Source organism: Cantharellus anzutake, assembly GCF_015039405.1.
Source record: "Cantharellus anzutake strain C23 chromosome Unknown EI90scaffold_15, whole genome shotgun sequence".
NCBI lineage: Eukaryota > Fungi > Basidiomycota > Agaricomycetes > Cantharellales > Hydnaceae > Cantharellus > Cantharellus anzutake.
Genome location: NW_024066965.1, coordinates 758,412 through 826,487, shown reverse-complemented (window position 1 = coordinate 826,487; position 68,076 = coordinate 758,412). Strand labels below are relative to the sequence as shown.

The 68,076-nt window shown below is 49.2% G+C and overlaps 12 protein-coding genes across 12 annotated transcripts; 4 read left to right on the top strand and 8 right to left on the bottom strand.

Annotated features, from left to right (window-relative positions):
- Positions 1–12,411: 12,411 nt before the first annotated feature.
- Positions 12,412–13,248, bottom strand: EI90DRAFT_3121153 (uncharacterized protein; the record flags this gene model as incomplete). Its single annotated transcript, XM_039063375.1, has 1 exon — positions 12,412–13,248. One exon carries the CDS (start codon positions 13,246–13,248, stop codon positions 12,412–12,414), a length of 837 nt encoding a protein of 278 aa, XP_038918222.1.
- Positions 13,249–16,777: 3,529 nt separating this feature from the next.
- Positions 16,778–18,190, bottom strand: EI90DRAFT_3121152 (uncharacterized protein; the record flags this gene model as incomplete). The annotated part of the gene is made up of 8 exons (XM_039063374.1): positions 16,778–16,899; positions 16,954–17,052; positions 17,115–17,339; positions 17,396–17,482; positions 17,539–17,611; positions 17,675–17,785; positions 17,838–17,897; positions 17,948–18,190. The coding sequence occupies 8 exons, from the start codon at positions 18,188–18,190 to the stop codon at positions 16,778–16,780; spliced, it is 1,020 nt and encodes a 339-aa protein (XP_038918221.1).
- Positions 18,191–19,730: 1,540 nt separating this feature from the next.
- Positions 19,731–20,738, bottom strand: EI90DRAFT_456690 (uncharacterized protein). The gene has a single exon (XM_039067639.1). It carries the CDS (start codon positions 20,597–20,599, stop codon positions 19,817–19,819), a length of 783 nt encoding a protein of 260 aa, XP_038918220.1. The 5' UTR covers positions 20,600–20,738; the 3' UTR covers positions 19,731–19,816.
- EI90DRAFT_455658 (uncharacterized protein) lies at positions 20,738–23,118 on the bottom strand. The gene is made up of 4 exons (XM_039067638.1): positions 22,923–23,118; positions 22,397–22,853; positions 22,092–22,272; positions 20,738–22,031 (listed from the first exon to the last, which is right to left on the bottom strand). The coding sequence occupies exons 2-4, from the start codon at positions 22,837–22,839 to the stop codon at positions 20,877–20,879; spliced, it is 1,779 nt and encodes a 592-aa protein (XP_038918219.1). The 5' UTR covers positions 22,840–22,853; positions 22,923–23,118; the 3' UTR covers positions 20,738–20,876.
- A 6,191-nt stretch (positions 23,119–29,309) lies between these two features.
- EI90DRAFT_2970155 (cofactor-independent phosphoglycerate mutase) lies at positions 29,310–32,040 on the bottom strand (the record flags this gene model as incomplete). The annotated part of the gene is made up of 11 exons (XM_039055676.1): positions 29,310–29,778; positions 29,842–30,177; positions 30,234–30,353; positions 30,417–30,511; positions 30,571–30,697; positions 30,764–30,873; positions 30,933–31,172; positions 31,232–31,406; positions 31,477–31,630; positions 31,700–31,867; positions 32,009–32,040. The coding sequence occupies 11 exons, from the start codon at positions 32,038–32,040 to the stop codon at positions 29,728–29,730; spliced, it is 1,608 nt and encodes a 535-aa protein (XP_038918218.1). The 3' UTR covers positions 29,310–29,727.
- A 2,981-nt stretch (positions 32,041–35,021) lies between these two features.
- Positions 35,022–35,531, top strand: EI90DRAFT_3049909 (uncharacterized protein). The gene is made up of 2 exons (XM_039059728.1): positions 35,022–35,078; positions 35,149–35,531. The coding sequence occupies exon 2, from the start codon at positions 35,185–35,187 to the stop codon at positions 35,494–35,496; it is 312 nt and encodes a 103-aa protein (XP_038918217.1). The 5' UTR covers positions 35,022–35,078; positions 35,149–35,184; the 3' UTR covers positions 35,497–35,531.
- Positions 35,532–35,859: 328 nt separating this feature from the next.
- On the bottom strand, positions 35,860–37,091 carry EI90DRAFT_3049903 (vacuolar ATP synthase 16 kDa proteolipid subunit). Its single transcript, XM_039059727.1, has 9 exons — positions 36,981–37,091; positions 36,887–36,914; positions 36,809–36,821; positions 36,632–36,737; positions 36,524–36,563; positions 36,313–36,467; positions 36,238–36,261; positions 36,150–36,165; positions 35,860–36,085 (listed from the first exon to the last, which is right to left on the bottom strand). Exons 1-9 carry the CDS (start codon positions 37,029–37,031, stop codon positions 36,018–36,020), a joined length of 501 nt encoding a protein of 166 aa, XP_038918216.1. The 5' UTR covers positions 37,032–37,091; the 3' UTR covers positions 35,860–36,017.
- Positions 37,092–38,222: 1,131 nt separating this feature from the next.
- On the top strand, positions 38,223–40,158 carry EI90DRAFT_3049900 (uncharacterized protein). Its single transcript, XM_039059726.1, has 9 exons — positions 38,223–38,688; positions 38,742–38,876; positions 38,930–39,001; positions 39,074–39,151; positions 39,205–39,288; positions 39,342–39,423; positions 39,477–39,496; positions 39,548–39,636; positions 39,692–40,158. The coding sequence occupies exons 1-9, from the start codon at positions 38,314–38,316 to the stop codon at positions 40,107–40,109; spliced, it is 1,353 nt and encodes a 450-aa protein (XP_038918215.1). The 5' UTR covers positions 38,223–38,313; the 3' UTR covers positions 40,110–40,158.
- Positions 40,159–40,416: 258 nt separating this feature from the next.
- On the top strand, positions 40,417–42,570 carry EI90DRAFT_3049898 (ATPase). Its single transcript, XM_039059725.1, has 10 exons — positions 40,417–40,490; positions 40,546–40,592; positions 40,653–40,758; positions 40,812–40,865; positions 40,928–41,089; positions 41,140–41,379; positions 41,423–41,429; positions 41,508–41,664; positions 41,722–41,895; positions 41,950–42,570. The coding sequence occupies exons 1-10, from the start codon at positions 40,442–40,444 to the stop codon at positions 42,094–42,096; spliced, it is 1,143 nt and encodes a 380-aa protein (XP_038918214.1). The 5' UTR covers positions 40,417–40,441; the 3' UTR covers positions 42,097–42,570.
- On the bottom strand, positions 42,282–43,586 carry EI90DRAFT_2914962 (CYTH-like domain-containing protein; the record flags this gene model as incomplete). The annotated part of the gene is made up of 5 exons (XM_039054537.1): positions 42,282–42,574; positions 42,631–42,904; positions 42,960–43,009; positions 43,067–43,151; positions 43,212–43,586. 5 exons carry the CDS (start codon positions 43,584–43,586, stop codon positions 42,282–42,284), a joined length of 1,077 nt encoding a protein of 358 aa, XP_038918213.1.
- An 84-nt stretch (positions 43,587–43,670) lies between these two features.
- Positions 43,671–44,334, bottom strand: EI90DRAFT_3049895 (uncharacterized protein). Its single transcript, XM_039059724.1, has one exon. It carries the CDS (start codon positions 43,923–43,925, stop codon positions 43,710–43,712), a length of 216 nt encoding a protein of 71 aa, XP_038918212.1. The 5' UTR covers positions 43,926–44,334; the 3' UTR covers positions 43,671–43,709.
- A 16,973-nt stretch (positions 44,335–61,307) lies between these two features.
- EI90DRAFT_2914624 (uncharacterized protein) lies at positions 61,308–66,065 on the top strand (the record flags this gene model as incomplete). Its single annotated transcript, XM_039054529.1, has 2 exons — positions 61,308–61,922; positions 63,477–66,065. The coding sequence occupies 2 exons, from the start codon at positions 61,308–61,310 to the stop codon at positions 66,063–66,065; spliced, it is 3,204 nt and encodes a 1,067-aa protein (XP_038918211.1).
- Between the last annotated feature and the right edge of the window lie 2,011 nt (positions 66,066–68,076).

Below are 68,076 nucleotides of genomic sequence, written 5' to 3'. Positions count from 1 at the left end.
TAGTCATGGCATATTCTGTCATATGCTTTCTCCTGGTCAAGGGCAACAATCGCGCCGTCTTGATTAATGATTTCACATAGGTCTATCATTCTCAGGGCACACACCCTGACTAGCCCGGACCCGGACCCGCATCCGGACCTGCATGCATGCTCCGCCCCGCGTGCCGCATGCTCCGGGCCCGGTTCCCACTTCTCATGTGACTTCCGGGTATCCCCGGAAGTTTTTGCCATATTGGGCCACTGTGGGAAAGTGAGAAGTTAACCTTCTTCTCACTTTCTTACCCACAGTAGGCAAGTGTACCTTACTTTTTATCTTATACCTTTCTTACCCACAGTAGTGTTATGCCCTGAGATGGGCTGCTGTTACAGGTTAGCCTGTGGGCCATAGAGAGGGGTCATGGGGACCCAGGGTCCGTCCCCTGACAATCATGCGATTAACCAGGTCGATTTGGTCATGGATACTTCTGCCTTTTATGAAGGCAGCCTGGCATTCATTTATGAGGTTGGGGGCAATTGGGGCAATTTTATTCATGAGGGCTGTTGTCATAATTTTATATTCGGCATTTAGTACAGTTATCGGTCTGTAGTTTTCGATCTCTCTCCTGTCTTTTTTCTTGTACAGGGGGCATAGCCAGCCAGCTGTGAATTGAGGGGAGGATATGCCTCGCATTTTGATATCATGAATTACATTGTGGAGGAGTTTAACTATGTCTACATGGCTTTCAGACTTAGCTAACCATCTTTTGTGGAGCCTTTTGTAGAGTTCGGTTGGGATTCCGTTAAGGCCTGGGGCCTTTCCATTTGGGGATTGTTTTAGGGTGGCACGGGTCTCATCATAGCTGATGCTTGTTGACATGGGAATTGTTTGGGTTGAGGGGGCAGTGGTAATTTGCGAGAGGGACTCCGCGATGCAATTTTCCCTTTCAAGGGGGGAGGAGAGGTCGAGGTCTCTTGTTTGTACTGCATTGTAGTGTTCAGCAGCGATTTTGGCCATTTCGGAGGAGTTTGAGGTGTAGCAGGGGGGGTCGGTGTGGGGAATGCGCAGTTCGGTTACTGTGTCACGTGGTTTTTTGTTTTTCCCCCATCCACACCAGTATTTGTTTATTGACTTGGCAAATAGGCATCTATTCGTGCTGGCTGAGGTTTTGTTGTTCCTATGGTGGGTCTTCTCAATTTCTTGGATCCTTTCGGTTAGGGCCATTATCTGGTATTGGGTTTCCTCCAGGTGGTGTGCATAATGGGGTGAGTTTAGATTTCTGATTGCTTTGTCTCTATGTTTCTCAAGGCATCTGAGGGTTGAGTTTAACTTGCCTGACTTAGTTTTAGCGAGTTTGCGTGCAAGAGATATGGTGGCCTGTGTGAACTGGAGGAATATATTTTGTATTCCACCATCATTTGGCAAGGGGAGACTGATCATGTCGGCAAGAGCATCAGATCCTAGTTTTTCAACCCCGATCAGGAACTCTTGGTTGTTTATTAGGAAGTTTGGGATGGCCCATCTACCTTTGCCAATGTGGGGTGCACAGGGGTCATGGATATTGACCGAGATTAGCTGGTGGTCAGCAGTGGGGATTCCGGGGTTTTGGATGTTCCAAGTGAGTGCGCTGTTGGTTATTTCGTTTGTGGCATAGATTCTGTCAATTCTTGACATGTGGGTTCCAGATCTATGGCCGAAGGTGTAGTTTTTTGATGGTGGGGGGTTGGCCTTGCGCCAGCCATCCTCTAGGTTGTGGAGGTATAGGAGTTCTTTGAGGGCCCTTACTGCGGTATCTGCATCTTCATGTTGGGGGGTGCGGTCAATCGCTTCCTCAATGATATTGAGGTCTCCTAGGATCATGTCGACTTGGAGGTTTTCGGTGAGTTCACTTAGGTTCTGCCAGAAAGCAGCACTTTCGGTACCCGTTCCTCTGACATTTGGGGCATATATAGCTAAGATTGTGATCTTTCTATCGGCAGGCCATTCAATCATGGAGAGGAGAGCACAGCCAGGGATGAGGTTGGTTGTTCCTGTTGCATTTTTCTTAATGATGTTTTTGTTAATGATGATTGCGACCCCGGCGGCTCTGGAGTGGGCCGGGTCAAAGGAGTGGAGGATTTGGAAGTCATCACCGTAGTGGTCGGATAGTTGGTCTTCCTGTGAGGAGTCAGTGTGAGTCTCAGAGACGCACATCACTGCAGTTTTGTCCTTCTTCATTTTGTCCATGATTAGGTTCCATTTCTGTCTAGTTTGTGGGCTGTTGGGCCATTTGTTGTTGTCTTTGGGCCACTACCTCCTCTCAGGCAGAGCGGTCTAGGTGGGGAGTGGGGTTTGGGTCCATTTTCCGATCCCTGGTGCCTGTCATTGGGTTTTGGTAAAACGGTATAAATTCTCTGCCCTCCAGGCACCGGGGGCTGTGGTCTAATAACCAGTTGGGAATTCACCATGTGATTGGGCTTTGGGGGATTGATCTTTTTACAGGCGTTTTTGGTGTTCCCTGATCCGGTTGCCAGCCAGGGTTCAGGGTATTCTCAGGCATTTATGGGGGTTGGACTACTGGGCTTTCCTGTCACCCATGGGCTCAGTAAGTGTGGGCTCAGTAGGGTGTTGAGGGGAGGGGAGGTTAAGGGTTTGTTAGGGTTTTTAATCAAATCACAATGTTTGTAAGGGAGGTAATTACAGGACGGGGCAGAGTAGCTATGTGGTGTGAGCGGGGCTCTTTTGGTTATCTAATTTATTTTGCTATTTGTCTGCGGTTCCGGGTGAAATCCTTTTAAGGTGTATATCAGTCAAAGTTGTATTTTGGAGGGACAAAGGAGAGGAATCGCGAGCCATATTGGGTAGGGGGGTGGCCACGTCCTCTTCCACATTGGAAGTTTGAGTAAGGCAGGTGTCAAGGGAGGGAGGGGAATGGACCTCCGCTAGAGCTGGAGGGGATCACATTGCCATCAGTTTCAGCTTCCATGTCTGCATCTTGTTTGGGGTACCGTTGATTCCAGGCTGAGTGAGAGTGGATCAGGCAGCAGTGGAATAGTGTCAGGGACGCGTCCGGGGTGGAGGGGGCCCGGCTGTAGCGCCCGGCGGAGGGACCCTCTCGGGGGACGAAGCGGGCCCGCGTACTGATGGGCCCGATCTGGGACTGTAGTCCCTGGCCACTTAGACTGAAGTGGAAAACGTGAATTGTTATTAAAAGGAAGAACTACACTACTTACCTGAAGTGGAAAACGTGAGAAGAAGGTTACTTCTTCAGTTCCCACTTCAGGTACATTTATGTACATGCGGCTTGGGTCACATGACGGGTGCCACGTCATCTACAGAGAGGGCTGCAGCCATCCGGGTATCCCCGCGGGGGATCCTGAGGGCGTCCGCTGCAGGTGCGCATGCTGGGCATAGCGGGAAGTCGTCCGGGGTGTCCGAGCTGGACAGGTCAACAGTACAATGATACAAGGGAAGGTGGTCCGTGTAAATAGAAAGAATAAACAGAAAGGGAGAGTGAAATAAAGGAGAAAGAGGAAGGAGGGAAGAGGGAGGAAAGGGAGGAAGGGGAAGAGGGAGGAAGGACGGGTAGTGGGGAGTGGGTGAGCAGGTGAGCGGGTGAGGTGGGCCCAGGTAGGCCCGGGTGGAACCGGGTCAGGCGGGTGTGCCCTGACAAATAGGTGGTCAGAGGCTTTACAGGTGTTACAGACTCTTTGTCTGTTGAAAGCATGTCCAGCTTGGGTTCTCTCGCTTACGAATGAGGCCATTTTGAAAATATGGGACCATTGGTCATGTGGGGTTTCTCACGCCTCTTTGAGGTTCTTGAAGGGAGGGTCTTGTCAGGGACGCGTCCGGGGTAGAGGGGGCCCGGGTGAGACGCCCGACACTGGAAGTCTCGCGGGGGGTGGAGCGGGCGTGCGTACTGGCGGGCCCGGCTCAGGAGGCAGTCCCTGGCCACTTAGACTGAAGTGGGAAAGGATGTTATTATTATTAAAAGGGAACACTATGTTGCTTACCTGAAGTGGGAAAGGATGAGAAGAAGGCTACTTCTTCGGTTCCCACTTCAGGTATGTTTATATACATGCGGCTTAGGTCACATGACGGGTGCCACGTCATCCTCGCGTACAGCCGTAGTCACCCGGGTGTCCCTGTGGGGGATCCTGAGGGCGTCCACTGTGAACGCGCGAGCTGGAGATAGCGGGGGTCGCCCGAGGCGCCCGGGCTGGGCGTGTCGTGAGCGCGCTGCGGGTGGGTCAATGGTACATTGATACAAGGAAAAGTCGTCCATGTAGAATAAGGAGAAAATAAAGAGAAGGTGAAATAAGTAAAGAGGGAGTGAATGGAGAAAGAAGGAAAGAAAGGAGAGGGGGGAGGAGGTAGGGGAAGGCCGGGTGGCGGGGTACCGGGTGAAGTGGGGCCGGGTGGGGCCGGGTCAGGCAGGTGTGCCCTGACATCACCCTCTCCTTAAGCCGCTTTGCCTCGAAGCGGCCAGGTGGTTCTCCCTCTCTCTTCCCGGGGCCTGGGGGTGCGTCCTGTGGAATTCCTCGATCCGGTCGGGGGCGTGGATTAAGTGGTCCCGCTGGAGCCATTGGTTCTCTGAGTTTGGCCAGCCAGCAAACTTCACTAGATACCAGAGTTTCCGGCGTAGCCACTTAGAGTCTAGTACTTTCTCGACTTCATATTCTTCATCTCCATCTACGAGTTCTGGGCCCGGGCATGGGTCGGTAGGTCGTTCCGTGATGTCGTCCGGGTGGTATGGTCTGACGTTTGTCACGGATACGACTGGGTGGACTCCTTTCTGTCGCACGGTAAGTTGAAGTTTGACGGCAGCCGGGGAGACGACTTTGACGATCTTGAAGGGGCCAAGCCATTTGTGGTCCAACTTTTTGGTCGGGCGGTCGGTCGTGTAGTTTTGCGCATTGAGCCAGACTTGGTCACCTTCTTGATGCTTTGGGGCCGTCTCGCGATCTCGGTCGTAGTAGCGGGCCATTTCGTCCGCTGCGTGTTCCAGCACTGCTTTCGCCTCCTCCTGCATTTTCATCATCCTTGACGAGAATGCATCAGCGGCTTCCACCTCCGACGTGCGTGTGGGTTCTGTCCCCATCCTGGGGTGTTGGCCGGTGTCGAGTTCGAAAGGGGTTTGGTGGGTGGAGGAGTGGATGCCATTATTATAAGAGAATTCCGCTAGGGGGAGCCAATCCGCCCAGTCATCCTGGCGATGGTTGACGAACACCCGGAGGTAGGCCTCGATCTCTTGATTGACCCGCTCCGTCTGTCCATCCGTCTGGGGGTGGTAGGGCATAGAGGGGGTGAGCTTGACACCTAGGAGGTCCGCGAGCTCCTTTGAGAAGCGGGAGACGAAGGCGCTCCCTCTATCGCTGAGGATCTCCTCAGGGAGCCCATGGTGCCTCCAGACGTGCTCCAGGAAGAGCTGTGCGATACCTTCCGAGTCCACGGTCGTCACAGTGGGGACTGCGTGGATGCGTTTGGATAGGTGGTCCACCACTACGAGGATGGCATTGTATCCCTTTGACTCTGGGAGCTCTCCTACCATGTCCACTGAGATCACCTGCCAACGATGGGTGGGGACTTTGTTTGGGGTGAGCTTCCCAACTTTTCGTGAGGGGAACGACTTAACACGGTTGCAGGTATCGCACCCGCGTACATATTGCCTGACGTACTCTGCCATCCGGGGCCACCAGTAGTCACGGGAGACGAGTTCCAAGGTTTTCCATCGCCCTGGATGCCCCGTTGCCCGTGCGTCGTGGTGTAGCCGTACCAGATCGTGACGGAGTTGGGGGTCTTTTGGAATGTACACTCTCCCCCAGTATAGGACTAGGTCTCCCTGCTCCTCCCACTCGTCCGATCTTAGCGTCCCTTCCCTCAGCTCTCGTATAGCTTTTACCACCCTCTCATCGTGGTCTTTTGCCCCACGTATTCTCTCTAGGATGCCTGCTTCCTCCCCTTCTACTGAGACTGCCTCCGTCGCGCGAGCTTCGAACCAGGCTGGTTGGAGGAGGGTCAGCCCTTTGTTATCGTCCTTCCCTTTCGGGTGGTCAGCTCGACGGGAGAGTGTGTCCGGCTTCCCCATGAGTTTCCCTGGGCGGTGGACGAGGGTGAAGTAGAAGCAGGAGAGGAAGAGGGTCCACCGGGCCTGGCGCCGGTTTAACCTCTGGGCCGTCCGGAAGTAACTCAGGTTACGGTGGTCAGTGTAGATTTCGACCTTCTCCCCGGCACCTTCTAAGAAGTGTCGCCACTCTTCCAGGGCTCGGACGATTGCGAGCATCTCCTTGTCATATATCTCATAGTTACGCTCCACGTCCGTGAAGCTCTTGGACATGAATGCTACCGGGTGGAACTCCCCGTCCGCCTGGAATTGGGAGAGGACTGCACCGGTTGCGAAGTTAGAGGCGTCACACTCGAGCCTGAAGCAGCCAGTGTCTGTAGGGAAGGAGAGGACGGGGGCGGTGGTGACGGCTTCTTTGAGGGCACAGAAGGCATAGTCCTCGTCCGGGCCCCAGTTCCAGGTTTGGGTCTTCCGGGTTAGCGTGTGGAGGGGCCGTGCTTTCTCGGAGAAGTCTTTGATGAAGCGACGGTAAAAGTTCACGAACCCTAGGAAGGACTGTACTTCCTTCACCTTGGTTGGGGTCGGCCAGTCGAGGACTCCACGGATCTTCACGGGGTCCATCGCGACGCTGCCCTCTGAGATGACCAGACCCAGGTAGTCGATCTGCGTCCGTTCAAATTTACACTTTTCCGGCTTCAGGAAGAGCTTTCTCTTCCGTAGCATCTCTAGGACTTCTCGGACTACCCTCCGGTGCTCCTCTAGGGTGGCTGTGAAGATGAGAATGTCGTCCATGTAACAAATGACGACCTCCCGATCGATGAAATCCCGAAGGATGTCGTTCATCATGGTCTGGAAGGTCGCGGGTGAGTTACATAGGCCGAAGAACATCACCATGGGCTCGAACAGCCCTCGATTGGTTGCGAATGCTGCTTTCCACTCGTCGCCATCCTTAATCCGGACGTTGTTAAACCCCCATCGTAAGTCCAGAGCTGAGAAGTACTTGGCATTGCGGAGGCGGGCGAGAACGTCCGAGATGAGTGGAAGCGGGTATGAGTTTTTTACCGTGATCTCGTTCAATTTCCGGTAGTCCTGGACTAGGTGTAGCGACCTGTCCTTCTTCTTGACGAAGAAGACTGGAGCCCCCATCGGGGACTTGGAGGGTCGTATGCGCCCGTTCTGCAAGTTCTTGTGCAGGAACTCGTCCAACTCTTTCTGCTCCGGCCGTGAGAGGGGAAAAGTCTTCCCCCTGGGTAGTTTGGCATCCAGGACTAAGTCTATAGCGTGGTCCCAGGGCTTGCAGGGGGGTAGCTGGTCGAAGGCTTCTTTCGAGAACACGTCCCGGAAGTCTTGGTAGTGCTCTGGTACCAACGCTTCAAACGGCACAGGTTCTGCTTCCGGGTCACGGGCTTCCTGGGCCATCCGCTGGGAGGGTGTCGTAGTCGCTCTCAGGTCATGCCCCCACCCCAGGGGGATGATCGCAGCATAGATCCCGTCCCCGGGTTCCAGGGCAAGGTCCGGGTCGCTTCGTGCCTGTAGCAGCTTGCAGGAGGACGGGCAGCGGGACATGGTGACTTTCTGTCGTGCCCAATCCACCTCCGGGTTGTGGTGCAACAGCCACGAATGTCCTATGATGAGGGACTGTCGCCCGAGGTTTGCAACCGCGAACCGGGCTCGCTCTGTGTGCCGTCCGAACGTCAGGAGGGCCTCCAGTTCCTCAGTTATGGCTCCATTCTCGTTGGGGGTCCCATCGACGTTGCGGACTGGGATGGGCTGAGGGAGCCGGGTGGTCTCAAGGTTGTGCTTCCGGATGAACTCTGGGCTTACGAAGTTCCCAGTGGCTCCTGAGTCCAGGAGCGCTGACACGGATACAGAAGCGAGGGAGGTCAGGGCGGTCAGCTTCACGGTGAGGCTGAGCGACCTGGGGGACTGTTTAGAGAGGACGTAGATAGCGGGTGGGGACACCGCTACTTCAGGTGTTACCCCTGGGGTTCTTTCACTCTCTCATGCTGGAGATGCGCTTTTTCTCCTTTTCTTTGCGATAACTCGGTGAAGCTTTGGCATTGCTGGCTTACGCGCACTGCGGTATTTACACGAGTTATCCTCTACGGGTGCCCGGGACGCATCCCTCACCGGCCGCCTTCCTGAAAATCCTCCTGAGGCCCTGCCTCTGGCTCTTCCCCCTCTTCCTCTGGTTCCTCAGTCAGCTGCCTCTTCAACCCCTCCATCAGTGCTCGAAGGTCTTCCGGGTGGAGGCGTCGGACCCAGTGGACCTTAGGTTGTGGGCAGTCTCGTGCGATATGCCCTGGGGCGTTACAGTTGTAACACAGCCCGTTCCTCCTGTGGTCAGTCCTCAAGCAGTCGAGGTCCATGGGTTGCGGGCCCGTCCCTGTAGGGGGGTGGGCTGCAGGAGTTGGGGGGGGGCTGCGGGTGTGGGACGTGCGTGAGGGGGGTTTGTAGTTGGCGGTGGTCGCGTCAGGGTAAATGGAGGCCTGGGCGGGGGCGCGCGGGGTTGTGTCGCCTGGAAGCGTCACCACTGGTTGTCCAGGAGGGTGGCTTCACGTTTCCACTTGGCCCAGGTGGTAGGCATGGGGTGGAGGCGATATATACTTTCGCAGAGCCGGGCGTTGATTGCTTGCTCGAAACGGTCGACAAGCCCAACGTTGCCCAGCCGCGAGGCGGGTCCTAGTATCTCAAACTCCTGGATGACTTTGTCCACAGAGTCACTCCCCTGTTGGATGCTTGCCAACTTCTGCCAGGCAGTGGCTTCCCGGTTGGGGTCCTGGAACATGGCATCGAGTTCCGTGTTGAACTCGTCCATGGTGAGGGTGGGAGAGTTTGCCGTTAGCAGCGCGATGGTACGCTGGGTCGCCCACGCTCCTGCGGTCCCCCCCTTCATGTAGGACAACACAAAGAGGATCTGAGAGAGGGGGGTGGGGAACTCGGCCGCGCGGACGTGGAAATAGATGCCACATTCGGCCTTGAAACGGTCAAGGTCCTCGCTGGCTCTGGAGAAGGCAGTGGGGGGGGCAACCTTAGGCCCCTTGGGTCTGGGCGCGGGTGGGGGTGCAGGGGCAGGTGTGGGTGCGGGCAAGGGGGCAGGTGCCGGCTGGTTCAAGACCTGGTTTTCGATGATGGCCTGTAGTTCTTGGGACCGGGCCAGCAGGTTGTCGTACTGCTCTTCGGTTACCATGGCAGGGGAGGGAGGGGGGATAGGGGAGACAAGGTTGAAGCCTTCTTCTGCTGTCAGGGACGCGTCCGGGGTAGAGGGGGCCCGGGTGAGACACCCGACACTGGAAGTCTCGCGGGGGGTGGAGCGGGCATGCGTACTGGCGGGCCCGGCTCAGGAGGCAGTCCCTGTGTCATATCCGTACATACCCGACCCCGACCCCGACCCGACTTCCGGACCTCCACCCTCTTCACCTCCGGAGTCATAACCTACCGCTGCCGTTCCGATACTCACCCTCGGTCCTGGCAACACACCTCCTCCTTACCTCCCCGACCCTATCTCCGTCCGCTCCGATACTCACCTTCGGACCTGACTACTCTTCTTTCCGCCACTCCTTCTCCCTTACCTTTCCCCTCTCTCCTCCCTCTGCTACTCCTCCGCCACCCTTCCGCCAAGTTATGACCTTCCACCGTTGTTCCGTACTTCGCACTCGGACACCGCTCGTACCTTACTCCGAGCCTCCGTCATAGTCCCTACCTCGGACTTTGACTCCACCTCGGTCTTAGTCCATTGCATTGGTGACCTCATACTACGTAAACACCATTGCCAATATCCCTCGGACTTTCAACCCCGCCTCCGTAACCTCCGTAAGCTCCGCAACCCCCGAGCTTCACGGATCACCTTCGGCCCTCTCGCCGCTTGTAATGTATTTCTCGCGTTTTCCCCTCATCCCTATTTGGACTACTGCTTCTTTCTATTCTAGCCAGTTAGTCATCATCCCCACTTCCCCTCATCCTCCTGCCCCTCTGGGCCTCGCCCTCCCTACCTCCTTTCGGATGTATCACAGGTCCTGCCTTATGACCTTCGGTACCTCTCCGCTTCTTCTACCCTTTGTTCCCGTTTGGACGTCTTCGTTCCGATTCGGTTACCCTTTGTCCTCCTTGTGCTTTTGCCCCTTCCATTATATATATCGGCGCTTGTACATACTCGTTTTGGTTTAGTCCGAAATCGACCTGAAATGCCCCCAAGAGACTTCCTGCTCACCTACTGTGAAATTAAGGACCAAATGGACAAACAGCAATGGCACAGCGCTCCGCTTGAGTCGCTGAGGCCAAGGTCCCTCCACGCTAAGTCTCCGATTCCACTCCGGAGTCGTCCGTTTCCGCCTGTTCTAACACCCTGGCCACTTAGACTGAAGTGGGAAAGGATGTTATTATTATTAAAAGGGAACACTATGTTGCTTACCTGAAGTGGGAAAGGATGAGAAGAAGGCTACTTCTTCGGTTCCCACTTCAGGTATGTTTATATACATGCGGCTTAGGTCACATGACGGGTGCCACATCATCCTCGCATACAGCCATAGTCACCCGGGTGTCCCTGTGGGGGATCCCGAGGGCGTCCGCTGTGAACGCGCGAGCTGGAGATAGCGGGGGTCGCCCAAGGCGCCCGGGCTGGGCGTGTCGTGAGCGCGCTGCGGGTGGGTCAATGGTACATTGATACAAGGAAAAGTCGTCCGTGTAGAATAAGGAGAAAATAAAGAGAAGGTGAAATAAGTAAAGAGGGAGTGAATGGAGAAAGAAGGAAAGAAAGGAGAGGGGGGAGGAGGTAGGGGAAGGCCGGGTGGCGGGGTACCGGGTGAAGTGGGGCCGGGTGGGGCCGGGTCAGGCAGGTGTGCCCTGACAGGTCTATATGCAGCTCCCACATAGTTACCGATTTGTCCGAGGTTGGCCTTCTTTTTTCTTCAGTGTTCTCATTGTATTCCTTTCCATTGGGGGCATATCCTCGGGGGATTACTCTGACACTGTCTACGATTTCCTTTATTTGGTCACTTGTCATGCTTGCCTCTTCTAGGAATGTTCGGAAAGGGCTTGGTGATTTGGAGATAGTTTGCTTGACGGCATCTTTTATATTGTTCATGTCCTTCAACCTGTTGCCCATTCCCACAATTGAAATCATGAAGGAAGAGGGTTTGAATCTAGTGCCAATAGCGATAAACCCAAACATCTTGCATATCCATAAGTGTTCGCATATGAGGAGGTCAGCAAATTGGGGGTTCAGGCCATTGTCAGGGACCGACCCGGGGTCGAGAGCGCCCGGGTGTATCGCCCGAGGCTGAGGGTCCGGTAGGTATGACGCGGGCGTGCGTAACAACGGGCCCGAAGCAGACAAGGGTCCCTGGCCACTGAGACTAAAGTGGGAAATGTGTTATTGTTATTATCAGGGGAAGTGTAAGCTACTTGCCTAAAGTGGGAAATGTGAGAAGAAGGTTGCTTCTCAGTTCCCACTTAGGCTGTGTTTATATACATGTGGTTGAAGGCCACGTGGGAAGCGCCACGTCATCCAAGCACACAGCCACCTCCATCCGGGTACCTCCGTAAGAGGTCCTAGGAGCTTCCGGTATGCGGGGGGTCGTCCGGTGTGTCCGGGTTCGGGCGCGTTACACTGCAGCCGGGTCAATGGTACATTGATACAAAGGAAGTCATCCGTGTGATAAGAAAGGAATAAAGAGGAGAGAGAATAGAAAAGAAGGGGAAGAAGAAAGGGAAGGGAAAAGAGGGGGAGGTCGGGTGTCAGGGCACACCTGCCTGACCCGGGTCCACCCGGACCCACCCAGCCACACCACACCCGCTCCCCACTGTCCAACCCTCTCCCTCCTCCTTCTGTCTCTCCTCCCCTTTCCTTTCTCTCTTTCTTCCCCTTTCTTTATCCCATTCCTCTCATCTTCCTTTTCTTGTTTATTTCCTTCTATCTACACAGACCACCTTCCTTTGTATCAATGTACTATTGACCCGTCCGGCCCACACACCCCGGACGGCTCCCCACTGTGCCCAGCACGCGCGCATGCAGCGGACGCTCTCGGGATCCCCCGCGGGGATACCCGGATGCCTGCGGCTGCCTCCGAGGGTGACGTGGCACTCGTCATGTGACTCAAGCCGCATGTACATAAATGTACCTGAAGTGGGAACCGAAGAAGTAACCTTCTTCTCACATTCTCCACTTCAGGTAAGTAGTATAGTTTTCCCTTTTAATAACAATAACACATTCTCCACTTCAGTCTAAGTGGCCAGGGACTGCTGTCCCTCCCCGGACCCGCCAGCACGCACGCCCGGTTTGCACCCTGTGAGGGCCCTTCTGCCGGGCGATACATCCGGACCCCCTCTACCCCAGACGCGTCCCTGACATCGGGAGGAGCGGATGGTGGGGCACCGGGTTAGGTGGGGACGGGTCAGGTGGGTGTGCCCTGACAGCCATCAATTAAGAAGCCCCACGGTTTAGCATATTGGGGGGTTCTGCCATGTCTGAGATCAATGGGGACAGGGGGGATAATGCTTACTTCCCCAACTTGATGTGGGAATGCCCTTTTGAGGAAGGCTTCCATGTTGGTCTGGAAGTTACTGGTGTCTTCTTCGCTGTGGGCAGCATCTAGGGGTAGGACTAGGATGGCGCCTTCCTTTTTTAGCCAGGCTTTGGCATGGTTGGGGTTCGCTCCTTCAAGGAGGTGACCTGGGCGGAGGCCATGCACATAAAAGTTGGCTAGGCCAGGGCCTAGGGGTAGCCAGTTGAGGTCGTCTCTTCCATCATCGGGTTTTTCAGCAGATACCGGCATGAAGGTCAGGTGGTCAGTGGCAATGGGAGATCCATCCCCATCCATGGCTGGGCTCCGGGATGGAGGGAATTCGGTAGGGTTTACATTTTTTAGGAAGGCCACCGAGCCTCCAGACTCAAAGTCAAAGACGTCAGGAGTGGGTGCAAAGGAGGGTTTGAGAATTTGGGGGGTAGAGAGGGGGGGCCTCATCGCTTTTGGGGGGAGGAAGCAGGGGGGGGCCTTTAAAGGGCCTTGGAGTCTTGTGGCAGTGGGTGATCTCGCGTGTTTCCTCATTTCATTTTCGGTTGCTGGAGTGGGGTCATGGTTTTTACTGCTTCCGCGGTAGTTCTTCCCAAAATGGGGGCTGGGTTGAGAGGTGTCTGTATTGTCGGAGTCAGAGTCATGGGTGTTCTCATCATCCCGGTCAGCTATAGTGATGGCGAAGTTTTGCGGCACATTGGTTATGGCTGCTGCCATTTGTTCATCCTCGGGTGTCAGCAGGGATTGGAAGGTTGTATGGAGGGGTACGGATGACTGTTCAGACTGGGGCCTTGTCAGAGGTTATGGGGCAAATAGGGGGGTAATTACCTCCATGGATTAGTGGAGTACTTGTTGGGGGCTGAGGGAACTGACACAGTTCCGGTGGAGATACCCGTATTTATTTCCAACTACTAGAAAGCATCGGCATTTGGGACGATGTTGTGGGTGCGATTGGGATTCAAAATTTGGGGGGGAGGAGCGGGGTCTGCCCAGGGGTCGTCTATTTGGTTGGCAGTTAGGGGGGTTTGGGTTTTCCAGGATCCAAGTGTGGGCAATTTTGGCGTGAGGGGGTGGGTCAATTTGGGGCACAAGTTCAGAGAGTTACAGGCAGGCCAGGGGGCATAGTGGTGTTCATTAATTCTATTGGGGGGAAGTTGTTTTTGCGAGATATTAGGATGTAATGGGTTTCATGCCCAGATGTTGTGGCCATGCTAGGGTAGAGATTTGGCAGTGGCGTTTCTGTCTTGAGACAGTGGACAGATTGGCCGTGCAATTAGGAGAGACATGGGTAATGCTTATTTGGTTATGGTATGGATTAGTTTACACAGGTTGTACAGGTTTTCGCAGTGGGATGGCAGGTGGTAATGGTTTTTACGATGAACTATTTGCACTTAGGTTGCTGGTCAGGGTTTTTTGTCAGTGTGTTGCACATTGTCGTGACCGCCCTTAAGATCTCATCCACTGTGGCAGAAGGGGATGTCTCTTGGCTCGGCTCCCACAGAGAAGCTACAACCAGGGCTGCAACCTCCACATTTACTTGGGGAAGCTAGGGCAGTGATAGAGCTTAGACTTGGGTTTGAGAGCTGCAAAAGATTCAAATATAACGCGAGTTTTGGCCCTGCATGACCAGGACGATTTTGGGGCCTGGCATTTCTTGGGGTATTGCAGTTGAGACATGAAAGTCGTGCAGTTATAATGTGACAGGGTGAATGGGGGGTGAGGGGGAGCGCTTCCGGCAGGGCCATCTTGGGCTGATAGTGGCCAGGGACTGTCTGAGCAGCTGTCAGGTGACTGGTGGGCACAGGCAGGCATCAGTTATGTTTGGTGGATGTGGTTTCATGGGCACTGCACTGTGGTTTGGGCTGAGGTGGGCGGATGGTAAGGTTTCATGGGGCTTTAATTTAATTTGATTTTTTTTTTTTTTTTTTGGGGGGGGGTTCCGGGCTTGGTTGTCTGCTTGGGCTGCACCCTCGTCAGGGGGAACCAAAGGAGATGACTCCGCAAGTCTATAGTGGGACACCTAGTCTACAGTGTGTAGGCTGTGTGGATGTTCCTGTGAACTGTCCTAGTTCTTGCAGAACTACCCATGAACCCAATTGCCAAAGCCGCACTCGGCATTTTATAAGGTGGCAATTGGGCACTCTTGGTCGATGGCCCTGGGCTCGGGGTCAGTGCGATGCCTGCCCTGGTGCCACCTGAGCTTTTTCCCCCTGGTCAACATTGCTGGCCTCTCTTTTATTTATTTATCTATATATATATATATATATTTTTTTTTTTTTTTGTTCATGTACTGGCTGTATCTTTTGCCTTTTGCCTTTTGCTCTTTACCTTCCTAGTTTAACGACTTTGCAGTCACTGTACATTATTTATAGCAAGGGAATAAAGATGGTCGGCCTCAAGGAACATCACTCCTTACAGCTTGCTAGATGGTCGGATGGCCTTTTCTCTTTTGTTCGCTTGTGGACTATTGTTCCTCCTTTGCCACTTGTTATTTCTTGTTTGCCTTTTGTTGACCAAGTTTGCCAATATTAACCATTTGTCTATTTCTTCATTCATTAATATCGCACTTGATCTGCCACTCCTTCCGGGCCAGTCCTATTTAGTTACTTGTGCTTATAACATGTGTAGGTTACACCGGATGTACCTCAGTTCATATATCGACTTGGATTTCCCCCCTAGTCTCTTCTCTTCATCGTAAGGCTTCTGTCTGAAATTGGGACACCAACATAAGAACGAAGCACAGTGCTCCACCCAAGTCACTGAAGCTGAAGTCCCACCCCTCCGACCTTACAAGCCCGGATGACTTTGCATGCCCTTGCGGATCATCCAGATACGCGTTCAACATGTTTGAAAGGTTGCTTACTTATTTGGGGATGGTAACGTTCCGTTCCCCTGTTTGCCTCAGGCCTCAGTTAGTCCATCTAAATATAAGCTTAAATGTGCTGTATATTCAATGGGGTAGAGGTAAAAGGCTACCAGGCCTTTACAACTACTCCAAGGTATATATATGTAATTTACATATCTCGGCACAAATAAATAAAGAAAGAACAGCATCACTATAATCGGAATTATAGTGAAGTAAGGTTAATCCCCTACAACATTCCTGTAAGCATGTGGTTATAAGCGCCTCACACTCCCGGTCCATCACACAAGTACGCTTTAATGAGCTGTATTGTTGACGGGGGAGTAAAGGGTGAGGGGCCTTTCCTCCTACCTGCACATCTTATATACATGTATCTACATGATGTAATGCAGCTTTATATTATACATGTTATCTATGTTACTGAAGTGCGACTGCAGTCGCGCTTGATGTGAAGTATGCAAAGGACAGACAATGTGTGGGTACACATTGTAAGTCCTTACAGTTCCTGACAGGTACTGTACTCACACAACCAACTACCAGTCATGCACCTCCTGGTCCGGTCGAAATTCAGGGCCTGTCACACATCACAGGCAGTCGGTGTTGGAGGAACCGTGTGCTATGAGGGTACTCCAACGGAGCTAACCTGAACAGCCACATTCCTGCGTTAGCGTGGGAACATTCTGGGAGAGCAACTTGCCCAGAATCCACCATGTGACTACTTAGTCACAAGACCTCTTTTATATTATTTCGGACTAACCCGTGCCAGGCCACGGATATATTCATTCATTTGAATTCATTTCCTTTTCCCTCAGTTCTTCACGCATATTAGCTGAGACTGAGCTTCACGCTTATAGTCCAGCTCCGAGATCAAGTGTCGCTCATCAACAGTCGGCAGTTGAGGTGTCCAGCTGTCATGCCAGTTCTGCTGAGACAAGGTGGCTATGCAAAGTAATTTAAAATTTCCATTTCAGGAATGGATTTACATTCAAAATTTTCCAAATTTCCCCTGCCGGTTGGGTGTCACGCGTCACAACGAGTTGCCAGTTGGCAGTTTATATCATGTGACTAGTCACGTGCCTCGCTCGGCCGGTAAGTTGGTCGTGTGAGTACAGTATTTACTAAGGGATCTCCGAGTTCTAAACAGCGCGCTCCTTCCAAGTAATTTCCCTGGGACTTCAGGTATTCTACTAGTATATTCCACCGTAAGATACTGCGATTTTCACCTGGTGTCCCCAATATTTTTTTTACCGTGATTTATTTCCCACTGTGGTCATCTTTCGGGGCTATCGCTGTACTCCAGATTAGAAGAAAATTATATTCCTTGCCATTAAATTTTATGGTTACACAATATTTACAAAATACAAATACATGAAACTCGACTCGTCAGGGAGGACGGGCACCATTGGCAGTGGGAGACACACCAAAAGTTGTGGGAATCGCGCCAATGGTCGTGAGAGTGGGAGGGTTAGCGCTGCTTGTGCTTTCATTAAGGGGAGTGCAAGTTGCTTTTGGACACACAGGTGAATGCTAGGTCATCTCATCGAAGAAGTGAAATTTACCAAAGAAGTTACCCCACGATTCGGTGTCTAGGTTGACGGCCATCGTTATGTTCTGCTGGCGCACATCGAGATTGGTGATCGCATCCATATTAACGGCCCCTAAACGGAATGAACAAGACATCAATAAATCTCTGTTGGTTAGTCAATAGCAGCCTACGAACATTCGAAATGCTCCTGGATTAGATCTGGGTAATAGAACCAGAGCCAACCATGCATTGTGATGGGGATGGTGTAACCGCCCTGATAACTGCAGGTCCGAACCTGGGCATACATTGTGACATTGACCGGGCCGGTGCATTGGATAGCATTTGTCAGTGTGGAGCGAGTATCGTACCCGACCTCAACACTGTCACCCTTAGAGTTGGTGTTAGTCGTAGTCCAACTGGCTGATGGATTGAGATTAGATTTTGGAGGCAAACACGGCAAATTCAGAATATCCTACTTTGCTGTTCGAAGCCAGTCTTGAGCATGTCGGGGCCAGCCTCAAGTTTAACCGTGAACGAGGTTCCGCTAGCCATGGCAGTACTAGCTAGAAACAGGAGTATGAATAGTGGTATCGGTAGATGCTGGCATATTTCGACTCACACGTAACTGTGGACGTGGTCTGAGAGAGGGTCCCCTGAGAGAGACTCAGTTGCGCATAATCGATGCCGCGCCACTAGGATATCCGTAAGCCGAGAGAAAATTGCTATAATAAAAATATGGAGGTAGAAAGACCCACGATGGTTCCATTGTCACTTGCGATTGAAAGCGTACACGAAGGCTCTGCGTCCCATATTACTGTATAGTTCATCGAAAACGGATAACACGCATATGCCGTGCCCCAAGGGTACTGTGTCGAGTTCATCATCAGCGGTTTTTATGATAAAGATTCACGTACATACACCTTCAGGATTCACCAAAACTTGATCCCAACCCGGACCCCAAGTGTAAATCGCATACTCCTAGCGTCAATCATTCGATGTGGCTCTCGGTTGGGTCTGCAAATACATACCTTGGCCTTCTGAAGGAGAAGATCCATCTGGTTCATCTGGTCCTCATTCATTAAGTGGCACAAACTCTGCGAAAAGTCCCGACCGGTGCGGAGCGAGTCACCTCTTGTAGAGTAGTGCAATGCTCTAGCCTCTTCCCCATTCATGTGAGGTGGGCCGCCACGCCAACTCCGGGAGGTAGGGAAAGCCTGAGTTGAAAGAATGAAAGCCAAGGCGATGGAATAGAGCACAGAAATCGCTGCCATTAATAAAGGACCAGAAGCTGAAGGAGACGAGCAAGACTGGGATGCGTTTTCTGAGATCCTTGGCTCTATTTGAGGTAGGCCACGTTCATATCTTGCTCACTTCCGGGGAAAATAATATGCAGTCGCCACCTGCATGGACTCTTATCGGCCTGTTCGGGCGCAAAATATACAACGGATGCAAGGAATATCTATTCTGCAACGTTTTACGCCGAGACAGTCTTGTGTTACTAGTTGGTGAGCCAATGGGCACCAGGTAAGATATGATAATTGATGGATGGAATACCTAGCAGCCTTATTGGGGGGATGGCGCAAGTCACATAGCAGATGGTTCCTTTGCTGGAACACGGCGACCTGCCGAAGTGCTCGCCCGGCCCTGTAGAGCACGAATCCCAGGAAACAAAAATCACAACCTGAGGCCCTGAGCAGGTGTAAGAGTTAGAATGCGGTCGATGATAGCAGTCGGTACTGATGGCACGATGCGTCCCTTTGCATTGCAGAGGGACGCATCGTGTCAGGCATTCGTTGGTCCGTTCAGGGCGAAACAGAAAATAAGAGGTAGCAACGAATGAATCCATGACCAAATTGATTCGGCCAACTCCGCTACATTACCGCTAAAGGGCTCACATGTAGCGTTAATTACCCCACAATATTGACCCATTTCTTACTTAAGTAATCTACCGCGTGGTTTGTTGAAAGACGAGCTTTTGCTGGTCTGTGGTCGGATTCCGTGCCTCACATCATTCTCTTTCGTGTACATAAGTAAGGAAAATCATGACAGCATTTCCTTTCGATCCTCGTCGTTAATTCTTTTCTTCTCGGGTGGTATCTGCGTTGAAACATGACAATGCCACAAATTCTAACTTCACATCCACCGCCCATCCTCCTCGATCCCCTCACTCACTGGTACGATCTTTCGTTTATATTTCACCCTGAACTGGAGGAATGACTTTTCAAATCATGCCGACTGCCGTAGCCCCAGCGGAGTTGGTCTATCAATATTCCTGTAAATTGATCACCAGGTGAACCCCGCCCATCAAAAGGTCTCCTCCCATGTCTCATAACTGACTTGTATGATAAAACCACTTGTATTGCATGAGTAACATTATCGCTTCCGCCAATCAACGCCGTCGTGAATAGCCGACGCTATGTAACAGTACTGTAACTAGGGCTACACGAAAATCAGCGACAATTATGTAATGGGAAAGCAAAACTCATCAATGGCCAGTGGTCACGGCCTCTATCTACGTTTTGCTACTCACAAGGCTATAGCGTAAAGTAATGCGGTATACAAATGGGCGTAAGAAGATTGTCATTAACGAAACGATACAAATATACGTGACAGCCAACTTTGAAAGAAATAAAGGGCGCCAAGAAAGCAGTCCCGTATCGTTACAAATAGCGTAAATGTGGTGGGGGCGCGAAAGACAAATGATTGGAAGAAGGTCATTAAACATTATATGAAAGGCGTTTGCGGATCGTGAGTGAAATTACTTTTTGTGTGCCAGCGAAAGGAAAGACTCGAGGGGGGCCTAGTTAAAACAAAAAGGTACTTAAAAAAATAACACATACAGAACCCAGTCCAAAGCCAGTACTAAATAACAGCAGAAAAGTCATTAAGACATACGTTTAAGGGTGAAGAAAAACCGAAAGCAAATTAATATACGAACCCCGTCGAGGGTAGTTGCTGGGGAAAACAGGCGTGGTGACACTGCTATCAGACTCGTACTCATCCGCAGAGTAGACAGACGATGGGTGATAAACAGTGTTATCTGAGGCACTTGGTGCCACTGACATTCCATGGTGATAAAGCTGCATTTTCGGCGGTATAGCACCGGAGCCCGATCGTGCACGTGTGGTAGACATCGTAGGGGAAGAAGTTATAGGTCGATTTCGGGAATAGGTCGATGGTGGCGACACCGCATAGGAAGATGCGATGGTAGCAGATCTTGAACGACCGTGGATATGACCATGACCATATCTCGGGGGAGAAGGGGAGGACGACGATCCGCTCTTGACCTTGAACATCCTTGAGAATTTCTTCGTCCCTTCGTTTCTCCATTCATCATATTCTGCGTCTTCATCATCATCCCCCATCTCATGGGTACTCATACTGGGGGCACCATACATGTCAAAGGTCGGCGCTCGAGGAGTGGAAGGTTCTTCCTCATCCCATTGCGACTCCTCCCAACCAGCCACATCCTGAATGCTCGCATGAGGACTAAGGCCCCAACGGCGATACTGACTGCGCGCCTCACTGACCGTAGCTAGCGTGGCAACATCCTCGTCCCGTTCACTGGGTGAAGACTCACTTTCGGCTTCCTCAATTGCCGGTGGCTTCTTGAAAAGCGAGATGACTGACTTAGCCTTATTCTTAATTTTCACCAGAGAAAGCGAGGCATTGGAACCCATAAAGGCGTCGGGATCAACCCCGAGTGCAGGCTGGATATGAGGATACTCATGGAAGATCTGATGCTGAGTAGCGTGTGGCGAGGAGATGGGGAAGGGATAGATGGGTAGTGAGGGGAATCAGGAAGTGCAAACGCAGATGCCCGCATAAACGAAGTGTCCTTCGGTGGCAGTGGAGGAGGAGAAACTGAAGGTGGTCGAGTAGGTGGAGCAGACTCGATATAAGAAGGAACTGAAGGCGGGCGAGTCGGGGGCTCGGAATCGGTGGATAAGGCGAGAGTCAGGGGTGTAGGGCTTTCCACTGGCACAGGTGAAATGGAAGCTGCTGGGGCGGGCGGTATGACTTCCGGGGCTCGACAGTAAGTGGAGGGACAGCCGTCGGCAGGGGAGGTACCGGATGCGGACGTGAGCCATGACCAACAGGTACGAGGGCCAACGCATGAGTGAAGTAGGCTTGGTGGTCAGGAGGAGCAGGCATGAATTGAAGTGGCCCAGAGGTAGGAGCCACGGAATAAGCGTATCGCGCACGATTCTGAGGGCGTGGCGGCTGTGACGGTTGTTGTTCTTGCCACTCCTGCTGCTGGGCACTTGCTCCCCGTTGCGCGTATGCAGCTGAAGGCTGAGCATGCATGAACTGAGTCGGCAACATCATCTTCATGTCATAAGGTTGCTGCGCCATGCGTTGCGGTGATGCAGGGGCCGGTTGTTGTCGGAAATGATGTGGGTAGGCTAAGGCTTGTTGCTGAGTGAACGAGGTAGGGAATAGGAACCATGGGTAATGTGCGGTCTGCCGGGCCTGAGCCTGCTGCTGCTGAACAACATTAGGGGGAGGACTTGGGGACGAGGGCGGACTGACGGTTCCATTGGGGTGACGTTTCGCAGCGGATGACTTCGGCGGGGCCTGAGCCTGAGCCTGAGGCACCTGAGGCTGAGGGGAAGATGGTCTATTATTGGCGCCATTACCATGTGGAAGTGGCGGAGGCGGCATTATCAAGGGTGCCACTTTTCTGCCTTTGGCCGTGATTGTTTCGGTCAGTTGCTGGCTGGCTACTGGGGATGAGCGCATCCAGGAACGGTTAACAACTGGGGTTTTCAGACTTTTAGGAACTTCAGCGGGAGCGGCCTGGAGAGTTTTAGGCGGGCTGGGAGATGGGGAGGGCGGGTATAGTTTAGAAATTGGCAGGGGCGCTTGGGTCGGTGAATGGGGATAACGAGGGTTAAGAACGCTGAGAGATTGGTTCTGGGGGTGGGCTGGGGGATGGGACGGGTAAGGCTCATAATTGCGTGGTGGTGATGGCGAAGGTGTTAAAGGGCTATCGTACCGCTCGTCAGAGTCGGATTGATTTCGGTCGACAACTTCGTAATCTTCGTCAACGTCATCTTCGAGGTCATATTCACTTGCAAGCAATTCCTTCGGTATCGTGGAACTGAGTGCCTATTTGTCGTCGATCGTCAGCAGCCGCATCCCAAAAAAGAATCAGGAAGCATCACGTACAACATCAGTATAGTCAAGCCCGATCTGTTTCATCACACGGTGACACGCTTTGCACGCCGGCAGTACAGCTTCGCACAACGCCGAGTAGTGTATTTCTTCACGTTTGAATTGACGTAAAAGCTCATGGAAGTTTTTGAAGTTGAACGCCAGAGCCGAAACAGGACGACGTTGATTGATGGCGCTATTCAATAAAAAACCGGTGAGTAAAGAAACAGTCTCCATGTTTCGAGGAAGATAGGCAGGAGATAGATGAAAGCCGTGATGGTGATTGGGAAAATGAAAACCAAGTGGAGACCGTTGCTCACAAGAATGTAGGTATCATCGCACTGCAACGACAGTGAGGGAAAGCTGCTTCGATCGATCGTTCTTCGAATGAACGCACAGTCATTGGCGTCCGAGGGCTCATTGGTTTCATTGTGAGTGGCCATTCTCGCCATGCCCCACCAGTCGTGGCATCGAGCAATTCATCGATTTTCTGCGCACGGAAAACAGACACACTGCCTTTCGGAGATGGGCCTGCGGTGTTGCCATCACGTGCAGGATGAGCGCTTGTTGCTTGGGCAGCTTTGATGACTTCGTCAACTAGAATGAGTGGTCGCTTACGAGCCGGAAATCGTTGCTCGTTGGCGGTCTGCCAGATAATATGGACGGTCTTGGGACGATCTTCTCTACTTGCGACGCGGCAGAAGTGAACAAAAATGGCTGCAATCGAAAGCCAGTCATCTTCTGGGTGTGGAGGGGTGACCATTGAGAGGACGAATGCTGTGAGAAGCATGACAGACAAGAATGATTGAGCCAGAATGTACCACTTTACAATTAAAAGCACCCTACCTATTGCGCTGCATACGTCGGTGACTGGTATGTAGTTTATCGGAAGTGGCCCGACTGGGGCCCAAATAGAATCGACATTCGCGAGTCGGTCAGCAAGAATGACTTGCTTCTTAATATCTTTCGGTCGGTTTCTGGGCGTAAGTCAGTAAGACGCGCTCCTGAGCAAGACTGATTCGCACTCAAAAAATGGCTGCAGGATCCCTTGCCATATTTCCTCTAGTATCTCGGCACAGTGGGAAGGCGGCCACTCCAAGCACCGAAAGCGAAGAAACTCAGCAACCTAGACGAGAGATAACGCGGGCGGCACGTTAGTATCCAATGTGTTTCACCGATGAAACGACTTGCCTGTGGGGCTCTCCATTCAAGAGCGTCTTTATCGAGATCTTTCTGGTACCTATTAGACGACATGGCGGCAGTGATAACGAGAGGAATGATGCAAGTTTGAGGACATATAAGGTGGAAAGGGAGTTTGATGAAGTTTGTTGACGAAAGGAGACGAGTGGCAACTGGAGTAAAGGAAGCAGGTGTTTGTTTCCTGGCAACCCTAAGAAGGAAATCCAAATCCCGGAACACGATCTTAGAAGCTGCTGGCGGCCCCAGGAATACTAATTTGTCTTCGCGCGCGGCTTCACAGAACTTGTTAACGCTCGGCAAAGAGTAGTTGACGCTGTGTCCGGAAGCAAAAAATTAACCCCAGTCGTCGAACGTGGCAAGGTCACGACCCCCTATTCACAACCCCCAACAACGGAGGGTTGGGCAACACATCAGGGAACTAAGGAACTAAGGGGGGACAAGTGATTCAACTTTCCTTTTTGGCTTGCCGTGAGCTTATGTATTGCCTTATTCACTTGTCTGTGACCGTGACAAATGACACAGCCTAGAACGAACAGTACTTTCACCGCCCTTCGGTCAATTTGCCACTGATTCCGTTGATCACCACGACTGGGATTCTCTCCAAGGCCCATCATTTGTTTATGTTATCCAAGTCGTTTCTTCCCCGTACCTCCTGAAATAGACGTTTGGTCGGTCTTTAACCACCCGCGGCTTGTATCCCCGTCCTCGGGGAGTCCTTCCGCAGGTCGTAACGGCATGATCTTCTAATGACGATTCTGGATCCCCTCGCGGCTGATTGGTGATATGATTGATACGTTACTGGAGGATAACGTTGATCTCAATTCCTACTATGACATACTCCGAGAATCGCCTCATCGATATAGATGTTATGTAGGGAACATCTAACCAAACATAGCAACTTGACATATCTTTTGGTTATCCCCTGATTACGATCGATTACAGCACAAGCTCTCGTCGTTATCTCTACTGTCGCTGGTCCCTCTCTCCCTCTCCACGTTATTCTGCGCAAATCAGCACATCGAACCAGCCAAATTTTTATTCGACGGCGCCGCTTGCGCTATATATGACATCAACCCTCTTGAACTACAATCCCACCATCATAACCATCTTCTTTCGGCGCCGCCGCCAGCTACCGGTCCTGTTTATTTGACCCGCCGTATGAATAGCCAAATAATTTTCTCCACGGGAATATCAAAGCGGAAAGCTGGTGACAATCATGTTGAGAGAAATTTACGTTCACAATTCTCAGCGATTTTCATTAGACATAATATCTAGAGTCTGCTTATCCGCTTCGAAACTTACTGAGTCCCTGAGCGTTTCCACGATGTATTCGTAGTGCCACACGCTTGCACGGTTTGTCCTCCTGTCTCACCCTTCCGATGCGACCGGGCAACCATGGTTCTCTGGAGCTACGCGAGGCTTCCGCAAGCGGCCTCAGCTATTGCACCATTGTGTATTGTTGTTCCTCAGGTGGCTATCTCTCAAACCATATGGGGCATGAAAATGCCATCAGTTGCTCAATATCGCTGGGAGGCTCTTGTGCCCGGCTGTCTCGAACGCCAGTCAAGCGCCTTTTCGTGTTCCACAAAGTTTGGAAATGGCCTTTGTACGATAAGATCTCAAATCCCCTAATGCCTCCTCACAAGCATGGGAGACAACAAGACCGGGCGATCTTTGGCATCCCAGAATAGAACTGATCTCCCTCCCTCCAGCCAACATTTTGAATGAACATGTTGTACATTGTCAAAGGCGAAACACAAGGTCAGACAACAACCGTTCCCCTAGGACATTGATCCCACGCTCACAAAGGACCTCGGGCTCTAGACTTCCGAGGCGTCAGCATCTTCCATCACAAAATAGATTCCGCCTCGAGGACGATCCGAAAACCACCTGGCGATCCCTGAAACCACGCGTCGTAACAGAGCGACCTTATTCGGACGCACAGACATTTAATCAACCAGGCGCTTCTCCACAGCCGCGATTCCCTTTTTGCAACGTGTCAAACGGGGACCCTTTTTATATGTTGTATTATCAAACGATGTTCTAGAGCTGGGTCATGTATTGGGCCAAATATGCTCGCAGAGAACCCTTGAGGGATCTGAGATTTATCATTGCGATCATCGTTCCGCGTTCGTGTGTAAGTGCTGTATTTTTGCCATTGTCCGATTCATAAACGGAACGTTATCCGAGCATGCATCAACAAATCGCTTTTCAGCAGCTGCTGCCAACTACTATTAACATGTGGAAGTAAAACGAACGGGATCGCCCGAAGAGCACTCCTTACTCCTTGGGTCAGCCTTGATATTCAAGTTGGTGAAGCGACTCCAACTTGAATATCAAAGCCAATGCAGCTTCGTCTCAAACACGGAATCTCATTTAGTCCAGACTATCTACTGTTGGTCTCTTGACCTAAACCCTACCTACATCTTGGGGTGTCTCGTGGCTTTCGACCCTCAACAGGCCCCAAGGCAATCAAACGTATCACAGGACTTTCCAATGTATGGAAACACCACAATTAGGGGTTGAATTGGGCGGAATAGGTGGCCTGCGTGGGCCGCTCGAGGCTCCTCATAAGCCCCTACTCGGCAGTCGAAATTTCAAGGGGATGACAATATCAACGTCCACAGCTGTCTCCACGTCTTAGTGAGCATATCAACATTGGTATTTGGATGCTGCTCCAAGGCATTTCATCACTCATGCCCGGATTCAGCCAAGTCAGCCGCCTCTTCTGCCGGCCACGCATTACTCGCTTCTCCAATGAACCGGAAGCGAGACGCCGCCAGTGGACAGCATGTACACCCCTTTCCCCTCTTTCCCACCACTTTTTCGCCTCCCAAGACACATTCGGAAAGTTGCATTGAAGATGAAGCATTTCCAGCATTTTCAGAATCACGAACGGCGTCCGAGCTCGGATCTTATATGGGCTCAGGTTTGGCTTTCTTGCCAATATAGAAGGTGCTGGGAATGCTGTTTGACGTGCTATTCAGTATAAGATACACTTATTTCCTTGCCGGTGTGTTTAGCAAAATATTTGCTCTCGCCTTGTTCTCGGATGGCCAAACCGGAGAAGATAACACCCAATTTCCTGTTACCAAGGATGATCAGTGGATTTGGCCTGCCACCTTTCGATTTTGGTCCATGGGCGGAATAAGGAAATGGCAGAGAGGGGCTTTCCAAACACATTAAACTTTGCAAACATTTCCAGTTTGTATGACTCAGTTAGATCGGATCCCGGTCCTGGCAACAGAACCCAATCTCGAATTTCTCCACTTCCTTTCCTCGTGGGATGTAGATGTTTGCTATGTTTGGATGCGGGACCAACCAGGAACCACGGAAGTTGGCGCAACCCAGCTCGTACATTGACTCCTCGATTGCTCGGACCGTACCACCATTTTCCGCCCAGAAATTGCGTCCAGAGCTATTCATTGTTTCACTTAGGCCCTATCAAAATTTACTGATCTTCCGCTGTGCGTGATATCCACTCGGATCTCAAAATGTCCACATCATTGTACAGCCTACTGGAGCATAATGATACAGATCAATGAGGTCCGGGGCCCGCAGTGATTCGCGGATCCAGCGATCGGGCCTCTTTCTTTCTCTCACGACAGATGACGATGACGTTGCGCCCCCCATGCAAAGCCTCAAATGAACTGGCTTGCATTGACCGCTGTCAAGCCGACCCACAATCCAGCGAGTGATCGGACTCTGAGCGATATCTGACGGACCTGCCTTGCAAGTGACCAGGATCCGGTTGAACGATTCATTCTTCAGATGAGAGCGTCATTGGAGAAGGATGATCTGGGCCTCGATTTCTCGATCACTGCCACTAAAATAATATGTATCTCATCTCTTGCCAGGAACAGAGGCGCATCACGTGCTGACGTCAGCAACTGCTGACAGGTGGTACGAAGTCATAGAGGCTGGAGTCCAGCCCAAACAGCACCAGCATCTACGACCAGACCGGAACCCCTAGGGGATCTCTCATCCGGTGCAGCTCACCAGAGTCGCCCGACAAAGGCAGGAGTAGAGATGGATGGAATTGATGATTCTATGTAGCACTCAGCGGGGATACTCGACGAAAGGGGGAAATCGGATGATATATGTATAACATTGCAACCGCGCGGATATCAGACAAAAACTATAAGGAATAATGTGCCGCTACATGTCACCGTGGAACACTGTAGCGTTGCGTAGAAATGAGACAAGTAGCATATGGGGCGAAAGGACATATAAAAGGTATGCATAAACATAGATACGCGACCGGCGCGTCGTCATGCACGGCTTGCTCAACATGATGGAAACTACATTTAATTCTCCAGTTCTTTACTTCCGCTGTCATCACCATGCACGTGTACGTGCCCTGGGCTCCTTGCGCTCAGGTCCCCAGCCTACCACTTATTCGTTAGTTATTCCGAATTGAAGACAATGATAACGACTGCGGTTGTCCAACCCACCCCTTTTTAACGGGAGGCCGGCGCGTGTCCATCTGAATTCGATTACCGCGTAATTCCCTCCAAAGCAATGCCGGAGCAGCTCCCCGAGTGTTCAAGTTTTCGATTTCTGTTGCAAATGATTATCCCTCATCCATTCACTATGATGTAATCATGGTCGAGTCTACGGTATGGCTACCCTCCAAATCAATCAGTCCGCACCAGACGCCGAAGGCCCCTTTGCTGAACTTCCGTCAACTCATTGCAGAAAAGCCCACTACCACTAGTACCGGGGTACCAGGCGGCCTTCCGATTATCATGGATTTTCCGCGGTTCGAACAGGCGGTGTCCAACATCATGAAAACCCTTTACGATAGCCAGACTGAGAATGAACCCGCGCACTCGCGCGACATCCGAGTCACATAGATTTTAGTACAGAACAAAGGGTGGGACCACATCATTATTTTCCACTGCGTTATACGAAGACGATGGCAGGAAAAAAATCACTACTTCCTCGATAGTGTTGATTGAATCCATAGTGGCGGCGTGCTCCTTCATCGCAGATTTTGATTTGAATGATGTGGGAAAGAGATCGTACCAACACACCACAGCTGCATCAAGTCGGGTCTGTCCTATCTTCCTGCGAGAGCTTTTCAGAAGCTTTCGACAAGCACGTAAACAGCTACGCCAGAATGGCTTACGTCCTACACCTATACCCCGGCGAAGGCTCAAACCAGGGCGCTGCAGAGCACCCTGAGATTGTGACGGGCCTGCTCCAAGTTTGGCCGCTGCTGAGGAGCACATAGCAAGCCCATCAAACAAGGGGATATTGATTAGGCCATTTTCACGCCACAGTCCTCTGTGCTGGGGGCTTCCTGTCCAGCATCCTTGCCGATGGATAGTAGTAGTTCTCGATCAAGCTGGATAGAGGGACCGTGACAGAAGAGCACGATGGAGCACGTATGGCACGGCTAGCACATATCCCCATCGACAAGCTAATCTTGACTATCTGAACGAATGGGGGGCCCCGCGTATCTTCATCCCCCCAGATCTCAAGGAAGAGATCAACGATATCTCTCATCAATCAGTGAGGTCCCTTCTTTACTTCGAATGACCTGGCAGACTCAGATGATCTCAGGCTTTCCCAGCCGCGGCCACCCCATTTGCGCTTGGGACAGCCGATATTCTTGTGCCCCGGGCCCCATCGTTTCCATCCTTCGGTGTCCCAATCAACGTGGAACTTGTACAGACACAAATGCAAAGTGCACCATGCATGGTCTCTTCCGGTCACTCCCGAATTCCAGCTGGAATATCTCGCCGCTGAAAAGCATCTGTATTGCCTCTATAGTACTTCTATCGTGAGATCAGGCCACGGTGCGCCCCCATGTTGAGAAGCTCCAATCAGACACAGTGGTCGATCTCTGCATTGCCTTCAGCCATCCCGGTGACTCAGATGGGAGGCCCGGACCGTATACTGCGCATAAGAGCTCATAAGAACTACCAATGTGCCTCAGAGTTTTTTTTCTCATACTATGCTTGAACTCCTTATTCACTGACTGGGCTTTTCTTTTATTCGGCTTGGGACTTTGTACACCCGAATGTTAGGCTTTACCTATAATTTATTTGACCGCATTTGACATCCTGCGTCATTACCACGTTGCAAAGTTCCCACTCATACATAATCAGAAGCCTGCAATATTCACTGTGTCGTGTCATCCTTCTGCGTCATTTTCTTTCAGCTCTGCATTTCCTTCGAACCGGCACACTCACTCGGATCCAGTTGACTCCGTCAATACCCGACAGGCTTCGAATCACACTCGTACACTTCGTCGGATCGTTGCATGCAAATTTCCAGCGCCCAATTTACCTTCCGCACTCAGCGTCCTGTACTCTAGAGGTCGTTGTAACCAACCTGGCCGGTCTGAACACTGGTCCTCACGACCTACTCTCCCGCACGTGTGATACAATTTTCTTCACATTAGTCTACTCTAGACTTTAGGGATCCACCTATCCAAATCTTTTTAATGTTTCAACAATGAGCGTCCCGTCATGTCTTGAGGCTGATCGAGGCCCTGAAGATGCGTCGCGTGAGTAATCACCCAACAAGGGCAGATGCAAGCGGTTCTTCCACGTACCAGAATATCTAGAATTGTGGGGGCCACGTCACAAAGGGCGCCTTTCTCGCTCTCACCTTCCTCCCCTCCCTTTCCAGCTTCTTCGTCGCCGATGAATTTGAACGGTTGACCTTGAAAGCTATTAGGTGCTTTCACGATCAAAGGAACTGGATTCGTGGTGTGTGCAGTGTGAGGGGCGCCAGTCTCAAGATTTATCATCTGCTCCGCATTCCCATGGTCAGCGGTGATAATCAGCACATAGTCGTTCTCAGCCGCTGCTTTCGCTATCGTTCCAACTGCAGCATCCGTGGCTGTGATGGCTTGAACAGCAGCATTGTACACTCCGGTATGCCCGACCTGGGATTGAACGAGCAGGTCAGTTTCCTTGAAGAGGAGAGGAGAATCTGATTAACCATGTCAGGTGGCGCGAAGTTGCACATCACAAAGGGATATTCGTTGGTGTTCAATACTTCCGCAACCTTTCCCGCGACTTCCAGAACACTCATTTCTGGCTTCTTGTCATAAGTCGGAACCTGATCCGAGTAGCAATTCGTTCAGCTCCTTTGGATGAACGAGAGGGCACGAATTGTTCCAACCTTGGGAGAAGGAATCATGATTCTGTCTTCCCTCTCGAATTGTTTCTCCACTCCACCATTGAAGAAGAAAGTGACATGAGCATATTTCTCGGTTTCTAGTGGTGTACTGAGTATTAGCTCCAGCGGCACTCAAGGAAATTTCAAATACACGGACCGGCGATGTGGCATTGCTTAAGGCCTTTTACTGAGAGCCATTCTGCTAATACATTGCCCATTGTTTGCGGTGGAAACGCAATTGGGAACGTGTATTCCACGTTATACCGAGTCATGGTAGTAATGTACTGTATGGATGCGCCACAGTCATAGTTAGTGCATTGCGTAGCCAGGGAACAATTTGAACGACGTACCAGGTTCTTCGGAACGTAAACGTCCATCGGCTTGGGATCCACACCGAAAACTGCAGTGATTTCTCGCATGCGATCCGATCGATAGTTGAAGAAGAATAAGGTGTCATTGTCTATCGATGTTTCAAGTGGTGAGCCGTCAAAATGTTGCATCACGAGTAGCAGCACGTACCCTGAATCCTGCCTTCGTCCCCACCGACCAAAATCGGCTTAAGGAACTCGTCGGTAATGTCCTTCTTATAGTTTTCCTCGATCTTTGCGACGGCATCATCTCCATTAGAAGCGATTAAAATATCGTCTGATTTCCCTAATTTCCCGGTAAGACCATCCACTCCAACCTTTATCCGTTCCCAACGCTTATCGCGATCCATAGCATAGTACCGTCCAATGACGGTTGCAACTTTTCCGAATTCTGTGTGCCCAATCACTCATCCATCAACTACCTTGGACAACAGGGGTATGAGAGCTTACTTTCTTTCTCTATGAAGTCATTAAGCTGCTTTAGATAGATCGTCGCACTCCGTGGAGCAGTATCACGACCATCGCCGAAGAAATGAACGTAAACTTCCGGCACCTCTAGCTTCTTAGCTGTCTCTAACAGTGCTAATAGATGATTGATGTGTGAGTGAACGCCACCATCCGAAATCTGTCAGAGTTGTGTCATTTCCAAGAAGAATACGTCAGGGGCTATGATAATGGTCAATCGGGTAACATACCAGGCCCAATAAATGTAGTCTCCCGTTCGTCTCCTTCGCCCTCTTGAAACTGTTGACAATATTCTCCGTTTTTTCGAATTTCTTCCTTCGAATAGATTCGTCTATACGGACGATATCCTGCCAGACCACCCGTCCAGCTCCAATATTTAGATGGCTATATAGCATAATTGGTTCAGCTAATGCTCCACCCGAACCCGGAGCGGAATAGCATGCCAAGCCTTACCCTACTTCCGAGTTTCCCATCAGGCCGTCGTTGAGTCCGACACTCAAACCGTGGGCCTCGATAAGCCGGTGATCACCTTCCTGACCGAGTCGGTCCATGTTCTCCGTTGTACCTTCGTTGACAGCATTCCCCTTCGTTTCAGGAGAGTAGCCCCAGCCATCGTGGACGCTAGGAGACGGTATATGCCACCAGTGACAAGCGTGAGGACCCATTCCGAGATTGTGGGGTGTAATCACAATTAGTCGGGGTAGGTGAGCGACGATAAGGAAGATAAGCACTCCAATAGGGTCAAAAAAATCTGGTACTAACATCAAGCAGACTTTGTTCTTGACAGACGCCATGACAAGGCAGAGATCGGAGAGCAGGCAGATCGAAGGTCGCAGCACGAGATCGTGGGAATCGTGTAAGACTCGGTGACTTTACATTTCAATAGTCGTCGTCGCTTCGTGAACGCTGCGCAGTGCGCGTCCACGGAGCGACGACGACTGGGTATGAGTCTAGAGATAATTATCATCCTTTCGAAGATGCTTCCTCATCCTGCCCAAATGCAGCCTCGTCACCACTGCGATACTTATACTATGGGTGTATTGTAGGCAGGGAATGGACGTCTGGATGGACACGTACTAATAATCAAATGACTCGCCGGTAGCGGAGTTGTCCTTCAGACACCTGGAACTTTTGATTTGAGGCGGTTTCAGGACTCACTGTGAATGTTCGTGTTGGGAGAGGAGTTACTACTCCCGAGGCAGCTTGGGCTATGAGGTCGATTAATTGGTGTCAGAGTTGTTGTGCTGATGATCGATCGCATTCCTTCCCTCGGTCAGTCTCGGTTGCTCGTTGTTACGATGTGAGAAGTGCTGAAACATGCTACGTAGATTGAATCGTCTTCTATTCAGTGTAACTTCAAGTCCAGTCGGAACCCACCCGTGGCTCCTGATGGTGTCTGGTATGCAATGCAATGAACTTCCGGAGTGAGTGCATGGGTGACCGTCACTGTGCTCGATTATGGTCGGCGTTGGAGTCGATGTTCCAAGCCCCGAGGCCTGCACGGCAGTGTGTGGTCCGTAAACCCGCCTTCGCCTAGCCAATGAAGTGTATAAGGCCGATGGAGTACTGCGATGAGTCTGACACCGGATGGTCTTCAACGTGCCACTGATGTTGACTTTGGGCATTGGGAACATTTGCTCATATCGTGTTTCGTGGAGGATTTGGCGGTGGGTGTCACAAGGCTTTAAGTCTTTAGGATTGAATCACTGCCCCACAATGCTGTGTGGCTAGGGACAACCCCAATCCAAATGACGTGACCGGAACCATGAGTAGTTCCGATTGACTGAAGAAGCCTTTGACACCGTCCGGGAGTGGTTCTTCGGAGTCAACGAACCCGAGGTGAAGTTGCGGAACACGCTAACTGCTAAGCCGCCTAAAATCCAAATGCAATCGGCGACTCCACGCTGTGGGGGAAAGGTAAAGATGTGGACATGTAGGCACGCGATGCATATTCATATCCTGTAGAACTCCATGGTAGGCCTGTGGACCCATTGGACATGCGAAGGAAGACGGTGAAGTGGCCACGCTGGCCGCTTCACTGCGTTGAATCTGCTTTTTGATGGGTTAGCCATCCGGTTGAACTACCTCAGAGGCAGAAAATGTGACGGTGATATTTTCTGGAACACCACCTCCTCCCCATTTTCTTGGATTGGTGTTCGCTTCCCCCTGTTCCCGAGCTACCTTCACCCAGTTCCCAAGCTTATGGACCTCCCAACCTCCCGTTGACCAAGTGGGTAGTATGGAAGTTTTAGTGTTATTTTGATCTCCTCTCCCTCCTTTCCGGATTGGTGCATCCTTCCTTCCTTCTAGTTTCCCCGGCGTATGAACTTCCCGTGGGCTGGATGGGTGGTGTATATGTCTTAGTAGTGTCTTGACCCCCCCTCTTGGATTTGTGCGCGCTTCTCCTTGATTCCCCCATATGTGGACTTCGCGTAAGCTGGGCTGGTGTGGAAGTGCCATCTCGATCCCCCATCCCATTTTTCTTGGTTTGGAAGTTCCTGTGCTTTTTGATCTCCTCACTCGGCTTTCTTAGGTTGAAGTGTCCATCCTCTGGATATTCGTGCACGTGGGCGGTATGGGAAGCCATTGGCTGCTTCCTGCGTCCCGTGCCGGCGGTAAATCATTGACGGTTCTCTCCGCTGTATGTTTCTCTTTCATCTTGTGCTAGTGGACTTTCCCCAAGCTGGGCGGATAGAGTGGAAATTCCAGTACTCTCAGTACTTCCCCAAGTTAGCCCTCTCGGAGTGGTGCCTACTTTCTGGCTATTGTGCATGGCGTCCGGCGGGGCCCAGCAGGAGAACTTTCGTATTTGGATTGAATGGATGACTTAATGATCAAGTCCTTCAATTCCATCCGCGACCAATCTTATGGTCCCAATTTTCCGTCCGCGGTCTCGGTTTACTAGGCCCTCGCTGTTAGTGGACACCAAGGCCACTTGGACATGCTAGCACCATTCCTTAGTCAGCCAAGTCTCTATACATGGTCATGGAACCCGTTAATTCTTTCATGGTTGAAGTCCGGAGGCACGTAAATCACAACCATGATAAAATACAAGATTTAGAAGGTGGGTTCAACCGTTCAATGCAGACGTTTCCTTTGCTCTACATAAGAATTGGCATAGAAGCTTCTCCGCTGACTGTTTCTGAGGCTAACTCTTTACACACATACACGTCTCCCACAGATTCTACGCAGAGGTCATGAGCAACTGGCACCGGGTCTAGGTGAGCGTATGTGTTTAACCGAACTACTCACTTAGTACACGGGGCAGGGGGGAAAATGCTAACATTCGAAAGAAACAGGCTGGGGGTTGTGGCTACTATCCTGATGATGATGATGATAGCGATGGAATGTTGGGGCAGTACATGAGGACATATGGTTCTTCTGAGCGTTGAGGATGACGGCTCTCACGGGACATTATTTTTCCGGACTGTGGACCCGAAGAAAGCATATCAGCTGCAATGTCGGCACAATTACGTAAATTTCTGACGCCGAAATTACGTAGTTTACTTTCCTTTTTCGTTCGTCTTACGTGTTATTCCCTTCTTCTGGTTACATGTTCCTTGCTTACGTTGCCACTTTCGTCATCGTTCTTGGTCAATCACGAGAAGGACCATCTCCCACCCGAACTTCTTCTTTCTTGTTTTTCATCTGTTGCAAATGCCCAAGCGTTAACTAGTCCTTGAAATGCATACCGTTCATAAATCCCAGCACTTTAGAGGTTGGTGAGCACTCTAGTATTTGATTAGTTTCCGAGGCCGGAACGGGGCTCATGCAGCGGATCGAGCATGCATTGTGTGTTTGCTTAAGATTGCGCAAGCGCATGATGTGAAAGGTATGCACTACCGACACGTCGAGGCATATATGACGTGGAAACAGTGAAGCTGAACGTTGGTTCATCGAAGGGCTCATTACCCACATCTCCCAGGGTAATGTGTGGAATGCAAGCTGCAACAATTGCGCCGTGGAACCGACATGGGATGTCGGTCTGGGCGACAGCTGGGGTCATGTTCTTAACTGCTCTTTCTGCTAGCAAATCGTGGCATGAACTACTTTTCGACTATATCCATAGACCCTCTCCGGCATCTTATCCACTGGCAAGTACGATTCGGAGGCAGAGTGCTGGAAACTTTGAGGGCTTAGTCATTTCCGGCCGCGAGAACGACGCCACAGCAATATGGTATCTCATTGCAAGAAAGGACCCGGTTCCCGTTTCTTCCGATCCGCCAGAGCAACCCGCCGATGGATCGTAGGACCTGGCGCTGGGTATTCCCCAGCTTCACAAGATACTCTATCCTCCGAGCTACCCTTTACATGAGGCACGGGATCGAGGGAGACGCCCCAGCTGACTGGGCCCATTTCGGGTACCGTGCGGTTTTGGATAACGCCAAGGAGAGCAGAGATGACATTCTACCGGAGGGGGTGAACTGGATGAAGACACGCTTGCAAGCATGCACCGTAGGTTCACAGCAAGGCGACATTTCGACTGTTGATCCTGGTAGGGCTAGGTTGTTGGACGGTTCTGTTGACTAGTAATCAGCACCCTCCAGTTTAAATATTCGCGGGCAGGAAAATTAGTAGCTGTAAACTGTTAGCGCATTGTTCCAATCGTTATCTTGGCTCGGGCCGCATTTAGCAAGATGGATATAATGCTTGAATAGTCAGATAAACAGTGAAACGACAACGCTCAAATACGGCATCGGACCCGTCACGTAACTAGGAACCAAACGCGCCCGACAGGAGCAGCCGGTGAGCCCGATGGCATGGGTAGGGTTCATTTTGGAACAGGGCACGTAAAGTCGGCGGTAGCATTGGTGTTCATTATCAGGGCAACGATCAACCCTGCAAAAATTACCAAGAAAAAAAAATTAGGATCGCACGTTAGCAGGAGAATCAGTCAACTAACCGTATAACCCCAACACCTTCATTAAAGAGTGAATGTAAGTCAGCCTTTGATAGTTCAGCACTCAGCACTCCACTACACGACCACGTACCTCAGCGAAAATTAGAATCAAAATCTTAAATAGCGTGAGGGGCCACTTGTGCAATGGTGCAACAACCAGACTTACCATTCCAACAAACAACCGTGGCTGTTGCGCAGTCCCTCGAACACCAGCGTCCCCAACGATACCAATAGCAAACCCAGCAGCGAGACCAGCAAGACCGACGCTAAGCCCTGCACCCAGTTGCAGAAAACCCACGAAGAGTGGCATTGTGGCTTTCACTAACGAGAAGGGGTAAAGCAACGTGTTCAAAGGAACCGAGGGTATCAGGACTTACGGTTTCCAGCAATAAGGACTGACACAACTAGACCGTATATCTAAACATCGCGAAACCAGAGCGTTGAGCCAATTTGGAATGATAGTCTGCTGAAAATTCACGGCTCACAGCAATGATACCAGCCATGACGACTGGAATAGAGCACTTCATCATAAGGTCCGGGCGCAATACAGCCATGGAGGAGATACCAACGCCAGACTTAGCCGTCCCATAACTACAAACCGCGTAGTAAAGTTAGGAGGATGAGTGAGATCCTTAATACTGGCTCTGGCCGCAGTTTCTGACCTGGCTCCTATGCCTGGATGTTTGGTCTATGAATGAGTCCATAGAGCCTCAAAGGGAACTTGGGTGGGCAAAACGCACATGTGAAGACGATGGCACCAGTACATCCCTGTCCGTGTCCGCGGTCACGCAGCACAGTTCAGCTCGTGCTTTGAGAGTCGGGCCAAGGGCTCACCATAGCGCCAAAAAATGGTGCGTATACTGGGCAGTAATCAGCAACAGACATCTTGGGTTTCTTTCCCTGTCCTTGATGAGTTGTGTGGAGAATTAGTGTGGAGAACGAGAGTAAGCGAGAGTTTGTTGGTTGATGCGGCAATCCCCTTGCTTCAGGCAGGTGGGCGGTCACATGACTCAGCTGCCATATGTTGAAGAGCTTTCGTTGGTGGGGTTAGTGCTCCGTCGAGGAAGGCCTTTACTGTGTACCGCTGCTGACGCGCTGAACCCTGTCGAACGCTCTAATACCCTGTTACATTGGAGTCTTCGGTCACTATCCTATACTGATAGTGACCGCCTCTCGACAGAAGACCTTCACCCTACGAAACCTAGGTCACATGTACGACCTTATGATCCCCTGCGCTAGTAGTAACGCACTCCTACGCTTGCGAACACCCCAAATGATCGCAACTTTGGGTTGGGCTCCGTTTTGTGAAGTAGGATACAAATGCTCATACATGACAGCACCGATTTTCATTATAATATGGTTTGTTTCGATGAGAATATTGCAAATGAGCCTTCTGTGGCTTTCCTGTGATTGTCTCGTGCCTTCTGGCCGAGCAGATAGCGCCAACTGAGCCATTCCCTGCTACGAACATTGCTGAGACAATTCTCTAATCCTTCTGGCATGCGATGGCCCGCTTCCTATTCTGACTGGCTTACTGACGTAGCATTGCGGGTCTTTGGACCTTGGGCAGCTAAGGACCTAGAGCAGTGTCCTCTCAGTCTCTTTTGCTCGACTATTGTGCCACAGGCGCGTAGTGTTGATCATAGCTGACAAATAATGCCCTCTTTGTATGGTAGCTAGCCCGCCATGAGTTGCCCGATATGAGCTCGGCGCTGCACTGACTACACCCGAATTGTATCGAGAGACGAACAAGAACTATAGCGTCATCAGAGCGTCATTAGAGCGATGAGAGTGCTCTTAAGTATGTAAAGCAGTGCCAACACAATCATGCTTTATGGGAAAGGGCTTGTATTCTGATTGTGTGTCGCATTCGCGGCCACAATCACATTCGCGTTCAACAGCCACAATCTCATTCCCATTTGCAACCCCAGTGCAATGAAATTTCAAACTTCGATTTCATTCATGTGCTTCTCCTTTTGCTTCTGCTATGTACTTTGTGCCTTTTCTACACGCTAGGTACACGTTTCTAGCTTTCCATCTCTGCTTTTTATCCCTAACTGCACAGTTCTCTCCAGTTAGAAACTATAAAGTTCAGCCCTTGCCAATGTTGAGCACCGAACATTACCCCTTTGCCATAACCCTCTTGGCGTCGAGCTGACCTTTCAACATGGAGAGGAACCCAGTTTCCATCCCTCCTGGCGTCAACCCTCGAGACTTAGAGAGGCCAAAGGGGAAATTGTCATTCATTGCGTATCTTGAGGAACACTCCGACATCATGGGTAAGGAATGCCCGACTCCGGAGCACCACCAACCCGCAGACCCGCTTCGGCAAAACATAATTCACGCATGTATCAACCTTCGCGACAAGGACGTTTTGGGCTACGCAGAGGCGTTCTACCACCAACAACGTCTTCAGGGGGATAGTGCTTTCTCGATCAAGGCAGCGGATGTACTGCGATGGCTGATTTTTGGGGTTATGACTATTTTCATCCCTTTGGACATATTCGTCTTACTTCGCTGGACCTTGCCCCGAATTCTAAACGTGTGTTCAAGCCCCATTCTTTCCGTACTAAACCTTAGTCTACCATGAAACAGAGAATTTCTCGAAATCCTCAAGAACGGGAGAGCCTTTTCCCCCCATATGAATGGTCTCTCAAAGCTAGTCTATGGATAATTTTTGTTCGGCATGCCAAGTCGACAACTCACAGACTCTCGACTCAACACTCACACGTAGGATGCTCCCGCAAGCACGCTGTAATTTCACTAACCATGACCCAACCAAGATATCTGATATCAAACTGGGAAAAGAGTTGGTAGAGGCTCGAACAAAGCGATTGGAAATTTTGGAAGCACTAGTGAGTTGCCCGCATGCCCTCGGTTGGCTGTGCTTCTTACGTAGATCCATTATCCCCCCTTTCTTCAACTAGTATCAAGACTGGAGGGAGGAAGAAGCTGAAGCCCTGACAAGGCTGCGAAAGTTGAAAACTGCTGCAAGCCCCGAACATGTATGTACTGGCGACGCCCGGATTAATCCCTTGACTAAACGTCTGAATATCAGCGAGCAAAAATCGACGAATGGAGGCGAGAAGCCGCAAGCACCTGGGGGTGTATTGTTTCTGAATGCAAAAATTTGAGAGAACAGGCAATTCTTCTGCAACAAATGTCAAGACAGCGCGAATCTAACATCATCTTCAGATCAAAACTCTAAAAACAGAGATTGAGGAGATTCGTGAGATTGCTGGAACGCAAACTAATGCACAGATAACTGGATACAGAGGTGAAGTCAAACATCCTAGCCACATCCCACTTGACTGATGGAACACATTGCAGGAGTCGCTGATTGGGCAAAGGTAATACTCGTTGGGAATCTATTTTGAGCATTGCTTAATAAGGATGGAAAGGATACCCTCGGTGCCCATAGCGGCATCATCAAGGCAGTATCTGTTGTGTCTGTGTTGGGCGCCGGTGCAAGTTATACCTCCATTCTCAGGTAAGAGTTCGAATGACTCATCTTGGTAATGCTAATTCTCACTATGTTGTTTCAGTGCCACCCGCGGAGATATCTCGTACATGATCTGCTCCTTTGAAATGTTTATGATTTGTCTCATCATCGCTGCTGCGGCTCAAGGAATACTCACTTTGTGTAGTCGCCGGGTGAACGACTCGATTCCGAACCTGCGGTTCTGGGGGTTTTTCGTAGTTGTTGTCGTGTATGGGGCTGGAATATTTATGGTAGCAGGCATCTGCTTTCTGGTAGCTACCGTCCTGTACTTGGACTCCGACCCCGGAAATCCACCAGTGATCACCTTTTCACCGATGTCTTCACTTTATACCACGTTTGCGGTATGGAGTTCAGCCCAATCCCAGTATCAATGTGCAACTGACGCCTCTTTAGCTCTACGCCTTCCTTTGTATAATCAACATTCTCTATTGGGGTGTTTATTCTTCTGCGCATCGTCGTAAAGACTTGATTTGGAGACGACCGGAGAGACCCGCGGCGAACGCGAAAAGGCTGGAGGATTTTGCCTGATGGTATCTTGGATGGTATAGTACTCCTATGCTTTTATTCACATCATTTGCAAATCATTTGTCCTGCACTATTCAAAATGTGGTTTTGCTTCGTATCATCTGGTTAAACTCATAGAGGTTGGAGTCCTGCCTGTCATTGGGTGTGCGCTGCAAGCGTGAGCATGTGCCATTACATAATTGAGGTGATTCAAATATGAGATTGAACAACGTGACCCTGGAGAAACGCAACTGGCATTCCAGTCCACCAACGAAAGCAGGTACAGTGCATGACCAAGATGTCGGGGAAAGAATTTGCCAGGAAGGTTGTGCTGGACGGTGAGCTACGCTGGACACCAATGTAGGGGTGTATTCGGGAATGACCTGTTCGTAGCTATAATGGTCGCGTCAGCACAGATGGCGCTGTACTACGCATGGAAAGTACGTTCATCACCGGTGCCCGGACTTGGTTGGTGTACCATTGACACTACCTTCTTGAAGTGGTGGATGTCTGAAGATACAGGACCCAGTAAATCTAAGCGCAATAAAGTAACCGGGATCTTAGAACGCCTGGGGAAGAAGGGTATGAAACTATCGGAGCATGAAGGCGAGCTGGAATAAATGGCAATCAACTCATCCAATTTCTCATCCCTGCCCTAGAAATCATTGCGGCCGAAATTGTTCATCCCGATGAAATCAATGTTAATTTTTCAGGTAAACGTCCAAGACCATACAGACCAGCTCATGACGATTATTTACTGTTAGTATCTCTATAGACATTGGGGGTCTAGATTCCATCATATCATCTCTACGGGAGTCCGTAATATACCCCCTGCTGTATCCCTCCCTATTTACACCCGATGCCGAAACACCTGGGGATGCCACCAAATCCTCATTATTCATTGCCCCTAAAGGTGTACTCCTTCATGGACCACCAGGTAATATTGGTGCCCTCTTCTCTTGACCTCAAGTTAATCCTGGAAAATAGGGTGCGGGAAAACCCTGCTTGCTCGAGCATTAGCCAAGGAGTCCAATGCAACGTTCATCAACGTCCCCCTCTCCGTGCTGACGAATAAGTGGTACGGCGAGTCAAATAAACTCGTCGCTGCTCTGTTCGATTTGGCACGAAAGTTACAGCCATCCATCATTTTCATCGATGAGATTGACTGCTTCCTGAGGGAGAGGAGGTCTGGGGACCACGAAGTTACTGGGATGATGAAGGCAGAGTGGGTGATAGTATTCTCGCGTTATTTCCATTATTGTTAAACAGGTTATGACATTTAGGTTTATGACGTGAGTTCTCCGTTTGTACATCGAGCTGAGGCCGGCATAGTTAATATCCGAATGTTGGACCAGCATGTGGGATGGTCTATTGACACAGTCAGATCGTATTCTGGTTCTCGGTGCAACTAACAGGCCTATGGACATCGACGCTGCCATCCTCCGCCGAATGCCCAAACGCTTCGCCGTGGGCCTGCCCGACACAGAACAACGGAAACGGATTTTGAAGTTGGTGTGCATCGAGTTATTCCACGCTCTGTGCCAAGCAACTGAGCAGACTTTCTTTCAGATGCTTCCTTCCTCGTTTCCAGATGTTGATATTGGTGTCCTTGCTGCGCAGACATTAGGATTGTCTGGATCCGACTTGAAGGAGATGTGCCGAGATGCCGCCATGGAGCCTCTGCGCGAGTTCATGCGAGAACGTGGGGGTAGTCATGAGGAAGTTGCCAAAGGGGTTCAGGAAGTACGTGCCTCCCTTCAGCTACAGAAGATCTTTAGTACTGATGTCTAGTCTAAGGGCGCCAAGATACGGCCACTGGCTCTTAAGGATTTTTTCGCTGATTCCGAGAAAAGCACTTCCATGTTGGCCTTGCGTGCGAAACGCGCGGCTCATGTGACAATAACAGATAAGAAGCTGAGCGAGATCATCGATGGGTTGGATTAGTCTTCTTAATTTCGACGGCCTGCATTATATTGTAGAGACATTCGTTTGTCACCCTTCATATTAGTTACCTTAGCAGCACTAATTCTCCCGTAATAGTACATGTGGAAGTCTATTTCTCGATTGATGGTAAGCATAGATACGCACTGTAGCGCCAAGTGCCCAGGGTCGAAAATGGCGAATAGAAATCATGGACAATTCTTGACCAAGATCCTCGCATTATTCACGAACACTCTCACCAGCTCGTCAAATTGTTCCCCTCCACGCACGCGTCTGTCTCTCAAAGCAGCATGTCTCATCAAATCCTTTGTGTCCCTGAACTCAAGTTCGAGTTCGTGAATCTGCTGTCCTTGGGGTGGATCATTCCGCAGTCCTGGATTATTTGTTGTGACCTGCGTGAGGTCGACTTGAAATGCTTGATGGGTGTAGGTTATACGATCTTTACGGCGGAAGAAGAGTGGCTCGCCCATTGGTTTCGCAACTGATAGATCAAAGAAGATCAACTGAAAAATCCAGGACAACCAGAATGGAACCGACCAGGTATTTCTGTGTTCACGCTGATACGCCAATCCACCTTCCATTTTGGAGAGTAGATATTCAAATCAGCCACTCGCGACTTTATAATACATTCCTTCACTGCCCCAGTCTTTTCATCGGTTGTGACGCGTATTTTTGAAGACGGATGTGAGGATTTATAGAATGAATCAATGACCTTGGTGTGCGAGTAGTGGATCCGTGCATGGCGATATGAGGGCCGACCGGTTTGCTCAACAAGGCTATTCAGGAGACTGTTGAAGTGGGAGTGATGTGACTTTCGAAGGGAACTGAGACAAGCGAAAAGTAAAGACAGTGGATTGAATGCGTACGAGGGGCATGTTTGATTCAAAGCGAAGACCAGGGTAGTGCGGCTGGAGTACTGGTGATGAAGATCCCCCATGAGAATTCGCCAAAAAAAGCTAGACTATAGGCGCACTAGTTTCTGTGAGCACAGGAAGCTGGAGACGAGACGAGTTTCCAGGTCGGTCTTCAATGAGGAGAACTCCAAGCTTGGCTTCAATCTATCCCTCACACGAGCCATTAGGGCAATGATCAACCACTTGATAGTAACATAAGCTCACCTCGACATTCTGCTTCCCTCTACAATGGAACGCCATCCAGTGGGCGATTTCTCGAATAAACTCGTCAAGGGGTTCCGCATTGATGATGGAAGGCTCAAGAGGCAGATTAATAGAGCTCCCGATAGATGTAGAGGATGGCGGAACTACTGCAGCAGCAGGTTGCGGAGATTTGCTTGGTGAGTAAGTCGGTTCGTGATCACTGGATGACAGGGGATGCGACTCAGTACTTCGGTGCTGAGGCCCCTTCACGAAATCATCTTCTTCCTCCGAGTCGCTCCCGTTCCCTTTCTTGGGGGAATTCGAATCATCGTCCTTCTCATTATCCGAATAATTGTCGTGATAAGTGGCCTCGGGGAAGGGGTGAGCGTTTGACATGGCTGTGATGATCGGTAACCTGCGTATGAAGATCGAACACTTATTCCAGCCACGTGCTAGGTCCCCAAACTTGTCGGAAAACATGGAATTTCGTTTTAACGCGTTAAGAGCTCTCAACGCGTTTCAACGCCTTATTGATCCGTTCCAACGCTTTATTAATCTGTTCCAACACTTTGTTAGTCCCTTCCAACGTTCGATGCAAAAATCAAATTGTAAATACTCAGCCACGCTGTAAACATCCCTGTTCACAAACGCATGGACGCGCTTCCCCTTCACTGCCAACCACGGCTGCAGCAACTGTACACTCACATTTCCATACCCTGTCCTTCCAAGCCACATGGAAGCCCCCCATACTCAGGCAAACACACGTTCCATGATCCATTGCCACATATTACCTTCACTTGCTTCACCTCAATGACGTCTACCTACTTGACGGTCAAGCCACTCTCACAGCAAACGACCACTTCAGCAAGTGACAAATCCCCAACAACCCCACTGTTCTCTTCCTGTGTCATTTTAACCAGTGGGGTTCCATATGGGAGGCCGGGCGCTGAGTCGTAACATGTCATTCAGGGACAGCATGGACAACGATTCCGACCGCACACAGAGTGCACCGCCCATCAACTGTCAGTGTCCAGCATAGGAATCTTCCTTTATCGCTCCATGTTCCACCACCCTTAACGTCCACTGCACATTCTTATTTAAACCGCTTCGTTCACTGAGTTCTGATTTGTGTTTGCGCTTCATGCATGTTCTCCTCAATACCACTGCTGAAATGAACAACAATCATGTTCAACTTCGTTCGAATTCTAACTCCACATAGCACCACCATTGAGAGCCAGACCTTACATGGTCCAATCCCACAGCGGGTGTACACATATTGAGAATACTAAGTAACTTAGCCCATGTGCACTCGAAAGGCCTATGATTGATACAACTTTATGTTAACACAGCAGTACAAAGCCGAGAGTGCATGGTAGTGTAGCGGTTATAAATGTACTGACAACAGTGTTCCTCGGTTCAATTCCCACCAGTAATTTGGGAGAGTGTTGGTATGACTAGCCCAATATGGGCATAGCGCTGGGCGGCTACACTTGCATCCATGGCAGGGGACAAAAGATGAGACCCAAAGTTGGTCTACTGCCCCATTATGACCGTTGGTTCAGTCACATGTCACAATGAGACTTTGAACAGATGAATGTATCAACAATTAATTCCCATGGTATCCGGGAGTTGCTGGAAACAGCAAATTAATTCAGTTCAATATTTTCACGTGATGTGCGGCACATGTCACACTGAGGGATGAACTATGCAAGAAGAAGCCGGCAATCCCCAAATCCCGTGGGAATGAACCTACGGTCGTAATGGGACAGTATATATGAAGAATAGTGGTCATCAACTCCACTATTATTATTTGTCTAAGCTAGGACAAAGTGTGCACAGGAGGCAGTGTTAGAATACATGATGTGGGATGCTGTGCATCTGCGCTGCATGTGAGACATGGTACCGGAGCAGCATCATGACTTGGACTCCGACAAGGACATTGGTAAACAAGGAAAGCTAACGCACCCCTGGGTTGGATAATGTATAATGACAGTGGCTACAGCTTCAAGGGGAAAGGATGCTTGTGATGGCATTGGCTTGTACAACAACCTGGCAGAAACTGAGAAAGACAATCTTGACATTGAGAACGTGATGGCCAATTAATAATTCCACCACAGACACCCAGGTAGAAGGCCTTGTTAGGTGGCCAAATAGAACTTTCGGTTTCCGGCCTGACAGGCCCAATACCTATGAAATGTTCTAAAGTGTGTTGGACTTTTCGTTTTGCATTGATTTCAACATGTAGAACGTTCACTGCGAACACTTAGAACATTCTATAACTGTGTAGAACGTTCAGCAACACCATAGAACGTTTTATACTGGGGCCTAACGTCCACACATTCGTGGAGACCGTCCTCCACATTGTCAGCGCCGCCTCATCACACTATCATTGGGTATTTTATTGCATGGAAATGTGTATGTACATTATGGAAAGCGTAGCAAGCAATATATGACTGGTGCATGCGCAACCGTGAAAGTGTGTATCAGATGCTTGGGTAACCTAAAGGTCAGTGCGACAGCAACTGACGGAATTGATCTTCAGGGGTAAGGAATGTCAAAAAATCAAAATCCAGCGCATAAGAAAGCATAAACAGAGTCTGGCAAAAACGAACATGAATCAAGAACCTCGTGAGGGATCATAAGTTTCCACAGAGGGATCAAGACTTAGGACTGGGGCACCCAAGAGACCAGGCACAGGTGATATTGCGAAAGCATTGTATCCATTGTGTCCGAACGAAGGCCAACTATTATCGAAACCTGGATCATGGCTAACAAAGGGAATTGCTCCAGGAAGGAAGAATGGATGAGCCCCAGTTGCTGCCAAGTTCCCTTGCGATGTTGGACCAGGAAGCGGCTTCCCCACCGCTTGGCAATGGTACAGACCTACTGGCACAGTGCCTTGTGGCTGCCAGTCGATGTCAGTGGAGATGAGGCTGGAGGGATTTGTCAAGGCATTGTGTGCCGCAAGCCTGGGCCGTTTCTTGGATGATCCAAGCTCTTTTCCAGCAGGGCGGGGATGGGTGCAGGCACGGGAATTAGGAGGCAGGATGAAACTTGTAGAAACAACCATGGAAGGGGTGCCACTTCTCTCCCCACGGTGATCATCACTATCGTTGTTGCTTGCATCCTCTCCACTGCCTAAAGATGACCCAAGCTTGGCTTCTTTGAAAGAAACCAGAATGCAGCCGGTAGTACTGATGACAATCCCATCATCCTCACTGTACATGCTACGGTTGAAAGCTTGAAGGGTTGGCCTGGCATCAATGTTTCCATCAAAGAACGCGTTCCAGATGACCCACCACTGTGCTGTGTCAACGCTGCTGACAGCCCTATCCCAAAACAATGATTTCCAGTCCTGGTTATCAGGCCAGTTGACGAGAGCAACACTGGCCGCCTGAAATTTGAAAGGGAGTTTCTTCCAGTCGATACGCTTGCAGTTCTCGGCATAGAGGGACCTTTGCTTCATCATTTGCATGAGGCAGTCCGAGCACATAGACCAATAATCTTGCTTCTTTGTTGGTTCAGGCAGCTGGTGCCTCTTCCCATCAGGAACATTTGGATGGTCATGGCCCATCAGAGTGTGAACACTCATCGCAATTTGATTGAGGGCCACCTTAAAGTCAGGCAGGGCCCGTCCAAGGTAGGCGTTCAACACTCGAGTGCCACAGTAGATTTGGTCTAGCTCATGTGGCGCAGGTTCACTGCTGCCAGAAACAAGGATGACGGCACAATGCAGACCAACTGCCGTGGCCACATTGACCTCCTCAGTGAGTCGCTTGGTCCAAACCCTCATCATTCATTTTTGGAATTTCCCAGAGCTGCTACCCACTCCCTCTGCAAACTTGAGCTTCTTTTCCTGGTGTCAGGGCACACACCCTGACTAGCCCGGACCCGGACCCGCATCCGGACCCGCTTCCACCTGCCGCACTTCCCACATGCGTGCACGCTCCGTGCGCCGCATGCTCCGGGCCTGGTTCCTACCCCTTCATGTGACTTCCGGGTATCCCCGGAAGTTTTGCTGATATTGTGGCCACTGTGGGAAGATGAGAAGCTAGCTTCCTTCTCATCTCCTTACCCACAGTAGTTGTGCCCTGGACAGGGCTGGTTACACCACAGGCTGTGGACCATAGGGGAGGGTCATGGGGACCCGGGAGTCGTCCCCTGACACCTGGTGTCGAAATATGAGGTTACAGGTGCATTTCGTCCATTCCGGCGAATCTTCACCACCCTGACTGGCAATAAGGGCTTTGTAGGCGGGTCTGACCGTCATCTTCGTATATTCAGAAGCAAAGATATTCTTGGGATCTGGGTTCAGGTGCTCCTCAAGGAAGGAAGCCTGGAAAGCATTCCACACGTTCCCACTGTTTCGATGATGCTTTTGCAAAAAGATGAGGTTGACAAGGGCAAGGATGGAATCAAACGTCCGATTTTTAGACTTCACAAACGTGTCAATCTCCCTCATGAAATGTTGGGTAATTTCCTTGAGCTCCACCTTCTCCGAACCGCTGAGTCGACCACCCTTGAGCTTTGCGCTGAAATCATCGTCTACACCGATACTCCCTAAATCCGCTTCATCTTCCTCATCCACGGGATATAGATGTTTATCGGCGACATTCAGATCACTGACAAGATTGAGTACCGCAGGTGAATCGTCAGCATGTGCTGGACTAGGGGGGGAGATATGCCAGTGGAACTGGGATTAGACACTGAAGTGGAAGTGTCATTGCTGGGAGGTGGAGGGTTATGAAAGTCAAGCTCTACAGCACCAGAGGGTGAAATGCCACTAATGCCGTTGTGACTGGAAGGAAGCGGAATGATGCTGCCAATGCTGTGTGCTGCCGCAGTAGGTGGCTGCAACACACCGCTATCGTTGCGTGTGGCTGCCACAATGTGGGAAGATGGCTGCACTCCACTGGAAGCAGGTATCAGGATTGACATGGTTTGTGTGGAGGTATTCAGGGATCCTGCTGTTGAAGCACCGGAAGAAGGCTGAACTTGATTGTCAGCGGAAGAGTATGCACTGTTGCCACCAGCAGGAAGGACGGCAGGGGGCTGAGTGGCTGAGGTCTGATTGGCATTGTTGGGATCTTTGCCTGTGATAACATCACGCCCTGCAGTATCCGCTGTAGCAGTATGAGGACTGGGGGTCTTTTTCTTTTTGGTCCCCTTTCTGACACCGGTGGCTTTCTTTTTGGTCCTCTTTTTGACACCGGTGGCTTTGGTAGTGGCAGAAGACGCACTCGTTTCATCTCTGGATGGAGAGGGAACCAGCGGGGCAGGGTTGGGAACTGAAGCTTGGCTCCTTCGCAGTATGAGTTTGAGGCTGGGCTTTGATGATGACATTGGCACACAGGGCAGTGACCAAAAAATCGATGTGGATGAGATCGCTGGCAGTAAACGGGAAGTGATGATGAACTGAACAGCAAGAAACTGCTTTTGTTGGCTTAGAAGCTGGGATAAGTCAAACACATCAAAACGCACTTTCGTTGACCCAGTTAAACAGCCTGGAATCCCTAATTGATCCACAAGAGATAGAAAATGGCGGTCAAAGCATTATCCTCTTTTTTAGATTGCTGATGTACCTTGTTCAGAATCAAATGGTCCGAACAAAGTTTAATGTGATTGAATGCAACAGGTGTACATATGAATTACTTAAGATGTTCTTCGGTACAATGGAATTAATTCGTCGGCAATGTGGGGCCAGTGACAATAGTATAGATAAGGGACAAGAGAATGCGCAAAAACGTGAAAAGCAAAGGAGCTATGCAGTATTCAAGTACAAGGGTTCGTAATACTCTCCTCGATTCACATTGAGATCAATAGTTACCATCCATTTCCCACTCTTCGTGTATGACATGGTTTCAAACTTCTCCTGAATCGTTGCCTTATCACGGGCTTCGGCGTGCATGGATCCCCAAATTCCTCAAGAAATCAAGTGTAAGATAAGATCCACGTCTGCCTCACTTGGCCATATCTGAAGTATGGCTTTGGAGTACCTCGGCTTTTGTGAACAGCAACCCAAGCCAGCACAATGAGCAGAAATTGCTTGCAACTTTGCGTTGAGACATTTCGCATCAGAAGGATATCACCCCGATTCAGGGAATCCCTTATCGTGTCTGTCATGAAGGAAAGGCATGCCATGGCATGCAGGGGTGGAGGATCTGAGGAAAGTGATACAAAGGGCAGAAATCATTCGTAATCCAACAGAATTCCTGCAATGTTATCATGCGTGAGGCGGGGTGGTGCGAAAGTGTCAGAAACTGTATTTGAGGTGATCGCGGGAAGCGGAGCGGAGTATGGCGGCGTGAGTGGTCACTTAGCTAATGAGCTACTCCGTTGCAAGGCGTCATGGGGTTGGGACTTCGGCTTCAACGACTTGGCCAGAGCGTTGCGCCACGCGTTCTAGGCTGTCCCGTATTTCACGTTAGCGGGAAAGACCTTGCGGCAACGTTGACTTAAGTGGGGATGAAGTTGAGAGGCGAACTTAGGATGAGAGTACTTGGGGGGGAATTCTAGTCGATATTCGAACTAAGGTACATCGACAATAAACTACAAGTATAAATACGAAAGGAGAACAGAGAAGGGACTGGTCGGTCCGGCATGGGACAGGAGCGGGATGGTAAGTACGACAGAACTAAAAGAGCGATGAGGACCAGGGAAATGGAACAGAAGAAATGAATGGAACAGAGGACGGCGAAGTTGGGAGGCAGAATGAATAGGCTGACAATCTAGGCATGCGGATCAGAATGTCAATATACGAATAAATCAAATGTCAATAAAGAATAACCAATTGTCAATAAAGGAATAAACCAATGTCAATAAAGAGCGGATCAGCGGCGACCATATCAACTGCTAGTTAGTTAAGCAAATGAACAAGAATAAAACAGTATTGGCCGAATGGCTGAGGAACTCAAGTGGTGGTGGGAGAACGAAGGAGGCACTGCTACGGGGCCGTAGGATGGGAACCACTATCGGCGCCGCTAAGTGATGGGCAATGGCGCGAGTAACGGGCGCAAGTAACGGGTGCAAGTAACGGGTGCAAGAATGAGGGTGCAGAAAGTGGTAGAAGGGCAGGGACTTTGCGGGGCCGTGACAGAAAGAGGGATCAAGCCATGTGTCAAGTTCTGACGATGAGCGGGCTTCTTTGTGAGCAATGGCAACATATTGGAGCTCAATACGTGAGCGAAAAGGGGCTAGGGTGTGATGAACCTCAAGTTGCTGCACAATAGCCCTCCCTGGGACCATTGCCCAAGAATCCGGATCCAGATGATTGTTCAAAACTTGTACCAGTGCCCGAGCTTTTTTGCGGGACTTGAGCAATAAGGAAACACGCAGGTCACTGCCAATGGAGACCTTTGAAGCAGGACGAGCGGCATAGACACCCGATTGGTGAAAGCGGTGTAGGAGAAATAACGGCCACACTATGGAAACCCATTATGGAAATATGCCAGATAAATCACAAAACCTCATACGACAAGTAGATATGAGAACATCGAAGGACCTGAATTTTAACGAATTTTACGAATTTTTACGAATTATTATGACTATACACGATAAATCGAAAGAAAGAAAAATAACAAAAATACTTCAAGCTTACCATCAACGAGACGGAATTCTCGGGGGAATTTATAGCAAATATTAAACCAAGAATTAGGACAATCGACCAAGATTTGACTATAAAAATAATCAGAGAACCTCCACGGAAACTACTTTCCCACGTCCGCACACGTAGCAAGGATGGAAGTACCACGGAACAAAGATTCCTCAGGAACTAATGCAAAAGTCAAAGTCGTGTTTATAATAGGAAATGTAGATGTCCCCCAAACGGAACCAATGAGAGTAATTACAGGGGAAACTACCCATAAACGACGGAGATATGACTAAAACTCCTGCAAAATGAGGACAATGTCTAAAAAGCAAGCGCGAAGATTAACTAGTAACGACCGAGACAAGCTTGATGGCCCATTAGAAAGGAAAGGATCTACTCTTAATCCTCCCAAATTTTCATAATAAAAGGATCATGCGTTAATGAGAAATCCAATAACGGGAATAGCGACATCAAAAGTCCGAGCTCAGGGACAAGACGATGATTGCGTAGGATCCATAATTAAAACATACAACGAAATTTACACGGAAATTATGAAAAATAGGAAACTATAGTTATGCAAATTCTCAGCCCAAACGGTCCAGCCGTTGTGAAGTTATACCCATGATGGGAATATAGGAATCCGCATCATGTGTAATGACACGTGAGGGTGGCGATGCGCAGGGAACCGGCCGTCGGAACCGAGATCTGCACTTCAGCAGATCGCGAAGACCAATTTCCGTCCAAATAAGGAAGAGCCCGGTCAAAACAAAGCACGGAAAGTGCAAAACAACCTTAGATCATGAGGGAAAAATCTGAAATAAATCACAGAAGCCCATATGAAAGAAATAAACACCCACGCATATCATAAATCCCGAACAAATAAACGAAAACGGCTCCCGCATACGAACGACGCACGTGATTACCGAATGTGCGCGCGAATCTTTGCTAACTCAACGAATACCAGGAAATAGGACACAATATTAGTACCATTGGAAAGGTGGGAATAAATGAAAATTTATGATACTAAGAACGTGAGAAAACATCCAGAAATGAATGAGATACAAGGACATGAAGTTAGAAACCTGAAAATGCGCGGGAAAACAGCTTCAAGAGGTCCAGAGTCCTAAATAAAATAGATAAAAATATGATATCTTCAAGGACAACCTACTATAACAACCAACGATACATATGGAGGATTAGGATGTGATAATACAAAAGGAAATCAGAGAATATGAACAAAATTCACGAAAACCACTAAACTACGACGGACCATGGCGGGAATTTTAGGGAACGATATTCTAATGAGGTGGAGAGCTATAACACATTCGTTTGAGTAATTCTTGACTACTAGCAACTTTTTCTTTCAGTTTCAAACCTGAATAATTCACTCATTTACCATTTCAGTCTCATTTTAACTAAATGTCACTAAATAAAAATGGAATAAATCAGCTGAAGGTCTCAGCACAGCCGTACGCATAGTAATGCGAAGTTTGAATTCAGAGTCATCGAGTCATAGCAAATTTAATGGTATATATATAGAATTTGAAATAGGTAACTGCGGCAAATGCAGCACAGCCAAGTTCTAATTAACCATTAAAATAGCTTAGGTGAGGGAGGACAATAAGAATTCTAGGCGCAGTCTGACCGCAGTAGAACCGCAGTTCAGCGCAGCAAAAGCACAGTAGAACTATAGCATGAAAATTTCATTTTTATTCAGTTTGAGAAAAATACACTGTAAATAAATCCTGTAAATAGAAGGTAGAGCATGAAAAAGGAAGGCGACCCAAGGAGTATAAAAGGGAGACCCTTTCTGCGACTTTTCGCCCCCCTTAGAGAAGTAAGAAAATAGAGTATTATTTTTCTCAAGCATTTCTGGTTGTCACTCCAGTGTGAAAAAGTGATATACAGTTAAGATTGCCACTGTAGTAAAAGGCAGCAATTAAGGAGAGAAATATTAAGTAGATATTTCAACAGGAGAGCTGGTTAACACTCCAGATTTCAAAGTGTAAACACAAAACAGTTATTTTGCTACTGTTAAAACAAGCGATAAAATAAAGACAAAAATAAAACGAACTCAAGGGACACCCAGACACCATCAAAATTCATTAACTGAATAGAATCTTTGAAACTTCACCAAGTAGAAGATTAAAGTCAAGTTTAAAACCAAATTAAACAACGCTACACAGAATTACCCCTAGACAAATTAATAAATTTCAATAAAGAAACAGCTCCGCAGGGCTCGGTTTATCTGTAAGTCAATTCCCAGGAACTTTAAAACTAACCCATAAAAATAGAATTAGCCAAAACACTCGGATTGGTACTTTATTTACAATAAATAACACTAGTACACTTCCCCATCCTAACTAAAGAACCAGGGAACAGCTTGGTGGTGGTCTCGTTTGAACCTCCCAACTGACCTTCCTTCGTTCTCTCCTTCAGCGGTCAACCCACAGTAATGGCCACTCAGCATTTTTCTGATATTCATCCATGTGTAGAGGCACAAGGATCTCAAGCCATAGGTCCTTGGGAACAGGGTTGAAGTTGATGTCTGTTGCCCCTAGAATGATCGGCTTTGATCCAGAGGCTGAGGGAGGGTCATTGGCATAGGTGAGGGAGGAGCAAGAGTCCCTAACGAGTTGGTCAGAGCCAGTGCCTGAACAGACAGAGGTTACTGACATCGAACGCTTTCATGGGATGACATTGAGTGTACTTGATTGCCGACCATCCTTGCGTGACACGATATGTGAGGCGGGCAACAAGGGTGAAGAGGAGTGCGAAGACAGGCACGAAGACGATCTCAACGGTAGCAGTGGGAATGGCGGAGGTGGGTGTGAAGCGGGTGGCAGTGGTGAAGTGCGTGGTGGCGGGGACAATGAGGGGGGTAGTGGCAAAGGGGGTGTCAGCGGCGAAGAGGAAGGCAGCAGCAAGGGGGGAGGTGGTAGAGGCGATGGTGAAGAGGGAGGCGGGAGCACTGGTGATGAAGTGGGTTTCGTTTTGAAAGATTCACTTACACATTCAAGGTAAACCTTCGAACGTTGAACCCGTTCGAAATGGGCATGTACGCTAAGTCGTGTTGGATCACGCCACTTCCAACATAGGTATCAGAGGAGTGGGAAAGCATCCTTCTCCTTCACGCCACGGACGCAAAGCTCCTTTTGGATGATCTCCCGTGCACCGGTATCTCCACAGTAAGCGAGCGCCACCAAGATGGCACCTTGCTCACAATACTGACTAAAAAAGTTCGAGTCAGTGACATGTTGAAGCTCCCAATCATCCATATCACTATTGGCAGCGATCTCCACAAATCGAAAGGGAGGATCATCATCAAACACAAGAACGTGGTCCGGTGTCTCCTTTCCCAGAATCCTTGGTGAGCAGGGTTTTGGCACAGACGAGGGGGGAAAGCAGGCTGGGAAGTGGCCCTCGATAATGTCAAGCATGCCATGGCAAATTGAAAACACTTTGTTCAAATAGACATTGCCATCGAAAAACTGTTGTGGTAGCTTGAGAGCAATGACATTCTCTTCCAATGGTCCCAAAGTAGGACATCTAATCCGCCATATTCGAGGGCGATACAAACCCTGTGCATTCTTAAGATGGGTGGATGTGTGATGGTACTCCACAAAGCGGAGACAGTTTCGTTCAGCAGCGATAAGCGACAAGGTGGCAGGATCGCTATCCATGGGTCATCCAATGCTGGAGGGTTTCTCCAATGTGATGGAGCTATTGTACTGCCGGACAACGAAGACAGGGATGCCGTGTCGATGAAGAGTTTGGAGATCACTGGACTTGAAGATTTGGCTTTCGTCGTCGTCGGGTTTAAGTATGAAGGTGGTGCCCATGAGGGAGGTGTCGACAGGAATACAAGGCAGTGGGGAACCCAGCTGAGTTGCAACAAAGTCAATACAGTGGAACATGGCGTAGTTTGTCCATGCTAACATTTCAAGTCCTCGACGAAATGAGGCAAGAACCGAGAAAGGAGTGTGCGGAAGAACACTAAGCTTCCGATTCAGATATGTCAAGGGGAGTGTGGATCCATCGAATCGAAAAGAGATTGGCACGTTCCATTTTTTGATTATTTTCCCCCATTGATGGAAACTACTTTCCGTCTGTCTTAAGAAATGCATCATGTCTGATAACTGTTCGCTGTCAAAAACAATGCCGCGCATAGTGGTACCGATGCCAGGGAAGCCTTCACTGTACTTGCCCTCATGGAAACTTGACTCCTCCCACTTATGGTCTAGTTTTTTGTTTAACTGACAATATGGGAGATATGGAAGGTGTGGGTGGTTCGAGTCGAAAACGATGGGATATCGTACATGATCCCAATGATGATCAAATAAGAAGGTGTCAGCAGCGCTGAATGCAGGAGGAGGGAGGTTTTGAGCGGGAGTTTCGTTTGTTGGCTGCCCCAGGAACTCGTATTTGTGGGCTCAGGGGCTGTTTGAACCCACTAGCGACCAGGAAAATTGATGATAAACTACACGTCGGTCTGTGGCTGAATAGCATAGGAGTGAGCAACGCCAAGCTGGAAACTAGGGAAGAAAGGCATACCTTTAGGGTATTGTCCTATGTAACGCTGATTAAGCAGCTTCTGCTCGCTCAAGGCAGTGTCGAATGGCAAGTTGCCATTTACATTGACAAATCGCAATAGTGTAGAATCCCATTCCACTGGCATTAAGGAGGAAGATAACCGTTCATTCATAAACGACCCATCAAGCAACCACTCCGACAAGCCATTGAAAGCATGGCCCTGTGTCACTTCATCATGATGAGGGTCGACAGATGCCATATTGCATAGCCAGGCCAGCGAGCCTTTCACAAGATGGCCAAGCGACACCTCAGCTTGCTGAGGGTTGGCTTCGACCACATGATGCGTATCGGCCCCACAGGCTGGACGATGAGCAGTACGACGAGACATCTTCTGCAAAGATCTTCCCCAAAGGCGGAGCTACTAACAGTAGTAAGATGTTATGATTATGCGTGCAATAACCCTGATTATCCCAACTCTGACAGTACTTACTGGAAACGCGACTCAGAGGATTGACGTGCCAACATCGACCATGTGGCATGGCAAAATCCCAGCATGTGACCAACTTGTCTTTGGGCTGGCAGCGTTGCTCTCTTCCTCTCAATTTTTTTCTGGAACAGATGAGAAATACCTTTCAAGCCATGCCCTTATAGTGGTGCAGCTTTGCTGCCGATTCTGCTCGGTGCTCACTCGTTCGCAGCTGTACTTAGTGGAATTATCTGAATTTGATTGTTCATCTCGCAAGCGACCTGGAAAAAGGTCGACACCAGTCTCCGCTAGTCCCATGAAGCCCTTGGGTCCCTGTTTCCTGGATCCCATATATGAGCGACAGATAAACTTACACGCATGCCTCAAATCTGGTCTGCACTGAAGTTGCATCTCGCCACGTGCAAGCCTCCGATTGCGTCAATATCCGATGATCTATTTTTTTTTTTAAAATACAGGGCTATACTCGTATCAGTGATCAATGATATTGCCCACATGGGGCAGACTTCCCTCGCACCCCCCCCCCAAGAGCTTTTCTTCAGACATCCTTCCATTGCAAGCCATGGAATGCTCTCACTCTCACTTCCGACATCGGGAAGATGGGGCTGCCCCCCCATCCACACCTTATATACTGTACATATTTTTTTTTGGCGACTCACCTCACAACGGTAGCTTCATTATGACGGATGCAATTTCCTCTGCTCTGGTTTATACCCACTACGAGCAGATAGCATCACAGCCTCTCCTGTGTTATTCCCCCACTGCACTCACCCTCGAGCCATATATATATATATGTCCCGACCACCGTCTATATCCTTGGCAACCTCAAAGACGTAAGATAATGCAGACATAATAATGATAACAGCAATGAACGAATGTAGCACGGTTGGCAAATGTATGAGAACACACCCTGACCCAGAGTCCAGATCCCAGTCCACCAGTTCATCATGAAATAGGGTCGATGAATGGTGACTGAGGAAACCTATGGGAAGATTAAAGAAAGGGGATGGCGAACTCACTGGTTTACTGCAACACAGTGCTGGGCTTGGCTGGGTTGGCTGGGAATTAGAAATTAATGGGGAACAGGAGGCAGCAGTCGATGGCGAAATAGATATCATCTAAGGTGTAAGACGGAGGCAACTGGGTGAGGCAACGGAAATGAATGGTAGGCTATGACCAACATGCAGGTGATGAGTCAATGATGAAACCAAGAAAGAAAAAAAGGGTGAGGGACTCCTAAGTTGCTGCAGCAGGTTGAGTGGTGACTTGCGCATAATCTGAACCAAAAATGATAAGACATCAGTGAATCAGTGAGTGATCGCAATAATCAGCGTGCAGGCGACGGTCAACTTACTGGCGGGCGGATGATTGCACAGCAACCACGCACATCATAAAGGGGAGGGGAAAGGGGGGGGAGGCATGGCACACTCCGAGGAGCGGTTCGATGAAGTGGATTTATGTACATAATTGGGAGCATGTCTGTGCACTCATCAGTGTGGGATGTTTGCGCTTGGCCGATAATTAATATGAAAACTGCAATATAGATGAATAGATGAATAAATTCAGCCAACTCCGCTATTCAAACATCTATACATCGCTGCCTGGTTGTTTGAATTGAGGACAGTGCCTAATAAGTACAAAAAGCGCCGCAAGACTCAATATCAACAAATGCAAGTTGACCTCAGCGTATGCTGTAATTTCAAGAATTCTAATAGATTAAATAAAACTTGTATTCCGCTGGTGCAGCTCACATACTTTTTGTTTTTTGCTACCTTCTTAATCTGGTGCTCGTGATTTTTATGCATTCGGGCTTAGTCTAGACACCGCTTGAGCCGCTTTACTTGGTCCACCCTCTGCCTGGATCTGCATTGTGAATATTCGGTGTGAGGGGTTTTTTTTATCCCCTTCAGCAAGTGGGATCCCGTTTATTTGTAATAGGAGTTCTTCAGATGTTCCCATGATTTGATTGGTTCTGAGTTCCCTGCTATGTACAAGCTAGTTGTTTGTCACAACCTGAGGGTCACGTTTTCAGTCCAATCCTGCAGCTTCCGCTACGTCGTGCCAATGCAGTTGTTTTTTATCTATTATAATTCTTGAGATCATAGCGTACGCTGAGGCCAACATGACTCACGTTTGTTGATGTTGAGTCTTGCGGCGCTCATAATCTACTCTTGTTTCCTTTCTTGGAATACTCACTACCAAAATCAGTGCGCATTCACAGTGCTTGACTATAAAACACCGATTTTTGGTCTCCTCGACTTCTCCTCAGTTCATGCATAGCGGACCGAGGTGAGTCAGACTTTTTATTATCATGTACCCTTTTATGTATACCAGCGAGAACATCGCTAGGTAATTACTCCAATATACTGAGCACGAACATAACTAGTCTACCATTCTAATATAATCTCGTTCCTCCATTAAATCCCAAATGGTAAGGGACAATGGTGGATGTGTTTCACACGGTTGTGGGCAAGTGTAACTTTAAGAATTTGGTGATAAAATGTACCAGCAGCATTGACTCTGACATTCCACTTTTTTAACCTAGCCCTAACATCAAAAAATGAGGGTAGAGTCTCAGGGAGTGGAGTGAGGTGCCAAAGTGGCAGCGGAGAATGCAGTATGGGTAGCGGAATAGCAGCTGGCAGCTCCAGCAGATGGCCAGCAGCGAGGGCAGCGATGACAGGGTGAGACAAAGAGGAGCATCCCAACTTCGCAAGAGCGCTCAGGCAGTGCTGCATTCTGCAATTAGTCAGTGCCATTTAAATATCAATTATTCATAAATTATTGCAAGTGCTTGCGCCGATGATCAGGTGATAAATCGAGACCCTGTGCCAGAAATATCTCACCACTTCGTCTCACAGTAACACCACTGATCGACAATCAATGGCTTTTCTGCAATTGTCTCAGGGGGAGGAGGTCATTGTTGTTCCTCCCGATGTCTCAGATTCCTATGATTTTAGGTGCAATTGCGGTTTAACGAGTATGAAGTTTTGTCAATTTTCAAGGCTGTCTCTATTTATTAATGCCGCATTGGATTCATCTTTAGTGCTTAAATATTGCGGCAGTCAAAGGCTGAATGGGTTCTGGTTTTGGAAATGTCACCGTGTGAATGATAACAAAAGGTGTACCATTTTCTGTTGGTATAGTTCATACATTCTGAAAGCTTTGATTGACTCATACAATACTTATTCACAGTGCGAGGAAATCAAATATCAAAACTGGACTTCCGTCAGCGTAGAATTTCGGGAGCACTGTGTCCCGGGTAAGTGTTTGACCAATAAACGGACCATTGATGCTGATGTATCACAGTCTTGAAGGACCTGATCTTCCCACTGAACCTGCTGGAAACGGGGGTGCCCACTCCTCTACATCAGTGCAACCCAACAATACAACCAGTCAATCAATGGCGAGTCAATCGATCCCGTGCGCGAGAGGGTAATGCCATTCGGTTCACGATCGATGGTGCTGTTTCTCATTTGCTGTTCATAAGCCAACCACCATTGAGTCCAAGAGTGGTTGTTGGAGGTGCCAACCAGCCAGCCGCACAAGCCACAGTGTACGTGGAATTTGGTTTATTTTGGCACCATTATTCACCATCTTCCAGGAATCAGCACTTGTTGCCGCCGGTTCAAAGGACTGCTGGGTCCTCCTCTTCTCTATCCGATCGGGTAGATACCTCATTGAGGAATGCCATGATTTCTCGTATCATACAATTGGAGACTCAAGTCCGCGACCATGAGATTACTATTCAAAGCTCCTCTATCAACATGGAAGTCCTTGAAGCTGAGCTGGAGGCGTTGCATGCGCAGAACCAGGAGTTACGCATAGGGAATGAAGGACTTCAAAGAGAAATAAATTGTATCCTCGCTGCTTTACGCAGCATCATTGAGACATCTGACATGTAACTTGTTGCCACTTGTTTGTTCTGACCCAATTTTAATCCAAGTAGCACGTTGTCGCCACCAACAATTGTGCTTTTGCATCGGTGCCCTCTTTAAAGTCTAGAGACAGCCCACTATTGCACTTCTTCAGGGAAATACTCTTCGGGGCCCATCCTGGTTGTATGTTGCGACTCTTCTCCCTAAAACTGCTGTGTTTTTCGTCGGTGTTGTTAGAAACAGGCAGATTCGGACGACTCCAGAGTGGAATCGGAGACTTAGCATGGAAGGACCTCGGCCTCAGCGACTCAGGCAGAGCGCTGTGCCATTGCTGGTTGTCCTAGGGGTCCCTAATTTCGGATCTAGCAGAGGGAAAGTCTCTTGGGGGGAATTCAGGTCGATTTCGGACTGAGGTTACAAGTTACTGGGTACATTGTATATAAGGAGGGGTCCGGAATCAAAAGGAACAAGGGTAGGACGAAAGGAGACAAAGGGAGATGGAAAGAGGAACAACACCGAGGGTCAAGTGTTTGACTCAATGGTGTTTCCCAAAGGAGGAATGAAGGGCCAAGGCCCAAGGAGGAAGGAAGGAGGATGGGAGTCGGGAATGGCTAGCTGACTGAATAGAAGGAAGCAGCAGCCCAAATAGGAATGAGGGAGAATAGCGGAATTGAAATAGACAATGCAATAGTTGCAAGGTCCGAGGTAAGTCCGGAAAGTCCGAACTCGGAAGTTAAACTCCGGAATATTAGCAAACATGATTAAATGGAATGAGCTAACCAATACAATGAGTATAAGCGGAGGTGGGGTCAAAGTCCGAGGTTGGAGCTAAGACCGGAGGTTCCGGAGACGGAGATGCAAACGGGATTCCAGAGCGGAGGTCCGGAGTCGGGAGCATAGGTGTTGCGTGCTCGTCTGGAAGGTGTCGAGGATGAGGTCGGACCCGGAATGTTCCGGAGTCGGACCGAAGGTGGTGTTGGAGCCGGAGGTGGGATAACCTCTTGGAAGTCGGCAAGGAGGAGGTGGCAGAAGGGAAGTAGGACTCTGGAAGTCAGGTTCAGAGTTCTGGGAGCCCGGAGCAGAGGTCAGGATTGTATGGATATGACAGGTGTCCTCTTCAAAGCTCTTGCTTTGGAGACAGCCCACGATCGCAGTTCTCTGGCTCTTCTCCAGCGCTATACGTTCAATATTTTTGCACGTTGTGACTCTTCCATCGTTCTATCATCTCGGCTAAACAGTTGTGTCTTTCGTCGAGTCCTCTTCAAAGCTTTTACTTTGGAGACAGCTCACGATTGCATTCCTTCATTTCCACCTTCATCAAGGCCCATCCTCACGCTGTGGCTATTGTGCTCCCCTTGGATTTGTTGGTGTCCTCTTCAAAGGTTTTTTCTTTGAAGACAGCCCCTCAAGTGCTCCTTCGGTTTCACACTCGTCCATATCTTTGCATTGCGACATTTGCTTCGCGCCTGTCGTCATTGTCTCTGTATTTGTCGGTCAGTATAGCACCTCCGAGTAGCCGTGTTCAGCTCATCGATCATCACATAGCCACCGTCGTTTATATAACTTCTATCCAATCGCAATATCCCTCCAAAGTTACACCTTATTCGTCTTGATCTCCACATCGTCATAACATCATGGCAGGTCTACGTGCTCTTAAGAAGTCACTAAAGGCATCAGAAAGGTATTATGCAGCAAAGGAAGCTGCTGGTGGGACGTCATCAAAGGACAGGCCAGATGCCGATTTCCTGAAGGAGCTGAGGAGCATCCCCAGGATTGCACCATCCATTCGTCGATCACAACAGCCAGGAACCGAAAAAACAACGGCTCCTATCCATCACTCTGCCAATGATCCCAATGAGTACACATCATCGTTCAATCCACTCGAAGAGTTCGGATCGTCTTTCCCTGACCCACCCTCACCATATTTGGGAACCATCCCCATTGGCCTGGACACTACGGTCGAACGAGTCATCTGCACGCCTCTGGATGCACGCTGGTCTAAGCATGCTTTAAAGCGCAAAAGACAGCATGTGTGTTGGGACAATATTGTCCTTCCACAGCTCATACCTGTGTACACTCGGTGGGAGCGTTTGCATTATTCTGGCATGAAGGCGACACCTAGAGCGGATCCTTGCAACTGTGAAGGCAGCCACCAAGCACTCAAAGTCGTTTGCATGCAGTTTGACCGCAAAGATGAGGTTGACCTCATGGTTTGCAATGCCCGCCCCACTTGGCATCAGCAAAAAATTGTTATGCTCCTGAGTGCTCCGGAGTATGGGGAGCACTGGGAGAATCAGGAGGAGATTGGCCGGTCCAGGAACAGCTCATTTCCTCCGGAGTTGGTCAGGTACTCCAGGGCACTCCCAGGAGGGCATGGAGCATTGCTTTGTGCACAAACATATCCAGTAAATACAATTTAATGCTTCAAAATGTATAGGGGTGAGAAGCTTCTGGGAGCTCCTGGAGCATTTGAAAATGAAAAGGAAAAAAAAAGAGGGAAGACTCCCCATGAATACCTCCTACCACAAGACTAACACAACAAGACACTACTTAACATTTAGATCAAACACTATACTATACATCAAGGACACTGAGACTCACCAATACACAGTCAAAATTTATGGCCTGATATATGATCAATCTGGCAACTTAATCACTTTTGGACTTGCAGAATATGGAGGAGGGGGAAATGGGGGAGAATGAGGGGGGAAATGAGGGGGGAAATGAGGGGGAAATGAGGGGGAGAATGAGGGGGAGAATGAGGGGGGAATATAGAGGGAAATGAGGAAAATTTGAAAAATAGGGACTTCTAAAAAGTTGAAAAAATAATTAGGGAAAAAATCAAAAAAAATTCAGGAACTGTAGTGCCTTTGAAGTGCTTTCAGGATATATAATTATTTGCGAAATTGAGGAAGAAATGATGGAGAAAAATGGAAAATACTTTCGGAGACCTGAGAAATAATGAGAACTGAATTGATGGGAAAGTCTGAAAATTGAATAGGAAAGTGAGGGGAAGCCTTGTAGCATTGTTATTTTCTGCTGTTCTAATTTTTCCTGATTCTTCTTGGTCTCACTCCCAGCTGCTCCTGGATACTCCTGGATACTCCTGGAAGCTCCAGGGTCCAGGAGCAGCTAATGGAAAATACTTTCAGGGACCCAAGAAATAATGAGAACTGAATTGATGGGAAAGTCTGAAAATTGAATAGGAAAGTGAGGGGAAGCCTTGTAGCATTGTTATTTTCTGCTGTTGTGATTTTTCCTGATTCTTCTTGGTCTCATTCCCAGCTGCTCCTCAATACTCCTAGAAGCTCCTGAAAGCTCCTGGGAGGGTCCAGGAGCAGCTGGGAGTGAGACCAAGATCAATCAGGAAAAATCACAACAGCAGAAAGTAACAATGCTGCAAGGCTTCCCCTCACTTTCCTATTCAATTTTCAGACTTTCCCATCAATTCAGTTCTCATTACTTCTCAGGTCTCCGAAAGTATTTTCCATTTTTCTCCATCATTTCTTCCTCAATTTCGCAAATAATTATATGTCCTGAAAGCACTTTAAAGGCACTATAGTTCCTGAATTTTTTTGATTTTTTTCCCTAAATTTTTTTTTTCAACTTTTTAGAGACCAAAATTTTCCTCCCACTGCTCCTGGCACATTGCATACTCCTCACCACTCCCAGCCACTCCTGAACCCCCTCCCAGGAGAACACTATTGGCTCCAGGAGTGCCCAATCTGCTGTTTTGTCTCCCACATGCTCCAGCCACTCCTGATGCTCCGGAGCATAACGGACTTTTGCTGATGTGCATCCAGCTCGTCAAACTAGGGATGTTCCCATGTGCACCATGTCATCCTTCACTGGCTGTAAGCATCGATGTATTAGAATGGGTCTCACTTTTGTCCACCTTTACTGCCCTGAACAACTGCGCATGGGCAGCTACCATGCAAATCGTACTTCAAAGGCACAGTTTCCATTTCGATGCTAAGGATTCTCTACGCAGACGTTTTACGAATGCCCTTAAATATTACCAGAGCCTCAAATCCTTAGTCCAAGCGGAGCTCATCCATTTGGCACAAACACATATGCCTCCATCTCAACGTCTGTCCATGATACTGCAATTGCAGGAGAACGATCTAGACACCGATGCTGGCCCATCTGTCTCATCTCTCAACTCACCACACCCAGGCAATACCCAAAATGGGACTAATTTCAACGCTAAGACACCGATCAACCATCGCATGTATGAGAATGCTCATCATATTCCAAGTCAAGGCACTCCCAAAGCTGATGATCAGCCTAGTTCCTTCCTTCATTCTCGGTGTCCCCTCTGTTTTGGTGGGTCTCACACAAAAGCAGAGGATGTACAGGTCATCGTCTGCTGTGATGCAAATTTTCAACTAAAGCGGATCAAAGACCAGGATCGTTGGCACGGAATGGAGGGGAACATTGGTTCGAAGGATCCTATGTTTACTTCACCGAGGACTGTATTTCTCTCTGATGACTTTGTTCAGTCATGGAAAAACCGTGTAGAGACCATTCGCCCTCCTAAAAGGACCTCTAAGAAACGCAAGGAGCAGGCAGGGGAGATGGTGGATATTGAACATGCTCCAAATGATGTGGATGACAGGAGAGAGTTGAACTTGCCTGTTCCAAACTCCACATATGATGCTTGTTCCGAGTCTTTCATTGCTGCTGATGGCGAGCGCATCAAGGCATCGACAGATTACTTTGCAAACACCGGAGTCATGGGGATTCTCTGTCGTCATGATATACCTCTATTCCTTGTGAACATCCAGACAGCGGGTGAGAAACAACACTACCTATTTGCACTCATTGCAAAGTTCTTTGAACATGTCCCAGACTGGTGGCAGGTTGGAATATTGTATGACATAGGGTGTCAGGGAGACCGTACCCTGAGGAAATACAACATTGCACCTGAGTGGCAATCCCAAATTGCGTGGGGTGTCTCCATTTTTCACGCATATGGTCATCAATATGCCTGTCAACTTTGGTACCATCCACGTAAATCAAAGCCCCGGGGGCTCACGGATGGTGAAGGTTGCAAGAGGGTATGGAGCCAACTACAACAGTTGATACCGGGTCTTCGAGTTACTGGTCATTATCGCCGCCTCTTTCTAATTGATCTGCAGGTTGAGCACATCGAGTCTATGAAACTACCTGACATTGGCAAATGGCTTAGAGATCACCTGAGGAGGGCCAGGGAGCGACTTGATGTGGCTATTGCTCGTTTGGAGAACAATGGCATTTCTGCCCCTGATCTGCTGGCACAGTTTGAGGACCAGCGATGTTATTACAGCAAACCTTTGGAGTGCCAATCAAAAACAGCGGCCCAGAAGCTAGTGGATTGGGTTATGTCATTGAAGGCAGAACTAAGGACCCAAGAGACTCTCTATGAAGAACTTATCCATACACGGCCTGGAGATGACGATCTTGTTCATCAGCTTGAGTTGCAGCAATTCATGGAGAGGGTGGCCAAAGAAATTCTAAGGTTGAAGGGTTTACTGGCCACAAACATGCATAAGCTTGGAGCACAGGGTGATGCTACCTTGGAAGAGTTGGAGAGGCTGAAGAAGGATGAGTGGACCAATGAACTCATCAATTTTCGGGTTCTCAGGGATCAACTTATTCGGAAATTGCGCTCAAGACGGTTTGAACTTAGTGTGCTCGATCACTCGAAGGCTTGCACCATTGACCAAAATGTCAAGGCTCATGTTGAGAAGGCAGCAAAGAGTCGATTGTCTGCCATCGATATTACACTGCAAAAATATAATGAAAAGCTGGAGCTTTTACGGAGGCTACAGCATACTTCTCCTGCCCATCACAATAAACACATCCCACCTTTGCTCACCTGTGACACTGTCCTTCAGCTGGATGTAGATCAAGATCTTTGGCAAGAGTTCTTTGACCATGATCCTGGGGAGGGTGAGCTTCCGAAATGGATGACAGATTCCGGTGTTCGTGGGAACATTCCCTATGCCCAGGAAATGGACAATTGTCAGTCTGAGATTTGTAGACTCACAGCAGAGCATGCTAACCTCCGGCAGTGGTTGGCCGAGGAGTATGCTGCTTATTCCTCACTTTTTCAGTCCTGCCAAGAAAAGGGTAGTGTTGACATTGCTTTTCTTGCTCTCAACTGGCTGCATGAACTTCATGACCTCTCAATTCCATGGCAGAATCACACTCAAAATGTCCCTTGTCCACTCAATGCACTAATGTGGCTGGACACCACCCCCCAATGTCAAAGGAGGATTTTTGTCGCCACCATCAAGATGTCCAACACACAGGCATTTGGTACCCTGATGCTGATGGTTCGGAGGCAAATGGTGGCAGTGATAGTGGCAATGAGGCAAGTCAAGATGATGATGAGGATGGTGAGATAGAGCCCGATGAGATGGAGGAAAATGGGGTGCTGGCTGCTGCTATGGCTGCGCTAGATGTGACAGGAGAGGCTCATGTTGATTTGGAGAATCTGGAAAGTTTCTAAGACAATGCAAAGCTCCATTATGTAATAAATCATGGGAAACTACATAATTCTAGGAAGATAGAACATGACATAACACAGAAGTTACAAAGTTACATAATAATTGCCCAGGACATCTCGCACAGCCATAGCCTTTCAATGTTCATGTCGCAAAGTAGCGGCCCAAACTTACATAATCTATACTCCCAAAACCTTTAAGTCAGCCACCAAAACATCAGCCTACTGACTGCACTAAGGGCACAGGCAACAAAAAAGAATAGAGGTCGTGGTTCTTGCAAGCAAGATACCAGAGGCAGGCAGACATTACCATCAAAGACAAAACAAACGCAAATTCAGGCAATGAGTTGTACAGCACGGACATGAGAATCAATTCTCCAAAACACACTAAGGGGGGCAGATGGTCGGCAGGCACAATGACAGAACCAATGAATGAATGGAAGAAAGTATCGACGTGAGTGCTGGAGACTTTGACAATGGGGTCCTGATTCAATCATGCTGGCACATGTCATGCTTCCACAGTGACCGGCATTTGACGCCGTGACATGGAATTGACACATCACCATCACACAACGTGACCATAATAATAAAAATTACCGCAGGACAGTGACCGGCAATTGATGCCACCACGTTGAACTGACACGTCACCATCAACAACATTGACCATGATCAAAAGAATAAAAATATTACCGTTGGACAGCAACCGGCATTTGATACTGTGACATTAAATTGACACATCACCGTCGCATGATGTGACCATAATCAAAAGATATGCAAACAGTGAAAATGTTACCGTAGGATAGATGTCAATGTTGGAGAACCTACACATGAGAGATGCCTGCACATCAAGAATCTGGGGGTAAGTATGTGAAAAGAGGCAATACAGTTGACACAGCCTAAGTGGGATCTACGCACTGGTGAATGAGACCCAAGGCAGGAAAACTGGAGAATGAGCAACAAAGGGTTGAAATAGCGAGGGTGGATTACCCAACCGGATTCCCCGAAGGTCCATCACAAACAAGTGCCCAGATTCGATCAATACTTACCAGTGAAATCCTAATATCGGAAACGAGATGGACAAATGATCTACCCTTCAACCGATGGCAAACTGACCGGGTACCAACAACTTGCAGCATCAACTCAAAATACCTAACACAGCATGGAGGAAGATATCCGTTGCCCCTACAATGAGAACACAGAAAGACATGTTGGCAAAGGACAAGACTCACAAGCATCCACTCCACTGTTCCATGGGACACACTCGCAGCTTCACGGTTCGCAGGGGGCAAACTAAGAGGCTACAGGAATGGGGCACTGCGCAATGGCAATGGGGATACAGGTCTGACAAGTAAGGCCTGTTTGCCGGAAGCACTACTTTATCCACAATGTTATGCCCATTGGATGCAGCCTATGATGGAGGAGCAATGCAAAGTGGACAACAATCCATGGAGAGGTCACTCACCAGAATGTGAAGCTCATGCCAACATGAGCGAGACCATGCCCCGCGCAGAAACCAGTGCGTGTTGGCAGGCACGATTAGTGGGTGAACCTAACTACCCTATCGAATGGTGGGTGTCTAGCCACTGCAAACGAGCGGTTTTAGTGGGGAACACTCACAGTGAAAAGAAAGAACGGTAACAGTGCATGTTGATTCTGTGAACAGTGATGCAATCAGCATTCGCGCAACGCGGTTTCGTTCATACCAACGGACACATGAGTGCAAATAACGAGCGTGCTAGGTTGGTTGAGGGATTCAGTAATCCATCCCCATCATAGAAAAAGAATAAGCGTTGGGCAGCGGTGACGACACAAGCTGGCTGGAGTAAAGAAACTGGGCAGTTGCGAATTCGAATCACCTGATCTCGCGCTTGCTGCCGTTGCATTGAGTTTAGGGTGATTGCCGTCACTGTGTT

Coding starts and splice junctions, on each gene's coding strand:
- EI90DRAFT_456690 (XM_039067639.1), bottom strand. CDS start 20,599: ATGGGTTCCAATGCCTCGCTTTCTCTGGTGAAAATTAAGAATAAGGCT.
- EI90DRAFT_455658 (XM_039067638.1), bottom strand. CDS start 22,839: ATGGTCACCCCTCCACACCCAGAAGATGACTGGCTTTCGATTGCAGCC. Junction 22,273..22,396: donor GCGATGATACCTACATTCTT/GTGAGCAACGGT, acceptor TTTATTGAATAG/CGCCATCAATCAACGTCGTC. Junction 22,032..22,091: donor GGCTTGACTATACTGATGTT/GTACGTGATGCT, acceptor GACGACAAATAG/GCACTCAGTTCCACGATACC.
- EI90DRAFT_3049909 (XM_039059728.1), top strand. CDS start 35,185: ATGCAAGCTGCAACAATTGCGCCGTGGAACCGACATGGGATGTCGGTC.
- EI90DRAFT_3049903 (XM_039059727.1), bottom strand. CDS start 37,031: ATGTCTGTTGCTGATTACTGCCCAGTATACGCACCATTTTTTGGCGCT. Junction 36,564..36,631: donor TCATGGCTGGTATCATTGCT/GTGAGCCGTGAA, acceptor CGCGATGTTTAG/ATATACGGTCTAGTTGTGTC. Junction 36,262..36,312: donor CACGGTTGTTTGTTGGAATG/GTAAGTCTGGTT, acceptor ACGCTATTTAAG/ATTTTGATTCTAATTTTCGC.
- EI90DRAFT_3049900 (XM_039059726.1), top strand. CDS start 38,314: ATGGAGAGGAACCCAGTTTCCATCCCTCCTGGCGTCAACCCTCGAGAC. Junction 39,289..39,341: donor GCAAAAATTTGAGAGAACAG/GCAATTCTTCTG, acceptor CATCATCTTCAG/ATCAAAACTCTAAAAACAGA. Junction 39,637..39,691: donor AGTTATACCTCCATTCTCAG/GTAAGAGTTCGA, acceptor ATGTTGTTTCAG/TGCCACCCGCGGAGATATCT.
- EI90DRAFT_3049898 (XM_039059725.1), top strand. CDS start 40,442: ATGACCAAGATGTCGGGGAAAGAATTTGCCAGGAAGGTTGTGCTGGAC. Junction 40,593..40,652: donor CGCTGTACTACGCATGGAAA/GTACGTTCATCA, acceptor ACCTTCTTGAAG/TGGTGGATGTCTGAAGATAC. Junction 40,759..40,811: donor GAAACTATCGGAGCATGAAG/GCGAGCTGGAAT, acceptor TCCCTGCCCTAG/AAATCATTGCGGCCGAAATT.
- EI90DRAFT_3049895 (XM_039059724.1), bottom strand. CDS start 43,925: ATGTGGCTTGGAAGGACAGGGTATGGAAATGTGAGTGTACAGTTGCTG.